Here is a 72089-nt window from a genome sequence, read left to right on the forward strand (position 1 = left end):
GATGAACAATCAATCTGCAAGACAAAGAAAGCGATGGTAGATATTAGAATAAGATAATAGATACAGAATATGCAAATAACAATGCGCAGTATTACACAAGATGAGAACGCAATAGAGAACAGCACCATACAAGAGTGGGCCACACAGCACCATACAATGAGGTAAAGATGAACTGATTAGATTTTGGGGTCACGAGGTCAAAGGTCAGAGGTCATGTTAGGTAAAAAATATTGTTACCACGATAACTTGTGAACCAGTGATGGGATTCTGACCAAATTTGGTACACTTTTGTAGAATGATGTAAAGATGAACTGACGATTTTCGGGTCAAGAGGTCAAAATCTGTAATAGGTCTATAACTTGAGAATGGCTGAAGTTATCTAATTCAAACTTGGAACAGGTATGCATAATGATGTAAAGATTAACTGAGTAGATTTTGGGGTCAGTAGGTCAAAGGTCAGAGGTCATGTGAGGTAAAAATGTGATAACTTGAGAACAGCTGAATGTATTTAAAGCAAACTTGGTACAAGTATTATCATGATGTAATAATGTTGGTTGAGGCATATCGGTTGATGTCGTGACGTCGAAGAGTGTCGTTCTAGTTTTACTTTATCTTATAGATCTGGACAGAAAATAGTAAATATCAAAAATAGGAGGTTTCGATCCAGATCCGGAGAAAAGATTGTCTGATCCGGATTTGAATCTTCACTGCAGTTGAATTCTTCCTTGTCACGCACTAAACCTGTCCATCAAGTGTCGTCTGAATCCATCCACAACTTGTTGAAATATTGTGCTATATATCATTTTTTTTTATATATATCTCAATAGTGAAGAAATACTTTTTAAAAAATTGGATTCGCATCCAGATCTTCCCAAAAATCTAATCATTTCGTCCTTGTCACATACCCAATCTCTCCACCAAATTTTGTCTGAATCCATCCACAGACAAACAGACAAAGGAACACGGGTTCATCTTCTTCACCACTTACTTGAATGTAACGTAGAGGCTAGAATTGATGCTTATTTCCCCCTCGTTACTGCGCTGATGCACGTATTCCTCTGGTAGGGTTGGTACTTCAATGGATGATTTGCCCAGAGTACTTCCAGTACTGACTTGAACTGGTTGACCATTTTTGTGGTGACTGCTATTTCAGGAAGTGAGTTCCAGCTATTGATGCTTCTGACTGTTGTTGAATATTCTTCATATAAATCTGTTAGTGCTACTACATCTGGTTTCTGTATCTCCATCCATTTTTGATAATGCATATGACGAGGACGAAATGATTCGATTTTGGTGAAGATCCGGATCCGGCTAGTAGAATTTTAAAAAGTGATTCTTCACCATTGAGCGATAGGGCTAAAACCGACATATAGCAGGATATCTCAAAACGTTATGGACGGATTTGGACGAAACTTGGTGGACACGTTAGGTTTGTGACAACGAATAAATGATTCAATTTTGCTGAAGATCTGAATATGAATTCGGATACGATGATTATTTAATTTTAAAGTGATTCTTCGCCATTGAGAGATCGGGCGAAACGCGATATGTAACATGATATTTAAAAAAGTTGTGGACGAGTTATGATTAAACTTGGGAGATGAGTTGGTTAGGTGACGACTATTCATCCGAGAAGGCAGACCGTGCTGCCTACTTGAATATATATACAGCAGATTACATTGGTAGACTGTGTGAGATTAATCACATTGATATTAATGAGGTGAAAACCAAGCTGGAAAGGATTACATGCTTGTGTGAGTTGCCTAATTTGGTTGAAGAATATCCTACCAGGCCCAACCTTGGTGCTGACGATTTTATACGCGTTATGCAACAAATGGAAAGCTCTCATAGGTACGAGACAGATCAGTTATGCGAGTCATTATTGCAGGCCCTGAGAAACAGTAATCCTCATGCAGGTCTCCAACTGTGAGGCCTTTTTTTTTTCTTTTCTTTTTTTTCTTTTTTTTGAATACTGAATCGAGGCTCGTGAAAGAGCTAACATTTATTTCACAAACAAATCAACCAGACAAACAAAATATACAAAAAGAGGGAGCGGAAGACAAGATGGGGAGAGAAGGGGAAGCACACAACCACAACATTTGAGAGCAGGGAGAAGTGTGGGAGGGAGAGGGCTTGGGGGCAGGAGGCGTGGGAAGGGGGGGGGGGGGGAGGGGGGAGAGGTATAAAACACAAGGGGACCGAAATTAGCGGGGGTAGAAAAGATCAAGTTTTTGGATGGAGGAGGATAAGAGATGGTGGTGAACAGCTGTTTTAAAGACCTGGATGGTGGAGTTGGATTGAATAGAGTGAGGGAGTTTGTTCCAGATGTGGGAGAAAAGAGGAATGAAGGAGTGAAGGTGAGCAGAAAGTCTTGATTTTGGCAGTTTAACCATAAGAGGGTTGCAGGCAGATCTTGTGCGACCTGTAGGAATATTTGGGGGACAGAGCCCAGAGAGAACTGGGGGGGGGGCAAGGCCAGAGAGGAGTCGGTAGAAGACGGAAAGACCACCAACCTGCCTGCGGTGAGTGAGTGAAAGGCCCTTGGAGTTAGCTTCATCGCGGGAGATTCCAATGATTCTGAACGCTTTGGTTTCAACAGCATGAAGACGAGCTAGGTGTGAGGCAGGAGCACCAGACCAGAGGGGAGAGCAGTATTCCATAGAGCTGCGGATGAAAGCCTTGTATGTGGTGAGGAGCTCAGGTGTGCCAAGGAAGGACTTCGCACGACGGAGGATGCCCAGTCGGCGACTGGCTTTGGAGGCCAGATTTGAAATGTGGTTTTCCCAGGAAAGATCATGGCAAATAGTGAGACCCAAAAGCTTGAGTGACAGAACTTCTTGGAGAGGATTATTCAGAAAGTGGATGGGAGGGTTTTCCAGTCGGTCTTTTCGGAGAGACATCGTAAGAGTGTGAGATTTATCAGGATTGAAAGACATGTTCCATTTGTTTGCCCAGTCTGTGATTTTGTCCAGGTCTGCAGAGAGTGAGGAGGCTGCAGACTGCCGATCTGAGGGATGAGGAATGGAGCGACAGAAAGTAGAGTCGTCAGCAAAGAGATAGAGAGGATTTTCAAGAGAGTCAGAGAGATCATTGATGAAGACCAGAAAAAGCACAGGGCCCAGAACACTACCTTGGGGAACTCCAGCCTGAACAGGAAGAGGAGATGAGAGAAACCCATTCAGGGCCACACGTTGACTACGACCAGAGAGGAAGTCCGCCAGCCATGCGTGGAGATTTCCATGGATACCAAAGGAGGAGAGTTTGGTGAGCAGAGCGGGGTGCCAGACCGTATCGAAGGCATGTGAAATGTCAAGGGAGACAGCTCTAAATTCCTGTTTGGCGTTGAGGACCTCCATCCATTGTTGAGAAAGCAGAAGCAGTATGTCCAGAGTAGAGTGACCAGGTCTGAAACCAAATTGATGATCAGAGATCAAGCCATTGGTGATGATGATCAAGCCTTCATAAACTCAGTAGTGATGATGACATATCATGCTACCTTAGCACCTTTGAACGCATTGCATCTGCTGCTGGAAAGTCGAGAGAGGAATGGCCTCAACCTTTGGAGACGTATCTGACTGGAAAGGCCCAACAAGTTTTTCATGCATTAAACCATGATGAAAAGAACAACTATGTCCAGACTGTAGAATCTATTAGACGCAGATACCATCTTACTCCGGAGGCCTACAAGTTGAAGTTTAAGACTGATTCCAAGTGTGGTGATGAAACGTTTGAAGAGTTTGGCAATCGGCTCCAGAACCATTTCTTCAGATGGTTACAAATCATCCATCCTACAGCTGACCTGCCTCAAGTAAGCAGGTGCCTCAATCTGATCATGATTGATCCATTTCTGAGCACAGTCTCAGATGGAACATTGAGGTTGAAACTACAGGAGTACAATGTTACTTCCCTGATCAGATTGGCGAGGACAGCTGATGAGCTCCTACTCCATCTCCATCGGTGGTAAAACATCACATACGTGGGTGGTGAACCCCCCCCCCCCCCCCAAAGTCCATCCGTGAGGCGACCTGGAATCACCACTCAAATCCCACGTAGGAACACATGCAACATCAATTGCTATCGTTGTGGACAGTTAGGACATAGGGCTTCAGAGTGTCCTACCCCTCCTCCTCCTCAGCCTCCAACTCATACGCCTACTCAGGTATCTCAACCGTCAGAAACCAGGCATGAAGGAAAGAGGAAAGCCTCGCAAATGCAACTTCATTGCACTCCATGCGACCATGTGAATGATAGACGTCATTATGAACCACCTTTAGAGGCCATTTTTCCCCGCGTCATTATGAACCACCTTTAGAGGCCATTTTTCCCCGCAGAGCAGGGGTTGGCCTTTTTCAGGCACCATGGTCCCCTTTTTTGAAGCAATGTTTTCTGGCCGGATGCTCTTCCTGCCGCCAACCCTGTTAGTCGCCTCTTGCGACACACAGGGAATTACCAGTGAACTGGTTCTCAATTTGCCGACCTCGGAATGATGACAGGCTGAGTCAACCCCCTAGCATTAATTCAGCAATCGACCGGGATTTGAACCCAGGATCCTAGGATCCCAAGCCGGCACCCTAACCACTAAGCCAACACCAGGCTATAATAGACGTCATTATGAATGGCCAAAATGTTACCACAGAAGCCCTGGTTGACACTGGGTCAAGTGCGTCCCTGATAACAGATGAAATGTGTTCGAAGCTATCCATCTCCACTACAGTCTCCAAAATGGAGGAGGCTTTAGTGATGGAAGATGATGCAAAACTGAACACAAAGGGAACCATTGTGGTGGATGTTGGAGCTGGTGGTAAAGACACTGCAATGCAACACTTCCCCTGGGCATGGATTTTGCTCAGTAAGTTCAACTGATCTTGGACTTTAGTGAGGGTTGTTTTAGTACTGTTGGCAGGTATGGTCAGTCTGTGAAGTTTCCCCTGCGTGGAATCCAAGGCCTCGGTACAGACAGAACCAGACTATGATGTTGAAGTAGAGGAACTTCCCACTAGATCAAGCATTCTCCAGGGTAAGATTACACTGACCCCAGATGAACAGCAAGTACTAAATGAGATCATCATTGAGTTTCCTGAAGTTTTCACCAAAGATCCTGGCGACACTGATGTTGCCCAACACCACATTGATGTGGGAGATGCTTTCCCTGTTCGTTCGCATCCATACCGCTTGGGACCAGACCGCAGAGAAGCACTTCAGGAAAAACTAAATCAGCTCTTGAAAAGCAGAAAGATTGAGCTGTCAACATCGCCATGGGCCTCGCCTATTCTTATGGTACCAAAAAATAACGGAAGGTACCGGATGTGTGTTGACTGTAGGAAGTTGAATGTTGTGACAAAAGTAGATTCTTTTCCCATGCCGATTGTCGATGCTATACTGGGATCCCTGCATGGAGCTAAGATATTCTCCTCCCATGACCTACGTAGCGGCTATTGGCATATGGGTGTTGCTCCTGAGGATGTTGAGAAGACTGCCTTCATCTGTGAGCAAGGCCTCTTCCATTTCAGGGTCCTTCCCTTTGGAGTTGTAAATGGTCCAGAAAGTTTCCAAAGGTGGATGACTCAGGTGCTTGGAGATTTGGTTGGCCACACTTGTTACGTATCTATCTCGATGACATAGTGTGTTATTCTTCCAATGTTCAGCAGCATTTTGCTGATTTGTGGGAAGTTCTGCACAGGCTTCACGTCGCTGGCTTGACTGTCAATCAGGAGAAGTGTCAGTTTGGTAGTCAAGAAATGAGGTACCTGGGACAAATTGTGACGTCAAACAGACTGAGACCAGATCCAGAAAAGGTTTCAGCCATTTGCAGCTATCCAGCAACTACAAAAATAAAGAAACTGGAATGTTTCCTGTGCATGATATCATGGTACCAGAAGTTTGTACCCCAATTTGCTGATCATGCAGAGCCCCTGTACAAACACAAGAAGAAGGGTATGGGATGGATTTGGACTGAAGACTGTCAGTCAGCTTTTGTGATGTTGAAGGAGGGGCTGATGACCGAGCTAATCCTTGGTTATCCAAATGACATAGGCACATTTACTGTACATATACATGCCAGCAACGTAGGACTTGGTGCAGTGTTGATGCAAAAACAAGGATCCAGTACCAGGACTATTGCCTATTGTGTTCACCTCAAAGGAAAACAAGCAGCGGACATTGACAGATACTCCTGCCCTTCCTGTCAATCTCGCATCTCCAGGCCTGGAGAGAAAGCACGGAAGTCGTCTTCAACCACCCTGCAGAATTGCACTCTGAACTTGGAGGCAGTACTAAAGGAGCAGCAACGGGACCCTGAACTGCGTAACATCATCCAGAATCTGGAGAAGGCAGATATTCGGGGGAAACTGGAGTCTGGGACTGCGATTGAAAGGCTGGCACCCCGGTTTCACTTGAAGGACAAGATCCTGTTTCGCTCTGACGATTTTCTGGTAGTCCCGAAAGCCCTCCAGAATCCTGTGCTCGTAGAATGTCATTCAAAACCGACTGCTGGACATCTTGGCAGAAAGAAAACACTGAACAGGCTGAGAAGTATGAAGGTTTGTTGGAAGGAAATGTCCCAGAAGGTATGTAGCTTCATATGCAACTGCTCAAGGTGCCAAGAGAATAAACCCCTGTTTTAGAAAAAATCAGGAAAGATGTTGTCGACCAAATCTACCCTGGGAAATAGTGGGAGACCATTTCCTCATGGGACCATTTCCGAAGAGTTATGCTGGCCAGGAATTCATACTCGTGGCCGTGGACCATTACACCAAGTTAACAGAAATACTGCTGTTGAAGACGGCCTCTGGTCTGACAGTTGCATGCGCACTATTATGACAGTTGTTTTGCCGATAGGGGGTGCCAAATTCCCTCCTTTCTGACAATGGTCCTCAATTCAGGAGTAAGGCATTGGCAGCAGTTTGTCTTGAATGGGGGTGTTGAGCAAGACTTCATCACACCATATCACCCGCAGAGCAACTGGGTGGAACGAGTCAACAGAAACATCAAGTCGATGATGCAATCCTTCACTTCACCAGATCATCGACAATGGGATTGCACAAATCTATCAGAATTTGCCTTTGTCTTACAGCAACTCATGACACCACAGGTGTTGAACCTGCTTTCTTGATGTTTGGGCATCGACTGAGGAGCCCACTTGTGAACAGACTGTGTTTCGCCAAGGAAGGCGTATCAGCTGTCCCAAGCAAAGAAGTGGTTCATGGTAACTCTCAACATGCGAGGTCGATGTCTAAACTATATTACGACAAACGATGAAAACATGTGGATGTCCAAGAGGGAAATCACGTCATGGTGAGAACCTACCCACAATCTAACGCCAAGAAACACTTCAGTGCAAAGATAGCACCACGATGGATGGGCCCATTTGTCATCAAACGACAACTAACACCTGTGAACTTTCAGCTCGCGAGTGTGGAGACGCCGCAAAAATCGAGAAAAAATCGAGAAAAAGATTGAAACATGGCTCATGGGATAAATTGGTGGAGATAAAAACTAAAGACGTCATCGGTCACGTGGGTTGACCGCCATCTTGGAAAAACCGAAAAAATTTACACCTCTATGTCTCCGAAAGCCCTGCATAGAAAAAATTGAGACATGGCTCATTGTAAAGAACTCTCCATGTGGAATATTTTAAAAAACACCTTGAGAGGCCATTTTTCCCCGCAAAGCGGGGGTTGGCCTTTTTCGGGCACCGTGGTTGTTGTTGTTTTTTGGTCCCCTTTTTGAAGCAATGTTTTACGGCCGGATGCCCTTCCTGCCGCCAACCCTTTTTGTCGCCTTTTACCACAAGCAGGGAATTACCAGTGAACTGGTACTCAATTTGCCCGACCTCGGAAGGATGACAGGCTGAGTCAACCCCCTTGGCGTTAATTCAGCGATCGACCGGGATTGCGAACCCAGGATCCTAGGATCCTAAGCTGGCACCCTAGCTGCTAGCCCAACACCAGGGTTCCATGTGGAATAACATATGTTAATAATTATGTCATAGGTTCATCCATTATGACGTCATAATTGGACAAGTATAAAACTTCATCTGACAAAGATGAAATTTATTGAGCATCATCATGGGATCAATTTGTGGAGAAAAAGTAATGATGATGTCATCGGTCACTTGGTTCCGCTGCCATATTTGTTTCAACACAAAAACTTTAAAAACCACTAAAAACACGTCCTGGTGAGGGTCTGCAATCTCTGATTTCTCTTTCTTGTTTGAACTTGTGATTGATTCTTAACACATACATTTGAATCAAAATGACAGTTTAAAATGCTCTGTTGGACGATAAATTGTATAGTCGATTGGACTTATGAGACGCTGACGGCGCGTCATTAAATTTAATTTTATTCCTGTTAAAACCCGTGCGGGGAAGCTAGCTCTTCTTCACGGATGGAAGAGGTACGCAATATGGAGGAAGGAAGGATGGAAGATGTGGGATGCATTGGGAGTGAGTCGGAAGTAGAAATCCCCCGCCGTTGGGACGGCCCCGATACCCGACCAGATGTGGGATCGACTCCTTTGGGAAATGAGGGGAATGAGTAAAGAAATGAAGGATGATATGAAGGGAATGGGTGAGCGATTGGAGAGATGGGAGAAATGAAAGGGGAATTGAAGGGAGACTTGAAGCGAATGATTAACAAAATGGATGCCGGGACGAGTGAGTTGGAGGAGGAACGAAAGAATGGTGCCGTTGGGGCCCAGGAGAAGCCAAGGGTGGCAGAATATGAATCGGAAGGGGGGAAGGCAAATTGGGAATTGCACCGGGAATGGCAATTTAATGGAATTCACAGGTGAATGTGGAGTGCCAAGAGGTGAATGGGGAATGTGAATATTGTAATAGTGGATGTTTCCCACATCGTGGCCTGGAGGTTTATCGGGACCGGGTGGATGCCACAACACCCCAACCGGGAGATGAATTAGGAATGGTGCAGCACCAGGGCGGTGGTACAGAGCAAGAGGGGGTAACATTATTGGGGGTCCGTGTGGTGGAGCCGGACCGGGTATTTATTGAGGACGGCCTGTCAGGGCCAGAATTGATGGGGGATGAGGATGATGTGATTCAGCGGCTGGGGACCTGGGACAGTCCCATGGAGGTAGGGGTTGACCAGGCCCAAAGGAGTTTGGGTGATGAGGTGAGTCGGTCCGAGGAGGTGGTTGTGGTGACTGGGGGGACCCTCACCGTACACTGCAATTTGGCAACAGAGGCTCCGAAATTACATACCCAGTTGGGGGAGTGTGTTGACTCCGGGCTGGATTTGGACCTTGGGGAGTCGGGAGATCGAGCCTCCGAATATTTGGTCCCCGTAGGGAATTTGGAACAGCTGCAGGGAGGGGCAGAACAACCCGAGGGAGTTGTTACCTACAGCTGTGGTTTGGCACAGGTGGTGAAAATTTCTAAAAGAAAAATAAATTTACATTTAAATGGGAGTTTGATTTGGAGCAGCCATGGTTGGAGTTGGTCCCCAGGCTGCGGGATTTGGACCAGGAGAGGTCATTGGTGATGGCCTCAGGGAAAATTTGCCCCTTTGTAAATTTGGGAATGCCAGCCAGCTGGGGGGCTGTGCTGGCGAGATTTGGATGTGGGGTCCAGCCATGGGTGGCATGGTACGACCTGGGCCCCACGGGGGGTCTGGTGGAGTGTGTCGTCCCTTGTCCGTCGGGGCGCTGCCCGGGCATGTGGCTCGGGCCGACAGGGTCACCGGACCCTGGTGGGGGTTAAGACCTCCAGGGGGTCTGAGGTGGTTTCTCAAGCCTGGGATGGCATTTATTGAGGACCACGAGGGGGTGGGGTGTTGTGGGTTGTGCTTTGGTGGTGGCACCGCGGACGGCCAACTTGGGCCTGATGTGGTGACCACCCGGGCATGCGGCCTGACACCCTCTCCCTGAGACTCTGGGACAGCCGGCATGTGGTGACCTGCCATGCCGTGCTGGTCTATGGACGCGGCTCGAACCGCATGGACAGGGATGGAGATAGCCCAGTGGACAACCATTGGGGCATCTGTGGAACATGATGGTGAGAATGATCTTCCACAGATGTCTCGTTATGATTTATGGACTCTCGGTTTGGGAAGAGAGCCATGGGAGTGATGAATCGGGAAGTTTTAAAGGGCCGAGCATATGGGCCATGCTCGGCTGGCATGTGTATGGCAAAGCATCTTTCTTTGGTGAGTTTAGTAAAATTTGAAAAAATGTTTGGCATGGGTGATCTGTGGGTTAGATACAAATTTAAGGGTGGATTTTGAAATGTCATGGTGGTCACTGCACAGTGACACCATTATTTATCCAGGTGTGCTAGACCAAAGTGTTGGAGGCTGTGATAAAATTGACAGGGTAGCAGGACACAGCTTTCAACAGGTTGCGGGGGCGACTGTGCCGATATTTGGGACGCGGGATCATGGGGATGGAGTTGGGGGTCTTGGGGTCAACGTGGTGCTGTGCGTGTCCAAGGTGTGTGGACCATGTCTTCTGGGTGGGTCTCCTGGTGGAGCATGGCTGTTGACTGGACCTTGGTGTGGTCAAGTGTGGGTGGGCACTGGGGGGCTGCGGTTCTGTGGACTGGGGGATAAGGGCGGCATAGGTGACGTGAGAGGAATGCCACGCACTGTGACCGTCTCCCCCAGGGCCAAGGTTGTGCGTGTGGTAGTGTTTGTGGCAGCAGGTGCTCACCACATTGGCCAGCTGGGGCTAGTGCAGCTGTGTTTTGGGGTCCCAGCGGGTGTTGTAAGGTAGGTAGGAGGTTTTAAATAAGTTCCTCAATAAAATAATGATTTTGAAGTTGACTCGATACCGATGTGCTCTCGAAACAGGAAGTGAACAGATGACGACAATGGGCTGGTTTGATAATATCTCAATGCAATCGTCGTTTGACACAGTGTTTTGTCATCGTATTAATGTATGATTGGAATGATGCTGTTTGGAGTGAAAATAGAGATATTGAGTTTAAATATGAATGGGGAAATGATGTGAAGGTTTCTACTTTCTAACCGTGACATTCGCGGATTCGCCATATGCAGATTTGCCATTGATTGGATAAAGAACCATTCAGACCGGGTACATTTTTTGTGCAAGTCATTCACGAACCTGCTGTCAATGTCTGACCTTTGACTTAAGGTGGCACAGGAATGTGGAATTTATTGGTTCATCGTTTCCCATTCGCCGTTTTTTTTTTTTGTCCAGGTCATTCACAAACTTTTATTTAATTTTTTGACTTTTTTTACTTTTAAAATAAACTCGAGTTTGCAGTCCACCCACCTGCCAGTTTGGAAGGATCAAGTCGACAACCTTCATGTTTTGTGACAGGACATATGTGAAGCTTCAGCTTTGAAGTTGCATTCTTGTAATAAATAAACAGCAATTTTGAATCATTCTTATGAAAGAGAGAGAGAGAAGGAGAAAGAGAAAGCCCAAAATTTATCCTGTTTCATTTTTGGATGCAAATATAAACAAAGTGCCAGTTTCATAAAGCTGTGGACTCTTGAGTTATCATGCTGAGAGACAAACACACTCAACCATGACTGTGAAGCCTCCCTTTGATGAAGTCTCACAATAAAAAAGCAACAGAAACAATTGTTTGGATATACATGAAATGCATTTTATTGTGTCCGTTAGAGTAAGCAACTCAACAGAGAATTACTTAATATGGTCAGTTATTAAAGATACATTTGAACCACGAATACTACATGAACAGTACTAACTATTTGGGTAGCTAAAAGGTAAACTTTCTCCTCTTAAAATAAATTCTCTCCTGATAAAATTTTCACAATCTTTTTCAATAGCCCTTGATAAAATTGCTCACCTATTGTATAGATTTTGATAAATACAGTGTTGACACATGTTTGTTGAAAATCACTTGTCATATCATCGACACAGAAGCCTCGAGACTCTCCTGTCTTTCAGCAGGTAATTGTATGAAGTCTCCAGGAGCGGCGTACATATACACATTGGGCAAGTCATCCGCAACGCAGCAGCTCAGTGCACTGCGGTTCACGGCCATGTCGGCCAGTTGGAACCATGACTTTGACTTGGGGTCGTAACCTTCAGCCTTGGTGACAGTCATGTAGCCATTGTATCCGCCAGCGACCACAATAAAGTCATCCACCACCTCGAGTCCAAAGTTGCTGCGAGGGTTGAACATATTGGATATCATGGTCCACGAGTCCAGGGCCTCGCTGTAGATCTCAGCTGTGCGCAGTCGGTTCACTCCATCGAACCCTCCAACCTGTGTGAACAAAACACATAGGTATCAAACTGTATGTAATACGTATGGAATAAAATTTGGCCGATGTATCAAGATGCCATATACAGTATATGGAATCAAAGTCGTAACCTTGCAGGAACCAACCAAACTGGCATTACATCTCCTCTTTCTTAATTTCCATTTGCAGCTGACATCTAATGATAGACAAAGGATAAGTAGGAATAATTTTTCACGACTGTATTTATCGAAACGTGTCGACCTGCCTTGACCTTCTGATCTGATGCACAATTTTCTTTACTAGTACACCCGCTCACTATGGGAATCAAAAAAGGGTCATTCCTCTTTGGAGTTTGTAGATTTCAGTCGATCTATGGGTGGGTCTCAAGAACATTGGGTGTGTGTTCATTTACCAAGATTCTTGTGAAGAGATCGCCAAGTGGTTTAAGCATTCGAGCAAGCACTCCATTCAAAACCGTTAAGGAATGGCTGGCTTGGCAAGCGCTAGCAAGCTGCTTGGTAAAGGAGCACAACCCGAGCTTCTCCCTTTCAGTTTCATATGAAACAGCAGGAGCGAGTTTCAAAAGGTCGCTACGAAAAATGCCACGGTAGCGGCAGAAAGGGCCATGTTATTAACCCAACATTTGTGGGTTATATAGAGTACAGTAGAGATTCGCTCAGTTCTGCAAGTAAGCCTTACTTCATGGATGTCGGGATTCCTCCAAATTTCTTCATTTAGTGTTATAAAGAGCATTACCGACTGTTTAAAAAGCTAAGCATACGTGTTTGTGGTTTATAATATTTTTACTTCCTGTAGAAGCCGTTGCTCCCACAGAACCGCCATTATAACTATAAGCTATTATATTATAACTATAAGCGATAATATGACCCTACTGCAAAGCCGCAATGAGCCGGCGAAGCCAAAGCCTCTTGCCACTATTTTACCCATCACTATGACATCAGTAGGCCAGGTAGTTGATAGTAGGTAGGTGCAGTAGGTACTGTGCCTAGTTCAAAATGACACCATTTGCATTCTGGATGAGATTAAAATTTATAAAATTTACTTCTTGATTAATTCGGTGAATTCCGTCTCAACTTCGGATATTTCCGGCTGTGAAAAACTAACCCCTACGGCCGCGCGATTTATAAAAAACAATTCTTCGTCAATTTTAGAATATTTGACGCCGTTTTCAGCTTCCGAAACGCGTAATAAGCTTTTTTGAAATATTAATTCAAATGCTCGAATCTCATTGGTTCCGGTGTTTGGTGAAGATTTTCGTTGAAGATAACCAGTGCCAGTGCGAGCCCGGGGAACGAGGTTGGTCTTAAAGTATTTTAATTACAAATTAGAGGGGCACAGAGATTGTGAATCAAACAAAGACGGGTGAAACGAACTCCTATTGAACTTTTTCGCAATTTTTTAAAGCATACTTTCGCATCCGCAAGATGGCGGCCTCCATGGAGCGATTTGGTGCGTCAAAGCTTCAAAATTCTCAAAGGATCCAGCAAAATCTGGCTTTTCAACATAATACGTATGCGTTCATTCACAACACCGGCTTCGCCGGATATTAACAATATGCGATTGCTCGTTATCACTGCAGGAAATGGGACATTATTAGTATTAATATTGTTTTGTCATAACATTAATAATATGCGATTATCATTAATTTTGTTATTAAAAGCGTCTTTGGAAAAACGCCACGATAAATCTTCTTTGGACAAAAACCACGATAAAGCTAATTTTACATTGATATACACCTCAACACGCAACGCCATTGACGGCAATGGTGGGGAAAACCCGCTCGGGGGAGAAAACCCCCTTGGGAGGGGGGAAAATGAATGCGCTACAACCTTCATTATGTAACCCTTGGTCATACTGTCAAGTTTGGTTGAGATTGGATAAGTAACAACGAACTGTATTGGTGTCAAAAATTCATCAGACAGACAGACAGACAGACACGAAATGGCGTTTTAATGGCGATGATAATCCCTTTATCTTCCCTCTATTTGTCATTTCATGTAATGCTTTTTCTGTTGATGACTTTTCCAAGCCAACTTAAGGGCTGACTGTGAGCAAATCTTTGTGATGTTTCACACATGCAATCTTACCGCATAGACAAAGCCTCCATACTCGATGACACCAACACCACTGCGGCGGCTGTTCATGGACGCGATTAGAGTCCATTGGCTTGTTTCTGGTGTGAAATATTCCGCAGATGAAAGGCATTCAATGCCATTGAACCCTCCGCAGATGAAGATCTGCAACATGTTTTGACATTATTTTCATGACAGAAACATAGAAAGCAAACGATGAAGGCTTCAATATAAGAAGAGAAAGAAAAATAATATTTCATTTTACCAAAACCTTTTCTTAGCACTCACATTTCAAAGTTGCCCGAAAAAGCCAGTCACCGACTGCACATTCTCCGTCGTGCAAAGTCTTTCCTTGGATCACCTGAGCTACTATCCACCAACAAGGCTTTCATCAGCAGCTCAATGGAGTACTGTTCTCCCCTCGGGCTGGCATCACTACCTCACACCTTGCTCAGATTGATGCCATGGAAACCAAGGCCTTCAAGATTATAGGAATCTCCCACGACGACGCTGAGTCTATGTGCCTATCACTTTGCTATGGTCGACAGGTCGGTGGTCTCTCTGTCTTTTCCACCTCCTTTCTGGTCTTGCACTATCTGCCCTCTCTGTGCTTTGCCCTCCTCCCCCAGGTATCTGCAGGGTGCACGTGGTACACTAGCAACTGCCTTCCAGTAAAGCTCCCAAAATCCCGAATCGCTGCTCACCTCCACTTATTGTTTCCCACCAGTGGAACCAACTTTCACATTCTCTTAAATCTCATTCTTCCATACAGGTCTTCAAGACACCAGTTGACCAACCTCTCAAATCATCCCCAATCCAAAACTATGATCTTTTCTGCACCCAATAAACCACCTCACCCCCAAATTTTGCTTATGTATCCATCCTGCATTCTCCCCATCACATTACCCCTCATCCTTACCTGTGCATCCCTTTAAACCCCCCTCACACCGGCCTTACGGGGTCGTTACGACGTTTATGGCGGCGTTGCGGCGACAAAATCGTGCACAACCGGGAGCATTCCTTGTGGCACCTGGGACATCCTCAACGCTTCCTGGAGCATTTGTATGGATCCTTAAGCGTCCGGGAGGGGTCGTCATTTCTAACGAGAGTTTTGGTCAGAAAATTACGGCAGTGCTACGGAAATCTAGACCGCAACGCTTCCTCAACGCCTCATCAATGCTTCCCCAACTGCCGTAACATCACCGTAAGACTCCGTAAGGCCATCTTAACCATCCGCAAGGATTCTCCCTCTCCTTGGACTGTCTGGGCAGCGGGTGCTCCGTCCATGGCTCTCCTGGATCGGTCTTGCCCCCTTGGAAGTCAGCAGCAGAATGAGGGGAGAGCGGGGGGGCCCCCGTTTTTATATTCTGGGCCGGGAACCGTAAGGAATCGCAAGCAAACGTAGAGGCACCGTATCTCCGCCGTGTATATCCGCAACGAAGCCATAGCAGTCCGTACTAAACCGTAATAAACCGCTGTGAATTGGTCACGGTCAAGCAAAATCCTCTGCCGGGTGTTCACGATTTTGCTCAAAAAATCGCAACGCTGCCGTAGAAAGAACATCCGTGGACGTCCGTAAAAACCATTTTTTGGTGTGAGGTACCCTTTATGTCCGTATCCATTAATTTTGTCCTCTTCCTTACTGTTGGCTTTTCTCCCTTCTCTTTCTGCTGTTCCTTTTGTTACGTTGCGTCCTGATCCATTCCATGTTCTAGCTCTTCCATGAGCTTCGACTCTGTGTACAAAAAACGCCTGCCACGTTCAAGGAGATTAAAACACTGGACGAGGCCATGTGGCTGTTCATGTCTGTGCTATATCCACAACCCAGCACTCCCATCAAGTACAATAGCTAATTATAAGGCTAGTTCCAAGTACCAGTACACAATGACTTCTCTCTTTTTAAAAAAGACTGTAGAATATTTAAAGCCAATAATCTAAATGCAGGCACAATAGCCAGCTTTATTTCTTCAACCGAATGATGGTGTGCCCTTGCCAAGAAAACAAGCCTTGCCAAGAAACTGCTCGGGCAGGAATTGCCTACTTTTCTTTTCTGTAACTCACCTACTTTTCGGAAATGACACAGTGGGATCTTTAACGTCCACCAACTGATGCCAGCCGGCAGATGGGACTCCCAGCTTAACGTCGATCCGAGAGATGACACACACATTTATGATGACCGTTTATAGAATGTTCAGGATTTGAAACCAGGCTAGACAGCTCAGAGGCGAGTGTACATACATCTAGGCCATCCTGTCATCCCACAAAAGATAAAATTACAAAACCTTGAGTGTCCAGATCTATTGAACATGTGCTTAAACAGGACCTGACATCCCAAAAAGGAGCGTATTCAAGTGTGAAAACAGACAGTTACAGACAGAGATGTGGAGTGCAAAGAGCTATCATAATTGTGAGTGCTGCCAGTAATACCTTTCCATTCAGCACAGTTGCACTGGCATCACTGCGCTGTTCTTGCATGGATGGGATGACGGTCCACTGATTCGTCTGGTGTTCGTAGCACTCAGCGGTGTTCAGCCGTGCAGAGCCATCGAATCCACCAATCGCATACAAGTAGTTGTTAAGCACAACTATGCTCACATAACACCGACGGAAGTGCATGGGGGCAACCTAGAGGCACATATTAATAATAATGGTACATGATCTGGTTGTACATGAATACAATTCATCACGTGCTTAACCCCTGACATTTTACTTTATTACAGTTGTTTTTCATCCCTGTTTGTTTTTATAATATTCTATACAAGTTCTTCTCCAACTCTTTGATCCGAGATCACAAGTTTGGTTTCTGTCATGGCTGCATCATTTTAGATATGCTCATATCTGCCATGATATTTCCTGGGAAAACCACATTTCCAAGCTGGCTTCCAAAGCCAGTCACCGACTGGGCATCCTCCGTCGTGCGAAGACCTTCCTTGGCACACCTTATCTCCTCACCACATACAAGGCTTTCATCCGCAGCTCAATGGAATACTGGTCTCCCCTCTGGGCTGGTGCTCCTGCCTCACACCGATCTGGGGTGGGCTCGGCCTCACGCTGTTGAAACCAAAGCTTTCAGAATCATTGGAATCTACCGCGATGTAGCTAACTCCGAGGGCCTTTCACTCACCGCAGGCAGGTAGGTGATCTTTCTGTCTTCTACCGACTCCTATCCGGCCTTGCTCCCCCAGCTCTATCATTGCTCTGTCCCCCACATATTCCTACAGGACACACAAGATCTGCCAGCAACTCTCTTCTGGTGAAATTGCTAAAATCAAGACTCTCTATTCACCTTCACTCTTTCATTCCTCTTTTCTCCCTCCTCTGGAACAAACTCCCCCACTCTCTTCAATTCCACTCCTCCCTCCAGGTCTGTAAAACAGCTGTTCACCACCATCTCTTATCTTCCCCCATCCAAAACCTTGATCTTTTCTACCCAGGTTATTTCACCCCAGATCCACTTTTTTTGAAATACCGACTTCTTTCCTGGAACTCCCAGCAGTGTCCATGTGATTTATACCTCTCCCACCGCCCTCCCCCCGCCTTCCCATGCCTCCTCCCCCGAAGCCTCCTCCCTCCCATAGATCTCCCGATGTCCCTGTTCTCTGCTGTTGTACTTGTGTGCTTCCCTCTCTCTCCCCATCTTGTCTCCTGCTCCCTTTATTGTATGTTTTGTGTGTCGTTTTTTTCTTCCTTTTTTTGTGATTGATGTTAGCTCTAACACGAGCCTCGATCTTGTATTAAAAAAAAAAATCTAAAAGGACTCAGGACATCAACTGAGTATTCAATACCTTCTGTCTCCCAGGCCATGTTCAACAAACTTTCTGCCATTTACATCCAGGGCCCATTCGTTGACTGGCACATTCGCTTTACTGTATGCATGGCAACCAATATATTGCTCCAGATCCCATTATCTTGCCTGCTATTTCATAAGAATGTGGTGTTCCCTGATGTCGTATCCCAGGGTCACTTTCTGATTGTTCATCATGAACAATCATTATACCTCTGTGGAATAGCCATTTTGGAATTGGCTGACCTCTATCTGCATTTATATATAGCATGGATCATATTATATGAATTATCCCTTCTTCTTGCCTTGTATGTTATCAGTTGTGCTGGCATCACTGGCACATTCCTTGGTAAGTTTTGATAATTAAATAAACAGTACCAGTGACTTACATATGTTATTAATGATTCGTATGTTGTAAATGCCTCAGATGTTACCAAGGACTATCACATAGTTTTTCAAATATGATGCTTATCTCTGCACCATTTTGTCAAGTAATCTTACTACAATTCACCAAATGTCTGTCCGTCTGTCTGTCTGGCCGTCCGTTCCCAGGTACCGCAAAAACGGCTGAACCGATCGCAACGAAAATTTGGGTGGGTAATCCTGGGGCCCCCTGGAGTAAAATAGGCCATATTGTTTTTCAATTTTCCCCAATTTTCCCAATTTTCCAGTTTTTCCAAACACGATGGAATAATATTTACCGATATGAACAGTGATGTGGCTTTTATTGAAATTCTACAAATACTATTTTGATTTTGATGATTTGCATGTGATGTGATTTAACGGATGTTTACATAAATCGTTTAAAATAAAAAAAGCCTTCAATTTCTGATATTTTGCCTTTACATTTGAGCGGCCTAATTGAAGCCCCGCCCCTAGGGTGGGTACCCTTGCTCGTAATTATAATAGTAATAATAAGCAATAGTAATCATGTTTATCAACCTTGTTCCAGATGAAACCAACAGGGTCAAACCGCCGTACGGTGTTGAAGTACCCCATGCCGTCAAAGCCGCCAACAATGAAGATGAACCCATGAAATAAAGCAGTTCCATGGTATGCACATGGGGTTTCCATGTTTTCTGTGATGCTGACCCAGATGCGTGCTCTTGAGTCATAGCACTCGATTGCATTGGTTGGGCTTGCACCACTCCAACCACCGATGGCAAAGAGCACAGAACATGGATGGCGTGGGTGCGCCATCTCGGTTGTCAATGAAGGAGTAAGGTTATAGATGCCCTGGCTTGCAGAAATTATGACTTGTCGGCATTCCTTTGAGCTCTCTACATACTCATGAGACTTGACAGTGTTCATAATGTAGGAAGGGTCCAGGAGGCATAGACGAACCTATGCAAAACAATGAAAAAGTTTAGAAAAAAACAGGATTAGTGGAAAAACTCAAAAGAGTTACTTAAGTGAAACTTACTTTAAAAAACAAGCTTACTTAAGGTAAAATTGTGATAAATGTAGGTGAAATGGTTCCCATTGACCTGACAATGTGAATCACAAGGAATTCACGACCACAAGAAAATATACTTTCTAGCAATAGTTCTCATCACACGCACCACTGAGAGCTGCATATTAGGTCCTCCATTGGGTAGGTGGGCAGCACCCTCATACTACTCTGTACAACAATACAAAAAAAATACTGCAGGTTTTATCGGACAGCGATATAATACGGTACATATCAATTATAATATATGTCTCGTTGTAACATTCGGGTGTCAGAGTGGGGCCATGTACAAGGTTGTGGATAGACATTGGGGATAGAATGTCTGTTTATACAGGGTCAAAGGGAATATTGGGATTTGATTGATAAGGAAAGGTGATTTCAGTATTATTAGCTCATCCCCTCATGCAGAGGGAGACCATAACTTTTTTTCCCCATTTGAATTTTTGTCATGAAATTTTCAACAAAACTTCATCAGGAGAATATCGACAAATAATATAGTAATTGCATCAAAATGTGAAAGGGCAAAGTCATAATAACTATGAATAGCCCTATCCCTAACCCTAACCCTAACAACCCTAACCCTAACCCTAACCCTAACCCTAACAACCCTAACCCTAACCCTAACAACCCTAACCCTAACCCTAACCCTAACCCTAACAGCCCTAATAACTATGAATAGCCCTATCCCTAACCCTAACCCTAACCCCAACCCTAACTATTGGGCAGGTTGGAATTAGGATAGTTTTCTGTTCTGATATAGAGAAACCTCATAAGGTATTAAATTGCAGAATCCAACACAATTTAAATTTAAACAATTGAGACAGTCACATATTCCTTTTAGAGCATTTTGATTGGCTGACTGACTTGCTAAGTTTCCTAAGTTCAATATCTAAAGGACGTACGATAGGGGAACACACACAGTAACAATAAAAATTACACACGTCTCAATTCACTCACAGATGTGTAATTAGATCTTAGGAAAGCAAAGCTGTAGAACGATTTTGAGAAGATGTGTCAGCAAATTCATTTCATTATTTCTGTAACACACTTTATGATGAATTACCTAACAGGAACATGCAGAGGAAGTACACTTACATATGAGTTGTCCTGTTTGGGTTCGATTACCGACCGATCTATAAAATGTTGGATTGGTGCTTTGAAGGCAGGACGTTGCATCCCAAAGTGCACCATCCCTCAGGTGGACGTTAAACTGGACGTCTCTTATGCTAGCATTAATCAGTGGATGTTAAAGATTCCACGGTGTCTTTCCTGAAGAGTAGGTGAGTTATTGCCAGCACCCCGGCCAAATTCCAAATCCGCTCCAGTTGAAAGCCATACCTGACCAGCCGCTTCCTGAGAGACTTGGGCCAAAAGAAGGTGTGAATAACTGTGGCTGTCAAATAAGTAGGCCTCGTCATAGTAGATAAATAACAACATGCACCAAAAATTTAGCTGTTCTAATAATTATATATCTCCATCTCCATAAGTGCTAAATTTGATGAACCTGAAACTGGGCACAGACAATCATAGGGAAATCCGGCAAGCAATTGGTTCATGTTGACATGCGCTCACATATGACGTTTCCATTCACACTGTATCATAAATGTTGTGTGTGTTTATTGTGTCAGGACTATGTAATGCCATAGATTGCTGAAAATTTAGAACAGATCTTCACAGCGAAAAGTCCAAGACACCAAAATGTTACTGCAGTTTTATTTATTATAGTCCAAGGACCTGACAATGCAGGAGATGTTGACCAGACTCCATGGTTGCAATGGTTATAGTGTCCGCTCTGAGTCTGGGAGGTCGGTGGTTCATAACCCTGTCGGTATCATACCAAAGACTTTTAAAATGGTACGTGCTGCTTCCTTTCTTTACACTCAGCATAAAAAAAGGATAGAGCATGGACAACAACCATAGGTTGGCAATACTAGCACAGGCTTTGATGGGCCTCATGGCCTCCTGTTTCAAAAGTTCCTTGTAAAGGACCATTTTACATATATTGTGAACCATGGTATATGTGGGTGTGTTTGGCTGTCTCCCATTTATGGCGGCTGCTTCCCATGCTGCGTTTGAAAAGCTGCTGATTGGTTATTTTGCATTTTCATCTCACTTTTCTTGATGCAATATAGTCAGTCACTTATTTCTTGTCCCTTCCAATAATCTTTACAAACAACATGAACATTTCGATTTAAGTAAGTTTAATACAGATCTTTATTGAGTAACACACAATTTAAAATAGATATATTTTGTCCTCATTTTATACAAATGCAACCTCCGCCACCCGATGTTGCACCACCATTCCGTGGCGAGTGGTGTAAGTAGCGTTGAAAGTAGCGAGCGTTGGCTCTGAGTGAAACCAAGAGTGCAACATACTCAACCTTTTTTAAGTCCATGAAATAATTTAAATTGATACATTAACTTAAAAACTTTTCCCATCTTTGTGTTACGGCCACTTTTGCTTATTTTTCCCGTTGCTGGAGATACTTTTGCGAACTCGGTACTTTTGCTAATTCATAATAAGTCTCACTTGTCAGTCTTTCAACCAGAGTCGGCAGCATAATGTCTGGAGCGTCTGCTCCGGTCCTGGGAGGTTGGTGCTGGTGGTTGAATATTAGCCGAATCATACCAAAGACTTTATTACTTAAACCGGTGTGAGTGCGTGTGTGCATGCGCGCACCTCAGTTAACTTTTGTGGCTGTGTGCAGGTGCAGGATGCAGTGCTTACCTTGGGGAGAAGTTTTACAAAATTTTCTTTCCGTTCGTGCACAGAATGTCCAATCCACTTCAGTACAGCCTCAAACACGAATGCCTCGTTCTTCACGTTGAGATCATCCCGCTCAATGAACTTAATCAGGTAATCTAGAGGAAGCTCTGCAAACTCCTTGCTCCCACAGAACACGTCCACAAAGTTTTTCAGGATAAACTTGGTTGCGATCATCACGAGATCATTGCAGCAGTACGTTTGCGCAAACTTGTAAATACCGATGCAGTTCTCAAAGCATATTTGATTCTCTAGAAATCCGCAGCAGAGCGTCAGCACAGAAGCCATGCCATAGTAATTAGCCGCGATGAGCAAGTCGTGCACGTTATGGTCAGTGACGGGCAAGAACCCAGTGCAGGAAAAGTTGCAGAGCAAATGCATAACTTCTGCTTCCACTTCAATGACGTTGAACTCGCGTTTGACATGCCCGTTCCACCTTTTGCTGAATAACACTCTGTGTTAGAGAAAGGTAACAATGTTGAGTGAATCACAAGGCAATCAGCTTAATTAGTTACAGATAAACACCTGAAATTACAATGCATTTATGGATCTCTAAAATGCACAAGGACCCTTGTAAAGATGAGTTTCATCCATCCAGGTAGAGAATGCAGTTTAAAACCATTGTCAGGCAATATTACAGGGGCAATGAAACCCATTTGCAAATGCTTATAAAACTAACATAGAAAATGAGGTTTTATTCTGATATTAAACTAGAACGATACTCCGACATCACGACATCGACCGATATGCCTCTGCCCACATTATTAATTCACTATAATACTTCTACCAAGTTTGATTTAAATCCATCAGCTGTTCTCAAGTTATCACATTTTTACCTGACATGACCTCTGACCTTTGACCTCTTGACCCCAAAAGTTAATCAGTTTATGCTTACTTCATTATACATACCTGTACCAGTGTACCAACCCCTCCCCCCACTCCCCTCCCCCCATCCCCCATCCCCCCTCCCCCCTCCCCCTCCCCTCCCCTCCTCCTCCCCCTCCCCCCCTCCCCTTCCCTCCTCCCCCTCCCCCCTCCCCTTCCCTCCTCCCCTTCCCTCCCGCTCCCCCTCCCTCCACAAAAAAACAAACAAAAAAAATTTAAATTTAAATCCCTTCAGCTGTTCATAAGTTATCACATTTTTACCTAACATGACCTCTGATCTATGACCTTTGGCCTTTGACCTCGGGCCCCAAAATCGAATGAGTTAATCTTTGCATCATTCTACATAATTGTTCCAACTTTGGTCAGAATCCCATCGCTGGCTCACAAGTTATCGTGATAACAGGATTTTTGCCTTACATGACCTCTGACCATTGGCCTTTGACCTCATGACCCCAAAATCGAATCAGTTAATCTTTACCTCATTATACATACCTGCACCAAGTTTGACTAAGATCCCTTCAGCCAATCTCAAGTTATCATGGCAACTAAAACCTATCACGGACGGCTCGTGGACTAAAAATTTACTAATCATTGTTAACCTCAAAGCTCTAATCGATAGCATCCACAACCTTAACAGGGGTAAAACGAAACGTATATCAACTTGTGATTTTTCCACATTATACACAAATACACGTATCTCACCGTATTGTATCCATATCAAATACACATATCGTAACGTATCGTTAAAATACGTATCTCACCTTCACTCTTTCATTCCTCTTTTCTTCCGCCTCTGGAACAAACTCCCTTAATCTCTTCAATCCCACTCCACCCTCCAGGTCTTTAAAACAGCTTTTCACCACCATCTCTTATCTTCCCCCATCCAAAACCTTGATCTTTTCTACCCCCGTTAATTCACCCCAGATCCACTTTTTTGAAATACCCACTTCTTTCCTGGAAGTTTTAGCATTGTCCATGTGTTTTGAGCCTCTCCCACCCCCCAACACCTTCTCATGCCTCTTCCCCCCAAGCCCTCTCCCTCCCACAGATCTCCTGATGTCCCTGCTCTCAAATGTTGTTGTCCCTGCTCCCTGCTTCCACATGCGAAATTTGCATTTAGGTTCATTTAAATTATACAATGGACTACAAAATGTAAATGTTTCATGATATTTGTTATTTTATATCACCTTTATCTGTCAATATTGTTGAAATGAAGATCAAATAGCTTTATGTTGAAATATGTTGAAAAAGTCAAAACTTTACATGGGGTGTACTTACTTTTTCACGTGACTGTATGTATATATATATATTGTTACGTGCTCCTCCCCAAACCCTGGTCACGGTGTACCTCCGAGCCCCGAGAGGAGTCACGGCAGAAAGATGTGTTATTCTGTATGTCAAAGATCAATGGTGAAACCACACCAATTGTTACCAACAAACAAGTATTGTAGTAAGATCACACAATAATAACAGTACAACAACAATAGTAATCAATTGTACAACCAATATATCCTTCCTATGATGGTATCATCAGTTTCGTACAAGGCAACTCACTGTGCTCCAAGCGAGCGAAAAAAGAACATTCCCAATGTCTCTTTCCCGGCTTCAAGCCAATGTTGATCCACGCTCCGGTGATCGTCAGAATGATGTTGTATCGAGACCAGAAGCCCGTTCGGTTGAGTGACAGTCACGCTGCCAAAGATGTGTAAAGGTGCCCTCCAGGCGACTGGGAAATCACACCTTCCGGTATGGACGTTCCACGGCTCCCAATCGGCGAACCGCAGATTTCCCACTCAAAAGCCACGTTGCACACACACCAGCTTAACGTCTGGATGTGGCGAAAATGGATGAAGCGAAGTGAAAAACCTGAGCGAAGCGCAAATCCTGCGCGAGGTAAAAAATGGCTGACGGCCTGTTCTCGTGGCGTAACGGCACTCCGATGATTCTCTTCAGAATCAACCGCAAAACCTGTCACGCAGGTTTATCTGTCACAGAGATAACAACTCTGTCGCAGGAATCCCTTTCCCAGGAAACCCATAGTTCACACGTGACCCTTGATCGCCAACGTTCGCTCAGGACCTTGAAGCAGCTCGGCTTCTTGTCCGACTCACTCGCTCCACCTTCTTTTCCTCCTCTTCCTCTTCGTCGTCGTCCGGGTCCGGTTCATTTCAAACATTAACTTTTTTACCTTTTGAAAATAGTAATTTATATTTCCCTTAAATGACAACAATAATAGTACATGGAATCAAAAATGTTTACAGTGGATGAAAACCACAACAATGGAAGTGACGAATCCATAACACTTCCACCACTCAAGAAAGAAAGTTTGAACCTCGTGAAAGCATTCTTTGCAGGCAAAAACTCTTTTAACAAACAAAAGTAAATCTCACACCCAAATGATCAATTCACGTGAACAACAATAATTAATATTCCCCAAAATAAAGCAACAAAACTTCCAACCCACCTACAGGAATTTCGAAAGTTAGTTCACTCTGGATAAAGCATCGGCAACGACATTGTCCCTCCCGTTTACATGCTCAATTTCCAAATTGAACTCCTGCAAAGCCAAACTCCATCTCATCAACTTCTGGTTTTTATTTTTCATTTTTTGAATGAAGGTTAAGGGGTTGTGATCAAAAATCCAAAGCAAAGCAAATCTATAGCACTTTTTGAAGGAGGCCGAGCTGAGAGCCAGGTTTCATGGTGGTTGGGTGGTGAGGCCTGGAAGTATTCACTGTATGGACGCCTTGAGGAACGTGGAGTTCATGGTTAATCCGTGTAGGAAAGTTCACTACATGGACGCCTTTAGGAACGTGGCGTTCACGGTTAATCCGTGTAGGAATCTTGGCTCGGCTGCTCCTGAGCACTCAGTGCTTCCAACTCTTTTCTTGATCATAAAAATCATAATCACTGTTGTAGAGTCGGGTGCTGTAGTCACGTGAGTAGCGGTCCCCATCTCGGCTACCACCGTAATAATCATCCCGTCAAGAGTTGCCAAAACTGCGCTGCTGCTGCTGGGAGCCTCCATAGTAATCACGACTGCGGCCGCCACCAAAACTACTACTCCCACCCCGGGAGCCATAGCCACCCCTGAAACTACCTCCACGTTTTCCTCCTCTGTCACCCCCTCGACGCCCATGGCCTGCCTTCTCTGCTGTTATGGTCCGACCATCCAAATCCTTGCCATTCAAATCCTTTTGCTGCATCTTTGGCATCCTTTGTGTTTTCAAACGTGACAAAGCCAAACCCTCTCGACTTTTGCGTCTCCCTGTCTTTTATCAGCAGCACTTCAAAGAGTGGCCATATTTGCCAAAGATAGAGTCCAGAACATCTTCACTTGTGTCAAAGTTCAGTCCACCTACAAAGAGCTTGCCAACATTGCCTCCATCCATGACTTGTGTGTGCTGACACTTAGTTTCAGGGTACTCGACAAGACGTGCCTGTGCAAAGCGTGACATCAGTACCTTCTCCTTCTCTTCACAGGGCTTCCTACCCATAGCACGAATCGCGGCACAGGATGGAAAGATACCCGGAATCTCCTGCTCTAACTGTGCAGTGTTATTTTCCATACTAGGCTTTTCAACAAACACCGGATTACCAGAAACTCGACCACCGGCCAAATCATTCCCGATAACAAAAGAGATTCCCTCTACAGGAAGAGTGGCTTGTAAACCTACGGTGACCGATCCTGACACCAAATCAGACTTCAAATGGATGACATGAAGACGAGCTTTAACATAGACCCCAACCCCCTGTAAAAGAACACTAACACCAGTTGCCATCTTCTCTGTCAATGGCAAAACGCCTTCACGCATCAAAGATTGATGTGCTCCTGTGTCCCTCAATACCCTAACAGGTCTCTGGTTCGTTAAGTCTCCATCCAGTGACACAAACCCCTCTGAAATAAAAGGTTTGTAACCCTCTTGAACAAGGTCGTTCTGTGATGCCGTAACTTTGGCATGCGAACCATCACAAGGCACTGTCCTCCAAGGACGATTTCTCGCATTGGCCAATGCATTCGGAGGTGTACTAGTCTGACTCCGCTCCTGATTTTTCCTTTTCAGGGCGTAACATTGGGACATCAAATGTCCAGGTTTCTTGCAAAAAGCGCAAGTAGGCCCGGAGGAAAAACTCGTGGTCTGCCTCGGGCCCCCCGGAAGATAAGTCTGTCTTGGAACTGTAGTCTTCTGATCCCTAAAAGTTGCGGTATCAGATTTGTCCCCATAGTCATCTCTAGGCCGCCCCCATGAATATTTGTTCTCCGCCCCAGATTTACCATAATTCCCCTGGCTAACTCGAGGCGGGAAGTTAGGTTTGTGGAACCCCATCCTGTGTGTCAAGGCATAGTCATCTGCCACGGTTGCTGCCTCATGCAACTCTGGTACTTTCTTTTCATCTAGATGTACTTTAATGTCCGCGTGGACACACTGTTTGAATTCCTCCACCAAGATCAATTGTCGCAACAGGTTGAAGTCTTTCCCAATCCCCTTCGAGTCACACCACCGATCAAACATGGTTTCCTTCATTCTGGCAAACTCCACATGGGTCTCACTCTCCCACTTCCTGGAATTCCTGAATTTTTGCCGGTAAGCTTCAGGGACCAATTCATAGGCTTTGAGAATGGTTTTCTTCACTATCTCATAATCTGCACATTGGTCAATCGGTAAAGCCGAATAGATATCTTGAGCTTTACCCACCAGAACACTTTGCACTAACATAGTCCAGGACCCCACAGGCCATTTTAGCATTTGAGCCACTTTCTCAAAGTGTGAAAAAAACTTGGCTACCTCCTTTTCATTGAAGGGTGGAACCAGCCTCACATGCCTACCAACATCCCAAGTGTTCTGACTAGTTGTCGAACTAGCCGGCATGGATACTACTTCTCTACGTTCTCCCAGTAATTCCAGCTCCTTGAGTTTAAGTTCCTTCTGATACTCCATGTCACGTTCCTTTAACTCCCTTTCGGCTCTCCTTTCCTCTGTTCTTTCCTCTGCTCTTCTTTCTTCTTCAGCTCTCCTTTGCTCTGCTCTTCTCTCCTCGAGTTCTCGTTCCTGTTCTGCTCTTCTTTCCTCGAGTGCCTTTTCAGCTCTCCTTTCCTCTGCTCTTTCCTCTGCTCTTCTTTCCTCGAGTTCTTGTTCCTGTTCTGCTCTTTCCTTTTCTGCCTTCCTTTCCTCTGCTTTTAACCTTTCCTGGCTCTGCAGTTGCATCTCCATTTTCGGGAGCTCCACATTTTCTTTTTCCTCGGGTAACCAATCCAAGGCTACCTCTTTCCATGTTCCTTGTCCCACCAGAGATTCTACCACCAATGTCTGCATCTCTGCTTTCTTCATATTAACTCGGACCTCCAAGTTAAATGTCTGGCCAATATCAAGAGTTCCGATTTTTTTAACGCTTGGAACTGTGCCTCATTAGGGGACGCCGCAAACTTTTCTGCGTCAAACACCATGGTGACTATTAGTTAGCACCTGTTAACCTTCACACAAAAATTTTCAATTTTTTTTGAAAAATTTGGGAATGTTAGAAAAATTCCAAATTTGGGAATTTTGGGAATGTTAGGGAATTCTATCCCAGACGAGTGTTAGGGAATTTAATCCCGGACGAGGATGTTAGGGAATTCTATCCCGGACGATATTTGGGAATTTTGTCAGCAAAGACGAGCCCCCAATTTCTGTTACGTGCTCCTCCCCAAACCCCGGTCATGGTGTACCTCCGAGCCCCGAGAGGAGTCACGGCAGAAAGATGTGTTATTCTGTATGTCAAAGATCAATGGTGAAACCACACCAATTGTTACCAACAAACAAGTATTGTATTAAGATCACACAAGAATAACAGTACAACAACAATAGTAATCAATTGTACAACCAATATATCCTTCCTATGATGGTACCATCAGTTTTGTACATGGTACCTCACTGTGCTCCAAGTGAGCGAAAAAAGAACATTCCCAATGTCTCTTTCCCGGCTTCAAGCCAATGTTGATCAACACTCCGGTGATCGTCAGAACGATGTTGTATCGAGACCAGAAGCCCGTTCGGTTGAGTGACAGTCACGCTGCCAAAAATGCGTAAAGGTGCCCTCCAGGCGACTGGGAAATCACACCTTCGGGTATGGACGTTTCCACGGCTCCCAATCGGCGAACCGCAGATTTCCCACTCAAAAGCCACGTTACACACACACCAGATTAACGTCTGGATGCGGTGAAAATGGATGAAGCGAAATGAAAAACCTTGAGCGAAGCGCAAATCCTGCGCGAGGTAATAAAATGGCCGACGGCCCGTTCTCGTGGCGTAACGGCACTCCAATGATTCTCTTCGGAATCAACCGCAAAACCTGTCACGCAGGTTTATCTGTCACAGGGATAACAACTCTGTCGCAGGAATCCCTTTCCCAGGAAACCCAAAGTTCACACGTGACCCTTGATCACCAACGTTCGCTCAGGACCTTGAAGCAGCTCGGCTTCTTATCTGACTCACTCGCTCCGCCTTCTCTTCCTCCTCTTCCTCTTCGTCGTCGTCCGGTTCCGGTTTCATTTCAAAAATTAACTTTTTTACCTTTTGAAAATAGTAATCTCTATTTCCCTTGAACGACAACAATAATAGTACATGGAAACAAAAATGTTTACAGTGGATGAAAACCACAACAACGGAAGTGACGAATCCGGAACAATATATATATATATATACATATATATATATATATATATATTTATATATATATATATATGTATGTATGTATGTATGTATGTATGTATGTATGTATATATATATATATATATATATATATATATATATATATATATATATATATAATATATATATATGTATATGGTATATATTGGGTGCCATTCGAGAGTGTTGAGTCACTCTGGTTGTAATGATGTTTTTTTTTTGCAGCCATAATAATGTTAGTGTTGCCAGCTAAATTGAAAACTATGATTTTAAATTTTGCTGGACGTGCGTGTTTAGTCGGGAAACATTATCACCATGGACACTGTGGAATTGTAACTCAGTGTAACTTATTGAGTAAAGACTGGTAACGATTTCGTAAATGGATGCCAAGAATGTGCACGCACATGGTAATCTCTTGTCCACCTGGTCACAGCCCCTGGCTGGAGCACCCCCCTATCGTTTGGTAAACGGAACTCGCAGCAGGAGGGGAGCGAGCTGATGCCAGGACTTGGTGCATGCATGACCTCGGGGCATTAGCGGAGAAAGGATTAACATTCAGCGGACAGGGGATTAACTCCAGTTTGTCCATATAAACCAGAGCAAACGTTGAGTCAGAGAGACTTGCCACGATAACTCCTGCTCGACGGAGCGAACGAGCGCCCATCATCAGAACCTCTGCCCGACGGGAATGGCGGAGGAACATCGGCCGAACGAGAAGGACCATGCGGATATAGTGACCTGGTCTATTGAGTTAAACGGTAGTTATTTGGTATTGGAATGAAAGTGAACAACCAGTTAATAAACCAGACCTTTTGTAAAACCTGTGTCCGGTCATTGGAGTCTTGAGTCTCCCCTATTACTTCCCCTACAATTTGGAGGCACCGCTGACATCAATTGTACACAAACAAGTCTTTAAAAGGTGAGTGTGTCTTGTTTTTGTCCAATATGATTTACGAACTTGGGAATAATTTTGTACATACATGGTGGAGGAGGTGGTCTGGGGCTTCCTTGCGCACCGATGCCGCCATATAGGTGGCGTGATGAAGTCACGAATGGTACTTTGATAAAGGACTGTAGCTATTATTCGTGTTTTTCTAAATGATTTCTGTAAATACGTATTTTTTGCGCTGTCTAAATAAAATGCACCAGGTCGGCGCTGGTCATTAAGGGCCTTACTGTGACCTGGGAGCAAACGGAGCATGAGTGCACCATGCGACCATTTGCTTCCAAGTCGTGTAAGGCCGGTACACTCGTTTACACACCCGTACACGTGTAAAGTAGTTTTTTTTTTTGCACTTGTTCAAAGCACGCGACTTGCTCGGCGTGCGACAGGGAGCCGGGAAATGGAATTATATTTATATACAGTAGTGACCCCTAATTCCGAACGCCCCTCATCTCGAACTACTCTAATTCCGAACCGTAAATTCGAGAAAATTTTGTCCCTAATTCCGAATGTATTTCTATAACCGAACCGCCAACATAGCGTTAGCGTCGTTCATATCCTTTGCCATTGTTGAAAGTGGCACCCTAATAAAGCAGTGGTTAACAGGAGCATTAACTTCTTCAGTGACAATGTGATTGACCACTTCAGAAAAATTAAGAAAAGTCGCCAACACCAGGCAACTTTGGAGAGGTGGTTCTCTAAAGAAAGCAAGCCTAGTGAGCCCCAACCTTCTACAAGTGGTGTTAAGAGACAAAGAGAGCAAACACCAGAAGCACAGTCATCTGATGTTAGCTTGGAAGGTGCCTCACCTTCCAAGCAATAAAACCCTCTCCCTCCTTCCTCCTCTCCAGCCTCCACATGCACCATCAGAACTCTCCACAAAGGTAAATGCAGTTATTTTCATGTTAGTACATTTATTTCTTGTTTTTATTATTATTATTATTTGATATTTAGGACATTTACTCATCTTATTTTACCTTGAATCATGTGTATTTGCAGTTAGCAGTGTCTTGATAATGGGTTTTTGGGGTCCAGGAACGGATTAATTCACTTTCCATTATTTCTTATGAGGAAAATAGTTTCTAATTCCGAACTTTTCCCAATCCGAACTGCTGCTGGAACGAATTAAATTCGGATTTAGAGGTCCCACTGTATATATATTTTTACCTCATTCCAATTTATGGTATTGCGACAAAACGGCTTATATCTTTGGAACGACTGGTCGGATTTAGACAAATTAAACGGAATTGTGTAGGACGAAAGCCGTGGGTCCAAAGTAAAAAAAAAAAAAAAAAAAAAAAAAAGGGGGTGGAGGAGAGAATTTTTTTTTTTCAGTTTTCCCGCCATGTCTAAAACTCGTTCGATCAACAACTAAATTCATGACAGACAACCCCACCTCATGCCGGTCCAGAATTATTGTGAAAGATGGCGATTGGATGAAAATTGCATACCAACACTCCCTCACTGTCCCTCATTGTCCCTCATGTCCATTCCGGCACCCTGTCTCTTGCTCCCGCTCCTTCTCCCTCCCCTCCCTCTAGTTCCCATTGGCGGACGTTTTGCGAGAAGCAAAGCGTTTTGCAGGAAGCTTCCAGGAAGCTTCCAGGAAGCAAAGCCAGGGCTGTTGCTTTTTGTGTATTTTCTCTGCGCCCCATACTCGCAGATTTGGTTGGTACAAATATTTTATTGAAAGGTGAAAGATGCTTTTGTGGAAAAGCAATGGCAGACCACCCATTGTCACCACTTTCATGAGCTCAGAGAAATAAAAAATTCCAAATTCCACTCTGATGGCTCAGTGGAAATCGGCAGCAGAGTGGGAATCGGCAGACAATGGAACAGCTAGCGACGAGTGTTTGTGAGTAACAACCACCCTCTGGTCGAGGCTCATAGGAGGGGTGATGCTTACTGATTCGGCACGCTTACAATAGATATTAATGGCGAAGGTTGTGGTTGGTTCGATTTTGCGAAATGGACGTTCTTTGAACGGGTTAAATGAGAATTTTCATATTGGATGTTAAAGCAACGAAGAGTTTTGTGGGATTATGGGGTCATATCGCGACATCATGGGAAAGCTGGTGTTAATGGTGGGATGTCAGAGGTAATGGTGTGGTTTAATGTTCACACTGTTTTGGAAAATAATGCTCGATGCAGCCAGATCCTAAAAAGAACCCATCCCTACATCTAAGGATCAGGAAGGGAAGGAATGGAAAATTTGAAGTATTAAAGTTACGGAACTCAAAATGTCTGGGTTTGGATGTAGTCATTAAAGGATTGAGTCATTCATTGGTTTGATGATGGTCCTAATATTTTGATAAATGTTTGATAATGGTCCTGGTAATTTTAGTCCTAGGAATAATATTGCTAGTGGTTTGTCTGAAGATTTTAATGGGATTTTAATGGAATTTTAATGGGATTTTAATGGGATTTAATGGGATTTTAATGGGATAAATTGGGAACATTCAAATGTTGGGTTGTGCTAACGTTTCCACAATGTCGCTACAACGTTTCACTTTCGTTGTTGCAACGTTTTGCTCCAACGTTTTGGGAACATTCAAATGTTGGGTTGTGCTAACGTTTCCACAACGTTGCTACAACGTTTCACTTTCGTTGTTGCAACGTTTTGCTCCAACGTTTTGGGAACATTCAAATGTTGTGTTTTGCTGACGTTTCCACAACGTCGCTACAACGTTTCACTTTCGTTGTTGCAACGTTTTGCTCCAACGTTTTGGGAACATTCAAATGTTGAGTTGTGCTAACGTTTCCACAACGTCGCTACAACGTTTCACTTTCGTTGTTGCAACGTTTTGCTCCAACGTTTTGGGAACATTCAAATGTTGTGTTTTGCTGACATTTCCACAACGTCGCTACAACGTTTCACTTTCGTTGTTGCAACGTTTTGCTCCAACGTTTTGGGAACATTCAAATGTTGAGTTTTGCTAAAGTTTCCACAACGTCGCTACAACGTTTCACTTTCGTTGTTGCAACGTTTTGCTCCAACGTTTTGGGAACATTCAAATGTTGTGTTTTGCTAACGTTTCCACAACGTCGCTACAACGTTTCACTTTCGTTGTTGCAACGTTTTGCTCCAACGTTTTGGGAACATTCAAATGTTGGGTTGTGCTAACGTTTCCACAACGTCGCTACAACGTTTCACTTTCGTTGTTGCAACGTTTTGCTCCAACGTTTTGGGAACATTCAAATGTTGGGTTGTGCTAACGTTTCCACAACGTCGCTACAACGTTTCACTTTCGTTGTTGCAACGTTTTGCTCCAACGTTTTGGGAACATTCAAATGTTGGGTTGTGCTAACGTTTCCACAACGTCGCTACAACGTTTCACTTTCGTTGTTGCAACGTTTTGCTCCAACGTTTTGGGAACATTCAAATGTTGAGTTTTGCTAACGTTTCCACAACGTCGCTACAACGTTTCACTTTCGTTGTTGCAACGTTTTGCTCCAACGTTTTGGGAACATTCAAATGTTGTGTTTTGCTGACGTTTCCACAACGTCGCTACAACGTTTCACTTTCGTTGTTGCAACGTTTTGCTCCAACGTTTTGGGAACATTCAAATGTTGTGTTTTGCTGACGTTTCCACAACGTCGCTACAACGTTTCACTTTCGTTGTTGCAACGTTTTGCTCCAACGTTTTGGGGACACTCAAATGTTAAGTAAATCGGATAAGAATTCACGAGTTATTTAATTATTAGCGATTAATGAAGTACTTATTTAATTAATTACATTTCTTATTAAATTACAGTAATTACATTACAGTAATTACCTGAGGTAATTACAGTAATTACAGTTCCGGTAATTACAGTAATTACAGTAATCATTACAGTAATTGCAGTAATCTTATTACAGTAATTACATTACATTAACTCAGGCACCTTTTGAGTAAGGAACCTGATATTTGGACATGACACTGACCAAGTGATGTGGCTGTCAAGGAAAGTTTTGATTTATTGATTAATCATTTAATAAATTAACTCGTTGATTTATAAATGACTTATTTAATTAAAATTCCTCAGAGATACATCTTCGGATGAAATACTTGCAGATTGGTTATGCTATGAGCCAATTGATTAAGGAAAATATTTTGTGATGGCCATATTGGCAATTTCGTGGCCATATTCGTGGCAACTCAGTTAGTGCCACTGCACCTTTAAAATGCATCCCTGCGTTCATTTTTCGATCGATTGAGTTGAAATTTTGAACAATTGGATCTGGACTGGCGTTGTTAACGACTCTAGCACGCACTCGTCCAATCAGGATGGAGCGGTATGGTCCCCGGATCATCACTGCCCGCAGTTTTTAATTAGTTTTACTTTTTCTCTTGGTCATATAATTTTGAAGACATGCATGTCATGATATAGGAAATGTTTGTTCTGTTGAACGGAATAAATGTTGTTTATTTGTGTGGGTGTGTATTTTTGTGTATTTTGGATATATTTTCACGACTAATTCCAGTTAACATCCTGCAAAATTTGCTCGTTTGCTGGCCGAGTCGAAATTGCGTTGAGTTTCTATGGCATGCGCCATTAAAAGCGCTGTGTAATGGTTGAGCTCCCTTTATTTCGTTTTGGTCATGCGGATGAGCAAACAAAGTGACAAATGCTGCGGCTGGAGCAGTAGAAGCGATGTTTTTTTAATGGAAACGATGTAATGAGTAATTAAAAGTGGGAGGGGGCAACACCATGCATACCTCTTTTCAGGTGTGTATAAACCCTGGAATAAACGTGGGAGGGGGCAACACCACGCATACCTCTTTTAAGGTGTGTATAAACCCTGGAATAAACGTGGGAGGGGGCAACACCACGCATACCTCTTTTAAGGTGTGTATAAACCCTGGAATATTTCAGCAATCAATACAATGCTGAAACTATATAAGTAATTTAATGAGTAACTTAATGAGTAATTTAATAAGTAATTTAATGAGTAATTTAATAAGTAATTTAATGAGTAATTTAATGAGTAATTTAATGAGTAATTTAATAAGTAATTTAATGAGTAATTTAATGAGTAATTTAATGAGTAATTTAATGAGTAATTTAATGAGTAATTTAATAAGTAATTTAATGAGTAATTTAATGAGTAATTTAATGAGTAATTTAATAAGTAATTTAATGAGTAATTTAATGAGTAATTTAATGAGTAATTTAATAAGTAATTTAATGAGTAATTTAATAAGTAATTTAATGAGTAATTTAATGAGTAATTTAATGAGTAATTTAATGAGTAATTTAATAAGTAATTTAATGAGTAATTTAATGAGTAATTTAATGAGTAATTTAATAAGTAATTTAATGAGTAATTTAATGAGTAATTTAATGAGTAATTTAATAAGTAATTTAATGAGTAATTTAATAAGTAATTTAATGAGTAATTTAATGAGTAATTTAATGAGTAATTTAATAAGTAATTTAATAAGTAACTTAATGAGGAATTTAATGAGGAATTTAATGAGGAATTAAAAGTGGGAGGGGGCAACACCACGCATACCTCTTTTAAGGTGTGTATAAACCCTGGAATAAACGTGGGAGGGGGCAACACCACGCATACCTCTTTTAAGGTGTGTATAAACCCTGGAATATTTCAGCAATCAATACGATGCTGAAATGATGTAATTTACTGTGTAAGAGGGTCGACCTTGGGTTTGTTTGGGTTTGTTGTTTATTTTTGTGGGTGTGTATTTTTTGTGTATTTTGGATATATTTTCACGACTAATTCCAGTTAACATCCTGCAAACTTTGCTCGTTTTCTGGCCGAGTCGAAATTGTGTTGAGGTCCTATGGCATGCGCCATTAAAAGCGCTGTGTAATGGTTGAGCTCCCTTTATTTCGTTTTGGTCATGCGGATGAGCAGACAAAATGACGAATGCTGCGGCTGGAGCAGTTGAAGCGATTTTTGAATTGTTCAATGATTATTCGATATTGTTATGACTTATTGTCAATAGGTATACTAAGTGGCCATGATGTAGCCTGTTGCTATGTACAGTTTTATTCTATTGTTGATTATACCACATAGCTGTGGTGATAAAGGAAATGTTCGTTTTAAATAGATGATTATGATATGACCATGACTATAAAATCATGATGATTATTATGAATGATATCATAGGGTTCAAATGCAGAATGATTGCATGAACTTGGGAAAGAACTTTCAAGCCCTATGGGATAAATTGGGTGTTACAAGCGATGGAGTTTCAAAATTTAGCATGATTGAAGGAATTTTACAGTCTTATTTCAGGAGTTTTACGAAATTTAAATTGCCAAGAGATTTTGGGTACTATTAAAGGAAAAAATGATGAGATATTTTTCCCAATGAACTTTAATATCTGCCATCCATTTTGGCTGTCTCACGAATGAAGGATGAGTTGCCTTTAGTGGTTGCAAAGAAAATTTGTGGAGACCAGGCAAAATGGGGAAATATGTCAGATATGACCCTAGGACAGGACGGTGATTCATCAATTGACATGAGGTACGAACCAGAGGTGACGACCGATGAGAGTCGATCTCAGTCAATGGATGGACCTGTCCTGACATCATTGGGGAAAGGGCTTATGCAAGGAGTCATTCAAAATGATTAATTTGATTTATTGATGAATATTGATGAATTAATTGAAATTGAATAATTGATTGAATTGTTAATTGATTGAATCTAATTGATTGAATTTAATTGAATAAATTTAACTGAATAAATTGAACTGAATAAATTGAATTGAATATATTGATTGTTTGATTGATGAAAATGCGGTCTCAAGAAAGAAGCTTTGATATCTTTGCGAGATATTATCAATGTGGAGACAACCTGGGAAAATTGAGCAAGGTGGTGAGTTTATATACAGATATATATGTGCGGTTACCATTGTGTGATTTCCCCGTCAAACAGAGCGGACACCTGAGGATTCACCCATTTCATACTGACCCTCCGGCCCATCTGCAAATACTGATCTGTGAGATTGGATTGTGCAAAAGCCACAGCTGAGGGAGATTCTCTGGAAATCACCGTGTGAACAGGTGGAGAGATCCTTCCTGGAGGTACGAGTGAAGCTTTAGAGGAACCTGGAACAAGCTACAACACATCCAACGCTACTTTGATAAAAGGCAGAATGGGAAATGGAGCCTGCAAGAATACACAAGGACAACCAGAAATTCCACAAAAAGGTACTTGTACACATCATATGTACGACCGTTATGGTGCCGAAGCTATAAGGCAGGTCGAGAATTGGTATTTGTGGACAAAGGGACATGATGAGGAGTTTCCAAGAGATGGTACATTTGAGCGAAGTCGATTGGAAAGATTGGAACAAAGATTGAAAGCCAGGAAGAGACAGAATCTAACGGTAGACTGGCTTGCATTCCATCTTTGGGATGGTGAATCCAGACAACGGGAACAGCAAGAACGGATAACGGATCTAGAACTTAAAATAAAAAGGATACAGGATACAGTGGAGGAGACAAATGCACAACTGCCCTCGAAATTAGGAATGAAAGTGACAGTTGTCCCATCTGATTTCCAGTTGTCTCCCCAAAAAGGACGGTACAGAGAATTTTTTCGTGTTTCAGGAGATAACGAGAGATTGCAGTGGCAACTCAGGGATGTAGAGATGCAGCCCAGCAATACAAGTGCACAGGTGCACAGATCAGACAACGACAGAAACCGGTGTTTCAAGTGTGGACGGATGGGACATTGGAAAAGAGGATGTCCGTATACCAAAAGGAAGACAAGTTAATAGGGTAAACCAAGATCAAGGGTACCAGTGCTGACCGATACCTCAGACAATGATTAGGCCTTCATTGCGACAAATCCCAAATGACGATTGGCCTCAACAAATTAGATTACTGGACAAACATGAATAACTGTCGATGATTCTTGGGTCTGAAAAGTTTTCGGAGCAAGAATTATTCATTTTTTCTTTTGCTTGTAAGCAAATTAGTAATTAATTGATCACATGCCGAAATTGGATCTTTTATGTTGGGCACACAATTTTAAATTTACAAAGTTGGAACAATTGCTTTGCAAATTTTTGAAGCCAAGTGACAAGGGTCACATGATGATCAGGTGGGAATTTCGGACTAGTGTTCCGCATGATTGATAAGTCAGTGGTCGACTGACATGTAAATGGGTGTGTAGTCAAATTTGGATAAATTATTGTGGGAACTGAAAGGGTAATTTCAATGTGACATCATAGGGGTTTTCTAAGAATAAACTTTTTGGTCCATTTGTGTATTAGCATTTCTAAAATTGAAGGACAAATTTTATGAAATTGAAATAAAATTGACACCCATCTTGATCTGTAAATAATAGTTCCAACGCAAACAAATACGCATAATGCATGTGTGTGTGTATTTTTGTGTGTCAATGTTAGTGTTTTTTATTGTTTTGTGTATCAATCTTACAAGATTGTTGACACCGACAGTGTGCCTGTCTGGAAATGGATAGTTTTATGTGGATGGGATTGAATATGCAGAGAATCCGTAAAATAAAATAGAAATATAATTTGATTATGAACATTATCTCTTTTGTCAAGGGAGATGGAATATAAAGATTTGATGTGCTGGGTTATGAGCAGCCATTAATTAATAGTAAAATTGTGAGTAATTTGGGGATTCCATTTTGATAGAATTTATATGAGAATAACAGCTATTTATGGATATGAGCTTCATAAAAAGAAATGAGGGAGTACAAAATTAGCCAAATTTGGGAGAGGTCTTACACTGACTTCCCAGAATACTCTGCTCACGGATTTATATATATATATATATATATATATATATATATATATATATATATACAGTGGTACCTCGGCTTACGAGTTTAATCCGTTCCGTGACGGAGCTCGTAAGCCAAATCGCTCGTAAGTCAAAGCAAATTTTCCCATTCAAATGCATTGAAATGCTATTAATCCGTTCCAGCCTCAAAAAAAAAACACCAATTTTTTTTGTTAGGTGCTTTTAAATAACAAAAATGTACTTTATAAATAACAAATAATGTATAAACAAGCACGACCTCGTATATACTGTACATAATACAAGAGAATGTAAAGAAATAAACTGGTTTTATTAAGCAGAGGAGAAGAGCATGCCAGGTGAGGTGTGCGTGTTGTCGACTTGGCGAGGCAGTACGATCGTACTCCTTCTACGATATGTACGATTTTGAAGCAGAAGGAGTCCATAAAGGCTATAACGCCAGCCAAGGGCGTTACGATTATTTCAAAGCTCCGGACCTCTATCCATGAAGATATGGAGAAGTTGTTGTTTGTGTGGTTGAAGGAGAAGCAGCTTGCAGGAGATACCGTGACCGAGAGCATCATGTGTTTGAAAAGATTGAAACTCGGATATCGAGCACGGACCACGAGGTGTTTTTTCTTTTTTCTTAATCTCGGTTTCAGTGAACTTTTGCTCTGTGCTCACGTGTACTGTACCTGTACCTGTAATGGTACGTCAGAGGATGGCACCTGTTGTCATCATATTAAGTGCAAGATGTTCTGCATCGTAAGTTGGTACACCGTGGTCTTTCGGCGGTGTTTAAGCCGGCCGTCTTGGCTTCTGTCACCATTGGCATTGAGTCTTTCGATGTAGGTAGGTCGTTGTGTGCCGGTGCCTTGGCCGAATTCCTTCATTGCTGCATTGTTAGCTCACCTGGTTTTTTATACCACATCTTTGGTTATCGGACCAGCGAATGACGTCATCTCCTCCAAAGTATGGCTTATTCTCACTTGTCTTGGACGATCTTCTACTTCTAGCCTTCCACCGTGCATTTGGTGTCCACTGTACTTACTGTACAGTGCCTGGTAAAATTGATGTAATGGGTTTTTGACCGTCAACGCCATGAACCGTCATGAACCGTCATGAACCGTCAACCGCCATGAACCGCCATGAACCGTCAACGCCATGAACCGCTAACACTCAAAAGCCCATTTATCGCGCCTTATAAAGCAAAACGCAAACCGAAAGCCATGCCTCTCAAGCGAGGCGTGCTTCCGTGGTCACGTGATCCACAGGTGTAGCTCATTATACCCGCACGCGCGACACGCTTTGGCGGTCACGTGACCAGCCACTCTGGAGGCGGGGATCCCCGCCGATGACGTCACCGGCTGGAGCAAGGAGATTCCTTGCTCATGTATTTCGACGATTGCGTGTTTTATATCCAAGCAGAGATGCTTTCACGGCAAGATAACCGCGTGACCGGAACCGGAAGCCACAACCGGAAAATTCAAAAAAATAAATTTTTTGAGCTCGTACATCGGATCTCGGCTCGTATCCCAAAGCAACAAACCGCCCGAGCGACGGCTCGTATCCCGAAAAACTCGTACGTTGGGGCACTCGTAAGCCGAGGTACCACTGTATATATATATATATATATATATATATATATATATATATATATATATACATATATATATATAAACTTGAATTTTATCAGCATATAAATTGTGCTGTATGTATGGATGTGTATTAGGCATAGATGATATGGGAAAATAGTAAAGAAAATCTTGCTGATTTGAACTATTGTGAGTTTTAAAACGGAATGCATTGTGAATCTTAAACCAAGGGGCAGACATGAACGCGCTGTTACGTTATTTATACTCAGAACGCGATGTCACGTGCACCTGCAACATATTTGTTAAACTCGCACACCTATATTGGCATACTGGTGTCAGTAGTACTCACTGGGTGCATAGAAATGGATGAGCAACAGTTAAGGGGGTTTAAAATAAAAACACTTACTTGGATATTTTCTACAAAAGTATGGGTTTCAATAAGTGGTAGCTGTACACATGGGATTCATCAAATTAAGTTTTGGAGTTCAAACAAAGTCACTGGTTAACAGATGGGAATGGATAGTAAATAAATTCTTCGATGCTGGGTAAATGAAGTGAGATATTACAAAGACTTATGAGAGCTATTGTTCTGCCTTACAGCAGTGGAAAATTATTGGGAAAAAATTAGATCCAACATAATGAATCTATAAAAGAATGTGATAGGGATAATATCCTCAATTTGTACTAATTATTTGATTGTGGGTAAAGGAATTAAGTTATCGTAGTGGATTGTTAACAGCAGCCTGAAAATGTCCTGAGAGTGTGCATCCATGTAATCAGAAATCCCAGATTTGTTTTTACAAACAACATTTTGGTAGAGGTCTTGTGTGGACGAACACTTCCTTGGTAGGTAAAAAACGGTACTGCATGCTGGCAGCCACTTTTGCGGCCAGTTAGGCCAAACAAATTGAAAGGAAATTGTAGTTAAATACGTAAGTTACACATGGCTATTTGAAAAAAAGGAAATTTGTTGAGATGGGAAACATTTTTCGAAGGTTTATTAAAGTGTTATAATATGACATGTGGCAAGGCAAACTATTGGATGGGAAAATTAGATCTGGCTATAGAATAAATTTATTGACCCCTTGAAGTTAATTCTTCGAATCATTGTTTCACTGGCATTTTTTGTTCAAATTGGAAATAGTTTGGTAGAGCTTTGGTTAAAACCTTTGGTTGCGGTATCTTGGAACGAAATGATAAACCATAGGAGATTGATAAGAATAAAAAAAAAAAATGGACCCAAAATAGAAAGTTGGATTCATGCCCCTCATTGCAAACAAGCACATGGGGCTAAGGTGGATGATCCCACAGAAAATAAGACTGCACCTAGCAGCCCAGCAGAACATTCAGTGGCAGATAAATGATAGTCGTGATTTACAGTCATTTGAATTACATATTAACACCCCTTGCATTGATAAACATTACATTTTCAACATGTGATATTCCTACTTGGGATAGTGACATTTATTTGCCTACATGACATACAATTACCTGCTGATATTAATACAACATGAGTGAAAAAAATGTATCACAACTACACTCATGATCAGGGGATTGAGTTCAACCCCGGGAGATAGGGGGATCAGGGTAAGACAAATAATCTGATTTATGTTACATATTAAGGGATTTTCTTTATTTACCTTTTAGGAAGCTTGTTAGTTTGGTATATAATGTTGAATGTCATCAACATATAACTATGTCATAGGTATGAATATATACAAGGAGTAGCAGACTTGTTTGTTGGTTTAGTAGTTATATTGGCAATTGTTTTAGTGGTGGCTTGCTTGAAAGCCTTAGTGACGGTGTGTTTGAATAAGGTAACCAACAACACGATGATAACGCATGAAGTGACAAATGAGGAAAGAAATGTGGAACCAGAAAAGGAAGACTTTTATGGCGACATAAACAGTAGAATTAAGATAATGGCATAACGACAATGTTATGAGTTGTGTCAATCACAATATCAGTGAACTCATATCACCACGAGTGACACACTGTTAGAGAAAAAAAAAGGGGAAAAGAAAAAGTGGAGAGGAATTATGGTAATAATACATTATGCTTAATTTGTTGGTTTGGGAACATTTTTGTTTGGAATTAGATATTCCTGTTTGTGATTGTAATCATATACAATTTATTTTCTTAGAGTAGTGCTAAAATACCTGCACAAGCTAATTTTTGAACTATATTAACCTGAAAGCAATTGTGGATGCTATTCTTAGTTTAGTAGTGAAATACATACCTGATTGAATATTATTTGTGTGACGCATATAAATGAATATAACTTTTTGAATGTTGTAAGGGAAAACAACAAATTGTTGAATGTGAAACTGTCGGAAGATATACATGATTATGCTGATTTCATGGTAAGATGTACCCTATCTGATTCAGTGTGTGTGGAAAGCAGATTCAGATGTGACTGAGCATAAGGATAAGACGAGATCACATTTTGAAGGGAGTGCTAACGGAATTGGGAAGAAGTTCGAGAAAGAAAATTTGTGGCTAAAAAATGAAGTTAATCGTGGCATACACCCTCTTTCTCAAAGAATGATGAAGACATTCTCCCGTGTAACTTGGAGATGAATGCTTACCTTCACCAAGGAAATTTATGTGACCATTTGCCTGGATCACACTGCAACATATGAAAGAAAGGCGATCACTTACTCTTGTTCGAAGGCTTCGAACATTCATCACATCAGAAGTTGCAGGACAACGACATTTTACCTGCAACCTCTGTGAAATGCGGGGACATATGTTATTACTTCACCAACTTCCGGGGAGCCAGCATGGAGCTGCAAACCAATGGCTGTGCCTTTTCACAACAGCTGTGCACGATTTTGCGGGCCACTCCTGGTATGGACCATGAATGACCTGAACACCATGGTCCCAACATCATTGTGGATGCATCCGGCATCCCTGTTCCACATCTTGCTGGCCAATCAACGTCACACCAATACTTGCTGCCCACTCATAATGAGGGAGGAGGCAAGTCGACTACAACTGGGCGAAGGCCTTGTTCAAGGAATCATTATGGTTCACAGCAAAAAAGTGGCAAGAATGCTACAAGGAGAGCAGGGTCAGTCTATGACTCCGCAATGTTACCACAACAGCGAAATCCTACACGAAGTAGTGCAGGAGCTATGAAGACATTCGGAGAAAATGTTTCATACCTGGATTCAAACACAAGTGATCAGCCCTTCCTTTCAAACAAAGTCAACATTTGTGTGGAGGCAAACGTTTTTTGCCAGATGGTGCAGATGCTTTACAAAACTTGAAAATGAAGTGAAATTGTTGTATCTTGGTGATGGTGAAGTGTTGTTTTGAAAAGATATTTGTGATGCAAATGCAATAGATTGAACAATATGGAAGGAGTCAATGACCAACGAGATGTTTTGTGATTCTTGCAGGATGACGGTGTATGCCTAAGGGAATTTGATTACCAAAGTTATGATTATTTACTTATACTCGTAATGATGTTTACTTGCAGTGATTGATTATTTACTTATACTCGTAATGATGTTTACTTGCAGTGATTGATTATTTACTTATACTTGTAATGATGTTTACTTGTAGTGATTGACTGTTTACTTATATTGATGTTTAGATTAATGGTTAATATAAACAAAAACAAAAAGATGAGGGAATTGTGGAAGTGTAACTCAGTGTAACTTATTGAGTAAAGACTGGTAACGATTTCGTAAATGGATGCCAAGAATGTGCACGCACATGGTAATCTCTTGTCCACCTGGTCACAGCCCCTGGCTGGAGCACCCCCCTATCGTTTGGTAAACGGAACTCGCAGCAGGAGGTGAGCGAGCTGATGCCAGGACTTGGTGCATGCATGACCTCGGGGCATTAGCGGAGAAAGGATTAACATTCAGCGGACAGGGGATTAACTCCAGTTTGTCCATATAAACCAGAGCAAACGTTGAGTCAGAGAGACTTGCCACGATAACTCCTGCTCGACGGAGCGAACGAGCGCCCATCATCAGAACCTCTGCCCGACGGGAATGGCGGAGGAACATCGGCCGAACGAGAAGGACCATGCGGATAGAGTGACCTGGTCTATTGAGTTAAATGGTAGTTATTTGGTATTGGAATGAAAGTGAACAACCAGTTAATAAACCAGACCTTTTGTAAAACCTGTGTCCGGTCATTGGAGTCTTGAGTCTCCCCTATTACTTCCCCTACAACACCATGGCAGAATTGGGTGAAGTGTCAAAGAACGGGTTCGCCCCACCCATCGGGCAGGCCTTGTGCCAATGGGGAGGCGATGGGCACAAATCGTCAACAGTGACATCGGTGGGCGAGGTGATAGAAGGCAGGGACAGCCAGGAACCCATGGATGAACTTGCTGACACGACGCCAGGAGTCTGCTCTAATTGGCAGCTTGCTGAGAGAAGCCACGTCCCCAGTCCAGCCGATGCCCGCTTCCCCCCTTAACATCTCTCTCCTCCTCCACCTGCACGTCTTTGACGGGTCTGGTTCAAGATCTCTTCATGTCTCATGATTTCTCTAAGTCGTCGGAAGGCCTTTAAGCTTAGATGATTACGGTTCCCCTTCGTTGTTTATTTGTGGCTGCATGTGTTGGTAGTAAGTTAGGGGTCTTCACTGTCTTTGGGTGGATTCTCTCTGTCGTTGCGGCTTAATCTGATTGTTTCATTAAAGCTGTTGTCGTTGATTGATGTTGGAGAAGCTCACATCACATGACTTAGGTTGCTCAGCCGATGATTCAGATCAGTCACATGATCACCTATCGGCTCGGCCCCACCCACTTTGAGGACTCCAATCTGTATGGTAACGCGATCATTAGATGCAGATCTGACAGGAAGTCTTTGAGACTGGGTGACGGTCGCAGTCATTTTGACATGACTCGCCAGAATCTTTGCTCATTCTTCACGTGAAAATTGCTCTGGTTCTGCCAAGTTTGATGTGGATCGTCAATGGTCTGCAATCTTCAGTCTCACCATATATGCTCAATTGGGTTCAACAGGATTGTGACTGGGCCACTCAAGAACATTTATTTACTTCTTATTCAGCCACTCCAGTGTGGCATTAGCTTTGTGCTTCGGATCAATGTCCTGAAGACATATGAATCTTCTACCCAGTTTAAGATCTGTGGTTGACTCAAGCAGGTTTTCATCAAGGATTTACCTGTATTTTGCTCTGTCCATTGTCTCTTCTATACTGACAAGCTTGCCATTCCCTGCTGATGAAAATCAGCTCCATAACATGATGCTGCCACCACCATGCTTGGCAGTAGGGATGATGTTGACTGGGTGATATGTTGTGTTAGGCTTGCGCCAGACGTAACACTGAAGTTAGACCAAAAAGTTCAATTTTTGTCTCGTCCGACCACAAAACCTTTCTCCATGTGCCTGCTGTATCATTAAGATGCTTTTTCACTAACTCCATGTGAGCTTTAAGATGTGTAATTTTTCAGCAATGGCTTCTTTCTTGCCACCTGTCCATAGAGGCCTGCTTTGCGAAGGTAACAGGATATTGCTGATGATGAACACTGACCCCCCATCTTGGACATAGAGCCTTGCAGATCTGTCAAAGTCGTCTTTGGATTTACAGTGACATCCCGGAGCAGTTTCCTGCTTGTGCGGCTGCTGAGTTTGGATGGGTGACCTGATCTGGGTAAAGTCTGGGTGGTATGATACGTCTTCCACTTCTTCATGATGGGTTTAACCATACTCAAAGGGATAATGAATGACTTTTAAATCTTCCGATAATCCTCTCCTGAACGATGCTTCTACACCACTTTATGTCTGAATGACTTCTTTGGAAAGCTCCTTGATCTGCATGTTTGCCTTGTTCGTTGAATCAAGTGGGTTGCACCTTAAAACTACTCAGATAAGTGGGGGGATTTTTTTTTTTTAAAGATAAACCACTGATTACATACAGGTGAAACCTATTACACGTATTTTGTCAACTTTTAAACAAATAATTTGCTCCTGAAGTAATTTAGGGCTAATCAGGAAAAGGGTTTCAATACCTATGTAACTGGGAATCGTCTGATTTTCTCTGTTAATCTCACTTATTCACATTTGATCCACATTTTTTAGCTTTATCACTTTGGAGTAGTTTGTGAAGACTATATATTAAGTTTGATTTGAAAGCATCATGAAATGAGCTCAGGTGGCATCAAAATGTGAAAACTTTGGAGGTGGGGGGGGGGGGGCGGGGAGCGAACGTGAATACTTTTGCAGGCCACTGTACAGACACGGATGCGTCTCCTTTCAGCAAATGATGCAAAAATCTAGTTTAATTTTTCTTGTGGCCCTGGAATCAAACAAAAATATGTATAACAGCCCTCACAGCTCCCACCCTTCCCAACACCCCCTTGCACCCCTAACATAAATTATAGTAAATATAATCTCAGAAGCTGATTTCACCTGTGCATTAACAAGCCCCAAATATGGCCTCCCCTGGTGTTCAGAAGCACCCTAAACCAGATATGGTGTCTCCCCCAGGGAAGTCTACCTGGTATGTCCTGCTCCCACATAAATAATAGCTGGTGCAAGCTTTGTTTATTTTCATGTTGCGAAAGGAGACGTTTACCGTTACTTGGTAATGCCACACAGTATCGTCTTTCCGTCCATTAATTAAATCACCAAGCCTGCCATGCTCACAGGAGACAATCCCACAAGGTTCAAAAGTCCACTCACTGGTAGCTATCCAACAGGGGTTTGGGTAGCACACGCCCGTCCACTCGGGCTTTGCACATGCCCTCATCGTCAGGTGTTTGCAGTCCGAACAGCTGTCCTTTTGCCAAGCTGAGAAAGTTCTCCAACTCTTTCATTATGCAGAGGCACTCCTCTTTCTCTCAGGTACTTTCCAATTATTTTTGGCTTATTTGAGAAGCTTAGTGAGCCATTTTAGGTAACAATTGTTATCTCGCACATGACAGGGAGCACACATTAAAAACACCGCTGTTTTGGGGTTTGTGCAAATGTGCCCCCAGGACTGTGGTCCACCCAGACGGCACACGGTTGTTGTTTTACTTTGGTGGAAGCATGTTTAGAAAGGGATGAAAAATGGCAACGTTCTTTAAATATTTTTTTCCCTGTAATAATTAAACGTTTTGAAAAGCAAAATAAGAGGGCTTCCTTTTATTGAGTCATCCATGAAAGTTTCACTCCCCGATGTACTCACCATCAAATAACGTGGATGTTCTTCTATCCCCCTTCCCTTTTTTTTTTTTTTGTATACAAGATTGAGGCACGTGTAAGAGCGAACATTAATCACAAAAAAAATAAACGGACACATAAAACATTTAATAACGGGAGCAGTCGACAAGATGGAGAGAGGGGGAAGCACACAAGCACAACATTGGAGAGCAGGGACATCGGGAGATCTGTGGGAGGGAGAGGGCTTGGGGGGAGGAGGCGTGGGAGGAGGTGTGGGGGTGGGAGAGGTATAAAACACAAGGATACTGCAAGGACTTCCAGTTAAGAAGTTGGTATTTCAAAAAAGTGGATCTGGGGTGAATTAACGGGGGTAGAAAAGATCAAGGTTTTGGATGGGGGAAGATAAGAGATGGTGGTGAACAGCTGTTTTAAAGACCTGGAGGGAGGAGTGGGATTGAAGGGAGTGATGGAGTTTGTTCCAGAGACGGGAGTAAAGAGGAATGAAAGAGTGAAGGTTCCCTTCTCCTTGTCTCCACTAATCCATTGGCTTAATTAAATTACGTCATATTTAATTGCTATAATAGTTATGTTAAACATACCTGAAATAATCGCTGATACAGCTCAGAAGGTTCTTGTGAACATTGATAAGCTCTCCATTCACATTCAGAATACCATCACAGAGCCTTCCTTTGATGCGCAACATATTTAAAATGTCAGCTGGTGTATAACTCGCGCCATATTCATTGTCATCACATATGTCCTCCATTCTGCAATACACAGATTCAGAGTTAGAACTCCATGACACAAAGCCATCAGACTGAGTGCAAAGTGGAAGTTCAAGAATGAAAAACAATACCTCCTGAAATACCTCCTGAAATTAGAAGTCATCAAGAAATCCGCAACCGAACATCGAATATGGAAAATTAAACAAGTGCAACTGTCCAGTTAATAAGTTTAAACTGTTGTAATAGTCCTACTTAGAGAACCCAACACTTCCGTTAAAGTAAGTTATACACATTTTATACCCGGCTACGGACTTGCTGATCACCTTTCACCTCAACCCTCGTCCTCACCTTCTTTACAAGGATTTTTTTTTTTGTATACAAGATCAAGGCTCGTGTAAGAGCTAACATTAATTACAAAAGAACAAACGGACACATAAAAAACATAGAATAAAGGGAGCGGGAGACAAGATGGGGAGAGAGGGAAGCACACAAGTACAACAGCAGAGAACAGGGACATCGGGACATCTGTGGGAGGGAGAGGGCTTTGGGGGAGGAGGCATGGGAAGGGAGAGGGAGGTGGGAGAAGTATAAAACACATGGACACTGCTAGGAGTTCAAGGAAAGAAGTTTGTATTTCAAAAAAGTGGATCTGGGGTGAATTAACGGGGGTAGAAAAGATCAAGGTTTTGGATGGGGGAAGATAAGAGATGGTGGTGAACAGCTGCTTTAAAGACCTGGAGGGTGGAGTGGGATTGAAGGGAGTGAGGGAGTTTGTTCCAGAGGCGGCAGAAAAGAGGAATGAAAGAGTGAAGGTGAGCAGAGAGTCTTGATTTTGGCAGTTTAACCATAAGACGGTTGCAGGCAGATCTTGTGCGACCTGTAGGAATATTTGGGGGACAGAGCCCAGAGAGAGCTGTTGGAGCAAGGCCTGAGAGGAGTCGGTCGAAGACAGAAAGACCACCAACCTGCCTGCGGTGAGAGAGTGAAAGGCCCTTGGAGTTAGCTTCATCGCGGGAGATTCTAATGATTCTGAAAGCTTTGGTTTAAGAAATAAGGAACTTCAACAACAAGGAATACAAGGAACTTCAATGGAGGAGGAGGCCTTTGGGCACATCAAGCCTGCACAATCATGCCAACATCTTCGTACTTCCCATGCTCACTACTTCCAGATACCAACTCAATTTTGGTAACTCCGACTCGATTTTAAAACTATCTATTGGCACTACTGTGAGCCTGGTGTTGGCTTAGTGGTTCGGGTGCTGGCTTGGGATCCGAGGATCCTGGATTCGAATCCCGGTTGGTTGCTGAATTAATGCCAGCGGGATTGACTCAGCCTGTCATCCCTCTGAGGTCGGCAAATTGAGTACCAGTTCACTGGTAATCCACTGTGTGTCGCAAGAGGCGACCAACAGGGTTGGTGGCAGGAAAGGTATCCAGCAGTAAAACACCTCTTCAAAAAGGGGACCATGGTGCCCCGAAAAGGCCAACCCCCACTCTGTGTGGCAAAATGGCCTCTAAAGGTGGTTCTATTGACCCTACTGTCACTACCCTTGCAGGAAGACCATTTCATTAATTCACAACTCCTGAAGTGAACGACCTTGTGACCAGCCTAACTCTCCTCTTCTTTATTATTAACCTGTGCCACATTGTCCAGTCAGTGTCCATTCCACTGAAATGTTATTCTGCACTTATTTTGTGAATACCCTTCATTATCTTAAATATCTCTACCAGATTTCTCATTCTTCCCTCCAGGTTTTCAAGACAGCTGTTCACCACCACCTCAAGTTATCCCCTATCAAAAACCATGATCTTTTCCAATCCCATTAAACCACCCTGACCCGCCTCCACCACTCCAAATTTTGCTTCTGTATCCATCTTGTCCAACCCTTACATTCTTCCCTATCCCCCATCGTTGACCCCATCCCCTATTTGTCCGTCTCCGTCTACCTTCGCCCGCGGCGCTGCTGTTGGCATTTCTCCCATCTCTTTGTTATGCTCCTTTTGTTTGACTGCATCCTGATCCATTTTGTGTTCTCGCTCTTCCACGAGACTTGACTCGATACAAAAACAAATAAACAATCAATTACCATTTTGTCCACATCACATGTCCATTTTGTCCACCTCATGCGTCCATTTGGGTCATCCCATGTGTCCTTTCCTGCCCCCCATTCCTCCACACACCCATTGCTTATCCAAGTCTCCCCCTTTGACACGGCTGTTGGTGTTCCCCCCTCTCACTCTACTGTTCCATTTGTCCTGATCTGTTCAGTATACCTACTAGCTCCTCCATGAGCCCTCAATCTCGATGCAACAAGAAACCCTCCCTACCCCACTCCATCTTCCTAATTGAAAAGACAACCTCTTTTCCCCTTTTTCCTTTTCCCCATATTCCTTCATACAAATTGTCAAATCACGCAAGCTGCACTTTATAAATGGCGAGCCTGCAGTTGCAAACATGTTTTTCATTTATTCGTGAACTCATCTGCACTTCACTGTTAGCCTTTAAGAATAGGACCTGGCTGTTGTTGTGATTAATCCCATCTACAGATTGAGGCTCAACCATGGACCATTGGTCCACAGTTAGTGAGAGCCGAGGGTCGCAGCGGAGCCACAATTTCCCAGGGATGATCTCAGGGATGACATGACATCTTTAAAATTAAAATCATCTTTAAACTAGAAGGGCACTCAGTGGAGAGCATACCTCCACCTGGTTGGCCATATCACTCAATGGTGAAGCATCACTTAAAATATTCTACTAGCCGGATCCGGATCTTCACCAGAGTTGAATCGATTCTTCCTTGTCTCACACACAACCTGTCGAACAAGTTTCGTCCAAATCCATCCATAACTTTTTAAGATATCCTGCTATGTATCGTTTTTGGCCCCATCTACCAATGGTGAAGATTCACTTAAAAAATTAAATAATTCTCATATCCGAATCCATATTCAGATTTTCACCAAAATCGAATATATTTGTCCTTGTCAGACACCCAACCGGTCCACCAAGTTTCGACCAAATACATCCATAACGTTTTGAGATATCCTGCAATGTATAGTTTTTGGCCTTATCTCCCAATGGTGAAGAATCACTTGAAAAATTAAATAATTCTCATATCCGAATCCACATTCAGAACTTCACCAAAATCTAATTGTCCTTGTCAGACACCCAACCTGTCCAACAAGTTTGGTCCAAATCCATCCATAACTTTTTGAGATATCCCGCAATGTATAGTTTTTGGCCCTGTCTCCCAATGGTGAAGAATCACTTAAAGAATATAATAATTCTCATATCCGAATCCATATTCAGATCTTCACCAAAATCGAATATATTTGTCCTTGTCAGACACCCAACCGGTCCACCAAGTTTCGACCGAATCCATCAATAACTTTTTGAGATATCCTGCAATGTATAGTTTTTGGCCCTATCTCCCAATGGTGAAGAATCACGAAAAAAAAACAAATAATTTTCATATCCGAATCAATATTCCAGATCTTCACCAAAATCGAATCGAATTGTGCCTGTCAGACACACAACCTGTCCAACAAGTTTCGTCCAAATTCGTCCACAACTTTTTGAGATATCCTGCTCTATATCATTTTTGGCCCTATCTCCCAATGGTGAAGAATCACTTAAAATTTCTTGTAGCCGGATCCGAAATAGGATCTTCACCAAAATCTAATCATTTCTTCCTTGTGACATACATCCCTGCCAAATCTCGTCCGAATCCGTCCACAACCTTTTGAGATATTTTGTTTACAGACAAACGGACAAACAGACATACAGGGGTGAAAACATAAGCTCCATCCACCTTTGGTGGCGCAGGTAATAAATAACAATTGCCCATTCAGCAAATAATCACGAAAGGTGCATGATCAATAAGTCCGTGGCATAACATTGAGGAGCTGCATGTTATATTATTTAACAAGTTTATCCCTTATAACTTAACGATCCTCGTTATTTGTATTCCTCTACGTCTAAATGCGTTACGCCAAGAACGTACCGATCACAAACATTATCGATTTTGAAACTCTAAATTTCGATAAGGAAACACATTAAATTTCCCGAAAGTGAGGTTATCATATTGATCATAATCATATTGAGAAACACAAAACAGTCGTTCTGCATTCACATCCGAGTCGATGCACTTTTGTCACTCGAGATAAGTTTCTAATGAACGATTCGACACATTTTATATTGTGGGATATTCGACGCCGAGAATGTTTGTAAATACCTTGTTCTGTACAAACAAATGTTGTTGATGAAATATCCTGAAGAACACGGGAGCTTCAATTTCGCTGCTCGTTGTGCGACGATAATCTGACTTCTACACTTGCATTGTCGTATGTCCGTTATGACGTCACAAATGCCTCTGTGCGTCATAATCGATGCAGTGCTTTATGACAAAATGCGAAGTCTTTGGATTCTCGATCGTTCATTTGTTAAAAGTTTTATTACAATCGAAATAGTTATTTATTTATTTATTTTAGCAGCCTTAGATGGTGGACGGAGGTTATATTTTCACCCCAGTCTGTTTGTCCGTTTGTTTGAGAACAACATATCTCAACAAGTTGTGGACGGATTCGGACGAAATTTGGCAGAAATGTAGCGTATATGACAAGGACGAAATGATTAGATTTTGGTGAAGATCCGGATCCGGATCCGGCTACGAGAATTTATTAAGTGATTCTTCACCATTGGGAGATGGGGCCAAAAACGATGCATAGCAGAATATCTCAAAAAGTTATGGACGAATTTGCACGAAACCTGGTGGACAGGTTGGGTGTCTGACAAGCAAGAATCGATTAGATTTTGGTGAAGATCTGAATATGGATTCGGATATGAGAAGTATTTAATTTTTTAAGTGATTCTTCACCATTGGCAGATTGGGCCAAAAACGATACAGAGCAGAATATCTCAAAAAGTTATGGACGGATTTGTACGAAACTTGGTGGACAGGTTGGGTGTGTTACAAGGAAGAATCGATTAGATTTTGGTGAAGACTTGGTGAAGATTTCACGAGCCTCGATTCAGTATACAAAAAAAAAAGACAAAAAGAAGAAAAAAAAGATCCGGATCCGAATCCAGCTCGTATAATTTTTCAGTGATTCTTCACCGTTGAGTGATGTGATCAACCAGGTGGAGGTGTGCTCTCCACCGAGTGCTGTTCTAGTTAAATTAGAATATTTTGTTAACCGACTATTTACAATCGGATTTTAAAAATTTTTTTTTATTGAACGAAACAAATTATTTATGATTTATATTTTATTGTGGTTTTTAATGTTTCTGAGGCTCATATTCAAGTTTGTACCGACATCGGAAAAAGATATTATTCCTCGGCAATCGCTATGTTGGGTGGTTTGCCTTCCCAGCATTCATGGCACTGGGAGGGTTGTAGGTTGGACGCTGGTGATAGCTTCCTTGTTCTGAAGGACACCGTGGGATCTTGAATGTCCACCAACTATAATATCGTCAGTTTAACGTCCATCCGAGGGACGGTACACACATTCATTAACGATAACAGCGCTCGGCGGAGCGCATAACTCCGCCAAGTTTCGTCCGAATCATTCCATTACGTGTTGAGTTATCATACTCACAGACGAACAAGAAAGATGTCATGCGCAGCACGATACTTGCGAAATCCAAACAAACACAAGTTGTCATGGAAACAGCAATATGGTAATTTGGAGAATTTGACCAATCAAGGATTTTACATGATGGAATGTTGTGCGTAACAAATCTGGTGGCTACATTTTCGAATTGCCACCAAGTAGATGTTTTGGATGCCATTGACCTTGACCGTTGACTAATTTTGACCAAATTTTACACACATTACTGCACATATGTACAAATAATCTGTGCAAGTTTCAATCTGATATCTTCAACAAGTGGAACATGTCTTTCAATCCTGACAAATCTCACACTCTTACTATGTCTCTCCGAAAATACCGACTGGACAACCCTCCCATCTACTATCTCAACAATCCTCTCAAATACGTTCTTTCACTCAAGATTTTGGGTCTCACTATCTGCCATGATCTCCTTGGGAAAACCACATTTCCAAGCTGGCCTCCAAAGCCAGTCGCCGACTGGGCATCCTCCGTCGTGCGAGCTCCTTCCCTGGCACACCCGAGCTCTTCACAACCTACAAGACTTTCACCCGCAGCTCAATGGAATACTGCTCTCCTCTCTGGGCTGGTGCTCCTGCCTCACACTGAGCTCGTCTTCACGCTGTTGAAACCAAAGCTTTCAGAATCATTGGAATCTCCCGTGATGAAGCCAACACCGAAGGCCTTTCACTCACTCACCGCAGGCAGGTTGGTGGTCTTTTTGTCTTCTACCGACTCCTCTCCGGCCTTGCTCCCCCAGCTCTATCTGTGCTCTGTCCCCCAAATATTCCGACAGGTTGCATAAGATTTGTCAGTAACCCTCTTCTGGTGAAACCACAAAAATCAAGACTCTCTGCTCACCTTCACTGTTTCATTCCTCTTTTCTCCCGCCTCTGGAACAAACTCCATCACTCTCTTCAATCCGACTCTTAACTCCAGGTTTTCAACACAGCTGTTCACCACCACCTCATATCTTCCCCCATCCAAAACCTTGATCTTTTCTACACCCGTTAATACACCACAAATCTACCTCTTTCAATCTCCGACTTAATTCCTAAAATTCATAGTAGTGTCCATTTGTTTTCTATCTCCCTGCCCTCTCCCTTCCACAGATCTCCCGATGTTCTCTACTGTTGTTTAACTTGTGTGCTTCCCTCTTTCTTTCCCTCTTGTCTCCCGCTCCCTTTATCATGTTTTATGTGTCTGTTTATGTTTTTATGTGTTATCTCTTACACGAGCCTCAACTTTGTATCCAAACAATATATATAACAATATATATAACAATATATATATATATATATATATAACAATATATATAACAATATAACAATATATATAACAATATATATATATATATATATAACAATATATATATCTGACATCGTGAAAAATTTCTGAGGTTTGCCAATAATAAAATCACTAAAACATCCCATTTGATTATTATGGGGTGACATTGTTGTCATGGACACCGTTTTCTGTTTGTGACGTGGGACTTTTTCTAATCCAAGTGGAACGTTTTCCTATGCCACTAACCAAGATGAACAGAACCTGAAAAACAAGGAGCTGATACTCCATGTCCCCGCCTTTTGGGTGGGATGAGGAATATATAATATGTATCTGCAACTGCAATATGAAAGCTGAATCTTGAACGGTTTTTAAAATATCGCGTACGCAAAGCAAGTTAGTGAGATGGTTGCCATGACAACATAATTCAGCCAATTCCAACCTGATCGAATTTGTTGAGATAATGTCATGAGGAATAGATATGTGCGATATGAAAAGTAAATGTTCAACGGTTTTTGAAATGTAAGGTATACAAAATTACGGATGATTGGCAATTGGATTGGCAGTTGGTCATTCGGTCGGTCGGTCGGAAAGGCAGGGCACAAAACATATTAGTAAGGGCATTTTATGAGATATTTCACAAATCTGTTAACTAAATTGTTACCAAAAAATTTCTTCACCAATATGTTTGTAAAGGTGTGTAATAACATGTGTTAAAATGTTGAAGGTCAACTCCCGTGGGAAACCCAGAAAAAAAGCTGTTGAATTCGGGTACCGAAAAATTATTTTCGAGAATTTTTATTTTTTTAAATCGGCCCTTAAGTAACTTATGAGGGGTCAAATAAGGGTTTTTCATGATTCTGAGTTGATTGTTAACATTTATATTTTCACTTTTACATTTACACACAAAGTAGCTTTTATTTCACATACATATATAATACTCAAGAGTTATTTCTCATTCACAATGTCAGAAGTTTCAACAGTCATTGTCTATGTCTTCTTCAGACTCAACAACATCATGACCGCAGTTTCTGCATGTAATGCCATTACAGACTCCACAGGCCGAGATGCACGTGACCCCATTCTTCTTGCAGCTGCATCGCCGGTTGCTGCAATCTCCATGACAATTACAGCTCGTGAACTGCAATAGCTGCTCAGGAGCCGTGGGGTCCAGTGTTGGAACTGGCTCATACCCATGCACACCTATTGTCCATCCATAGTCACTGGGGTTCAGAGACATGCTCTGTAGAAGGATCCAGTCCCGGGTCTGCAGGTAGGCACGGAGTGAATGTTGTGCAGCTGCACCCTCTGTTGGAGGTAGAGTCTCTGGTTTGATCACTCCTGCCGCTGCCTTCCTTGAGAACATGTTCGTTCGTTCCTATCTGTTTCCTGTTCGTAAATGGAATAATCTTTACTTCAGTTCCTCTCAGGATCTTAGCTTTGTCGAGTGCCTTCAACTTCACCCGGGGGAAAGCTGCTGTTGTCTGTGGATCTGGCAAAGGTGGTGCCGGAGAGGTGACTTCGATCCAACCCATTGAGTAAAAGGGAGTGTTTCCGTGAATAGAGACAATGTTTAAATCTATATTGTCTCCAACAAACTGAGTGACTGCATTGTTTGTTTCCCCAACCCCCATAAAGACCACCTGATCATTACTTGACAATTCACTTTCACTGGCTGGCACTTTGGCTGTCATCACTGATTGATCCTCAAGCGCAGCATCAACCGCAACCTCATCATTGATCTGTTCATCGGTTTCCTCCACAATGATGTCAAGAGTGCCAGAAGTATCTGGAACATCATCTCCACTCCTACTATTAAGGAAGCAGTATTTGTAGTTTTGTGTCTCCGTGTAAGACTCAGTGTATCCCAGCCGGTGGAACTTGTTGAGCATCCATTTTGACCCAAATCTATGATCAAGTTGTATGGCAAGCCCCATTTGGTGTGGCAATACTCCAGACCGAGGTCGACAGGCCTTAATAAAATTCTGCTCCCAAACGGCAACTCTTTCGTCTGTCTTGACAATCGGTCTCAAGAACATCTGAAGGCTTGCAGGAACAAGTGTCAGCTGACTATCGATGTCAGTCATACTGTGTGTGGTGGGGTATGACTTTGGACCTAAATCAATCAAGGCAATATCATTGGATATGAACTTGAGTGCCGTCTTTATGATCTGAGTCTTCTCATCTCCATGGTCAAGATTAGCATGATGCACTCGCAGAATATTGTCGGTGCCATCTTTGAGACAGAGTACATCTGCCCTTCTTTCCTGTGTTGTGAAATACAAGGTGTCTTCGTATTTCTCTAGAAGTTTTATCTTTAGCCAATGCTTTGAATAAGAAAGGCTCTTCTCTGGTGACTGATCAAACTCCTGCAGCTTTTCATGGACTTGGTCCATGTTCATTACCCCATGCTCTAATTCTGAGTCTAACCATTCGCAGAATTCAATAAAAACTGCCTCTCGCTCCTCATCAATACTCCTCTGTCCTCTCTTCCTTTTTCCTTCCTCATCAGTCTTGGACAAACTGTCACCTCTCGCAAACATAAGTTTGCATCGCAAATGGTACAGTGTTTCTTCTGCTACCAAGTCGTTGATCACTTCCAGGCGTCCAGTGACTTCAGTGCCCCAGTCATCCCCGCGACTCCGTGCTGTCTTCAGCAAGCTTGCCTTCAGTGTATCTGCAGTCAAATTATCTGGCACTCTGTATTTCTTTCTAGCTTGTGCTGGATTATTTTTGTAGAGCTGGGCTGGTTGGTTGCAAAGAATGCATACATCCTTATACAGGAGGTCAACTGACTGTGATCTTCTAGAACTGCAGCCAGTTGATGAACTGAACTCACAAGTAGTGCGTCTTCTCTTCAACTTTGATGACTCTTTCTCTGCCTTTGATGCTTGAGCTGACTTATTGGTGGTTGCAACAAAGTTGTTGTACAGATCATTTTTACACTTCTGGTGGTACCTCAGTTTTCCTTCCTTTTGAGCCTCCTTCATACGTTCCACAACAGTAACATTTTCGACAGTTTCTGCTTGTTTCAATAAAGTTGAGTATCCCTTTGGAGTTGCCTGTAAGAGCCTTTCAGCTGGTGTATCCGAGCGTGCACAGATGAAGCAATTGAGCACAGGTGGAGTAACGTCTTCATCCATATTGCTAGACTCCATGTCCTGCAAAGTAGAAAATGAGATATATTTAGAAATTATTTTTCCACAAAGGAGTGTCTGTGGTGAAATATAAATGTTAACAATCAACTCAGAATCATGAAAAACCCTTATTTGACCCCTCATAAGTTACTTAAGGGCCGATTAAAAAAAAAAAAAATTCTCGAAAATAATTTTTCGGTACCCGAATTCAACAGCTTTTTTTCTGGGTTTCCCACGGGAGTTGACCTTCAACATTTTAACACATGTTATTACACACCTTTACAAACATATTGGTGAAGAAATTTTTTGGTAACAATTTAGTTAACAGATTTTCATATGTTTCCCTTACTATATGTAGATTTTGTAACAAAAAGAGGTGGATGTTGTAACAAAAAAAGAGGTAGATATTGTAACAAAAAATAGGTAGGTATTGCAACAAAAAGAGAGGTAGACATTGGATGGACGTTCTAATCGTTGGTGGACGCTGCATATCCCACGGTGTCCTCCGTTTAGAGTTGGCGAGTTATCGCCGGCATCCTGAACAAATGACAAATTCCTACCACCTTCAGTAGAACGTCAGGCATGGCCAGCCTGTTCGTGAAAGACTTTGGATGAAAAAATTGCCTCTCCGACACCATATTAACTCGGGCTATTAGCGCAGTAGTTGTCGATCTGGTGTGATGTAATTTAAATTTAGTTGTGAAGAAAAATAAACTATAGAAAGAGTACGAGATCGACCCGATGATGATGATGATGATGATGATGATGATGATGATGATGATGATGATGATGAAAGAGTAAAATTAAATAACGTTATTATTTACAAAATAGATGTAAAAATAGCGGGATCTGATGAACAAGTCCGGGTTTAAATTTAAATAAAAATATCAAGAAAATATTTCAATAATCAGACATTGATTTAAATAAACAAATAAGTACCAGGGAAAACAAACAATTCCAGCTTTAAAAGGACGTCTTTGCAGAAACGGAATATGAAAGAAGGAATAATCTGCGCATAGAACAGAGCTTGGAGGGAACGCCCCACGCCCCAAAACAGAGATTGGAGGGAACGCCCCCGACCCCCACACACCCCAGAACAGGGGTTGGAGGGAACGCCCCACGACCCCCACCCACCCCAGAACAGAGCTTGGAGGGAATTCCCCACGTCCCACAACCACCCCAGAACAGAGCTTGGAAGGCATGCCCCCCGCCCCAGAACAGAGCTTGGAGGGAACGCCCCCCGTCCCCCACCCACCCCAGAACAGAGCTTGGAGGGAACGCCCCACGCCCCAAAACAGAGCTTGGAGGGAACGCCCTCCGACCCCCACCCACTCCAGAACAGAGCTTGGAGGGAACGCCCCACGCCCAAAACAGAGCTTGGAGGGAATTCCCCAAGCCCCCCAACCACCCCAGAACAGAGCTTGGAAGGCATGCCCCCCGCCCCAGAACAGAGGTTGGAGGGAACGACCCCCGTCCCTCACCCACCCCAGAACAGAGTTGGCGGGAACGCCCCCCGACCCCCACCCACTCCAGAACAGAGCTTGGAGGGAACGCCCCACGCCCAAAACAGAGCTTGGAGGGAATGCCCCCCGACCCCCATCCACCCCAGAACAGAGGTTGCCGGGAACGCCCCACGACCCCCACCCACCCCAGAACAAAGCTTAGAGGGAATTCCCCACGCCCCCCACCCACCCCAGAACAGAGTTTGGAGGGAATTCCCCCCGACCCCCACCCACCCTAGAACAGAGGTTGGAGGGAACGCCCCCCGCCCCCTACCCACCCCAGAACAGAGTTTGGAGGGAATTCCCCTCGACCCCCACCCACCCTAGAACAGAGGTTGGAGGGAACGCCCCCTGCCCCCTACCCACCCCAGGACAGAGTTTGGAGGGAATTCCCCCCGACCCCCACCCACCCTAGAACAGAGGTTTGGGGGAACGCCCCCCGCCCCCTACCCACCCCAGGACAGAGTTTGGAGGGAACGTCCCACGCCCCCTAACCACACCAGAACATAGTTTGGAGGGAACGCCCTCCCTCCCTCCACCCCCGCCCCACCCCCACCCATCCCAGAACAGAGTTTGGAGGGAGTGCCCCCCGCCCCCCAACCACCCAAGAACATAGTTTGGAGGGAACGCCCTCCCTCCCTCCACCCCCGCCCCACCCCCACCCATCCCAGAACAGAGTTTGGAGGGAGTGCCCCCCGCCCCCCAACCACCCAAGAACATAGTTTGGAGGGAACGCACTCCCTCCGTCCCCCCCGCCCGACCCCCACCCATCCCAGAACAGAGTTTGGAGGCAGCCTGCATCTGCTGGCCCTATGGATGTGTAGTTGAGACATTGCCAAGCGCAGACGGTCTGCTTCAGAAAGTGTGAATTCACACCATGGAGGTAAAACCCCATATTTATCTGCAAACCTCACCTATGGTCGTATTGCTTATACCAGCGGGGAAGAGTGAATACCTTCATTGTGTTCCATCGATTTTGAATTTCATTTTCTGTTGTTGTTTTACACTGTGTTCCCATCCGTTAACCACAGTCTCGTCCATTAATTTAGTACCTGAATATGATGTGCTTTCTCGTCATTTTATTCATTTGGAATTGTCCTTGTCAAGGTAGCTGCCCCAGTCCTCATGTTCACGTAATTCTCATCGCTCAATCAATTGCTGTTTTTTTTTGTTTGTTTTTTGTATACAGAGTCGAGGCTCGTGAAAGAGCTAGCATTTATCAAACAAACAAATCAAACAAACAAGCAAACAAAGTGTATAAAAAGGGGAGCGGTCGACAAGATGGGGAGAGAAGGGTAAGAAGCACACAAACACAACATTTGAGAGCAGGGACATCGGGAGATGTGTGGGAGGGAGAGGGCCTGGGGGGAGGCAGGATAGGTATAAAACACAAGGACACCAAGGACTTCCAGGAAAGAAGACAAAAGTCACCTCAAAAAAGTGGATTTGGGGTGAAATTAGCGGGGGTAGAAAAGATCAAGGTTTTGGATGGGGGAAGATAAGAGATGGTGGTGAACAGCCGTTTTAAAGACCTGGAGGGAGGAGTGGGATTGAAGAGAGTGAGGGAGTTTGTTCCAGAGGCAGGAGAAAAGAGGAATGAAGGAGTGAAGGTGAGCAGAGAGTCTTGATTTTGGCAGTTTAACCATATTGAGGGTTGCAGGCAGATCTTGTGCGACCTGCAGGAATATTTGGGGGACAGAGCCCAGAGAGAGCTGGGGGGCAAGGCCGGAGAGGAGTCGGTAGAAGACGGAAAGACCACCAACCTGCCTGCGGTGAGTACGTGAAAGGCCCTCGGAGTTAGCTTCATCGCGGGAGATTCCAATGATTCTGAACGCTTTGGTTTCAACAGCGTGAAGACGAGCTAGGTGTGAGGCAGGAGCACCAGCCCAGAGGGGAGAGCAGTACTCCATTGAGCTGCGGATGAAAGCCTTGTATGTGGTGAAGAGCTCAGGTGTGCCAAGGTAGGACTTCGCACGACGGAGGATGCCCAGTCGGCGACTGCCTTTGGAGGCCAGCTTGGAAATGTGGTTTTCCCAGGAAAGATCATGGCAGATAGTGAGACCCAAAAGCTTGAGTGACAGAACTTCTTGGAGAGGCTTATAATGGTTTCTATAAAAAAACCAAGCATGGAGTGCGCTGTGACCAAGTTTGAATATAATGCATATTCATGCTCCACGCATGTTTGCCTCATGCATATTCACGCTCCACTCATGTTAGCTCATGCATATTCACGCTCCACTCATGTTTGCCTCATGCATATTCACGCTCCACTCATGTTAGCTCATGCATATTCAGGCTCCACTCATGTTAGCTCATGCATATTCAGGCTCCACCCATGTTGCGTCATCTCTGCGTCACCTCTACATCATCTCCGTTGGAGTGGCGGCTGCGCCTTGACTTCTCTTTGGGTGGCGAACGTGTGTTTGGATTGATGTGACAACAGCATGGTTTTTTTACGGTCGCACTGGAGTGTTTCAAAATAAAGTGAAAATTGATTTAAACCTTTCAGTGTTGGAAAGTTGTTTGGACCATTCTTTATTCAAATAATGTGGACATGAGATCCGTTCCAGGATATTGACCAAACAATTGTGTTTGGGGGCAGGAGTGGTTGGAGGGGATCTTCTTCTCCCTCTTATTATTATTCTTCTTCTCTTTTCACACACATAACCAGATGAGCGCATCATCAAAATAACTGGATTAAAAACTTTATTTTGCAAACAAAAACGAAAACTGCTAAGACATAATATAAACTATTCTACAAACGCTTTGATATTCCCAAAGAGCATTTATTTCTTCCATTCACACAACACACAGAACATCGGAGATTGTAATGGCTTTACAAGGGAATGATCTTCATTGGAAGTCATATGCGAGTCCGACTTACTTAAGATGATATATCATCTACAAAAAACAAAACTTGTGCTGGGAAATTCAGGAAGTGGCATTTACTGCTTCATGGCCACAGTATTGTTGTTTTCATATGTGAAATGTAATATTTGACAACAACCGGATTAAGTTATTCTGTGTTGGTACAAGTTCAGTTTTCCTCCAAGCACAATCTGATGGATAGCTACCACCCTTCAGTTGGGACTTAAATGGGATGCCTCTTGATAGGAAACTGACGAAGCGGTGATGTCACTTGACGGTGGGGACAAGATACCAGAAGTTGTTGATTCTTTTGGGCCCTGCACGAAAAGGTAAACAACAGTGATTTAATATCAATACGAGAAGGCTTTCTTGAGAATGTTCAACCAACATTCGATGTTCAACAACTACCGCAGGGGGAATTGGGGAGACTCAAGGCAAATAGAGCAGTTTAACGACCACAACGTCGTGATGATTAAATGGTGCCTCTCCATGGTGGGGTGGGACAACCGCCAAAAAGCAACCCTCTTTTTGACACCTTCGCTAAGTTCTAGCCAGTTCCTAGCGGTCACTGAAGAGGATCTTCAGAGCCACCACCTGCTCCACATACTGGCAAGAAGGGGTGGAGGTCACTCTTTATTGGCCAAAGAGCATGACCTTGCTATTCCTCGAGTTACTCTTGGAAGAGGTGGCCATTCCAAAATGCTTGCAGTGACCCACCAGCCTGCACATGGCGACAGCGTCCGTGATGAACACCAACATGACATCCATGTACAGGCTCACCTTTAGGCACTCCCCATGGTTTCCGGGTACCCAAAACCCAGGGGAAGGACGGGTCTGCCTGCAGTTCACAGGCAAACGGTTCCATGCAGAAGAAAAGGAGGACAAGTGACAACAAGCAGCCCTGTTTGACACCCAGAGGCGATTGGGAAAGGTCGAAACTCTAAATGGATGCCCATTGATCAAAATACAGGCTTCAATATCCCAATATATGAGGCCAACCCAATGCACTAAAGTTGGCCTGAAAACAAACCGATCCAAAATGGCCATCATGTATTCGTGAGACACCCTATCGAATGCTTTCTCCTGGTCCAAATTAACGATACTCATTTGGAGGCCTCTTTCCTTTACAAACTGGATCGCCTTTTGAACCAAACCCAGGCTGTCTGAGAGCACAAGTAGCACAAGTCTGGTCTGGGTGCCAAATATCTCCCGTGACACCGTGCATATACGCCTTGCCAGCACCCTGGTCAAAATTGTGCAATCCGCAGTGAGCAAGGTGATTGAACGGCAGTTGGACAAGTTCCCGATCACCTTTCTTGTGCACGAGGGTCACCACACCACCCCGCATAAGATCTGGAAGCCGAGGAGAGGTGGCTAACTCCCACATACTACCTACTGATAATCCTAACCAAGAACGTGCCAAAGGCAGTGATAAAACTCTGCTGGGAGGTCAGCATCACCCGGACTTTTATTTGTGGCCAATTCCTCCAGGCTCATCGGCCTCTCTAAAAGCTTCCGTTGTATGGGGCTCAACAGAATATTCCGACGGCTGCGAAAACCAGCCATCTGGGTTCAATTGACCGGTGGTTTTCTGAAAAGCCTGGAGTAGTAAGTCGTCCTCCACTTCTGTGATTTGACCAGGATCAGAAACAAGGCCTCCCTCTACCATAAGCTGGGGCAAAAATTATTTCTGCCTGGCACAGTGTCGTAAAAAATATCTGGCACTGTACACCGGGGCCAATGCCTGCATTCTACTACGCAAGATGATTGTACTAGCCTAGCCGTGAGGAGGCAAAAAAGTCATACTCTTGGTCCGGACACAAAATTTCTCAGACACATCAATGCCTTCGTCGAGTTTCTTATGCAAGCGTGAGAAGTGAGTCTGCATGCAATAAAAAAAATGCTGCAGCCCTCACTTGCCAGGCTGTACAGAAAAATACCGCAGTTCTATGTTTCACCTCCTCTCACAAAGCTACCAAGGAAGAGAAGAGGCACCTAATGGTTTTCCGATACCTATACTTGCGAAGGTAGGACCGCACTAAATTGCCAACCCACAAAAGGTAACACTTAAGCTTTCAGACTTCACAGAGCTGGGTGCACACTGCGCACCCCCTCTATCTCTATGTCCATGGACAAATGGCAGTGATCGGAAACAGACACCACATGAAGTACTAGGTCCGAGGAGCCAAAATTTGGTGACAAAATAAAATAACCAATCCGACTTCACCAGATGCCAGCCATATTAGTCCAGGTGAAGGTATTGCCTGTTTGTGCACCCACATCTCTCACCTGAAATCCTGAATAATTCCTTGAAGGGCCTGTGTCGGGCTGTTGTGGATCAATCTGGCCACACCTACATTAAAATCACCCCCGACAATCACTGGGGCGGAGGAGGAAAGGAGGGGTTTCAACTGGCACAGGAGCTTCGTCCCTTCCCATGATCTTTGAGGGACGTATACATTGACCAGGGTCAGGGAGATTGATGATACAACCACCCTGAGCGAGACCAATTGCCCTGGGAAAATGTCATCTAAACTCAGGACCTTGATAAGACGTGCCAGACGCAAAGCTGACTCTTGGTAGCTGAACAAAATGCTCCTGCCTGTAGGTCAGGATGGTCTCATCCTCAAAGGATTTTCTGCCTGGGGAGGAAAATATCAGGGCCCGGTTGTTAGAAGCCCAGATAAGCCTATCCTGTGGATAAATCCAAAGCAGCGAGTTAAAATTATCTCCTGGATAGCTTCTAGCAACCGGGGCCTGGTTTTCAGCCAGCAAACTCTTGTTTATGCCCATGGCCACATCTATCCCCAGATAAGGGACAAGACTGAGGGCTGGGGCAATGGGGTTGGGGAGAACGGCAATGGAGAGAAAAAGGGGAAATTTTGCTGGTGGAACACTTCCGATAACTGCCTGCAGCCATTTCTGGCTGATGCTGATCCCTCACCTGAGCAGGCACTACTAACCCAGATAGCTTCTCCTCTGGTGTTTCAGCACAGTCCATTCCTCACCAGTGGGGGAGTGGGGGGAGGGGAAGGGGGAGGCAGGGGGAGATCACAAAAGCATTATCCGTTTCCCCTAAACCCTTCTTCTCCTCAGCAACATCCCAGCTCCGGCCCACAGATGCACTCAACCGAGTTGGCTGCACGAATGGCATACTTTTTGGCTGTCCTGCATAATATCCAGCGCTTTCAGAAAGTATCTACACCCCTTCACTTTTTCACATTTTCTTGTTACAGACTGAATTTAAAATGGATTAAATGGACATGTTTTGTCACTGATCTACACATAATATCCCATAATGTCAAAGTGGAATTTTACCTCCTGCACCAAAAGTGGATGGAGGTTATGTTTTCACCCCTGTCTGTCTGTTTGTTTGTTTGTCTGTGAACAAGTCATCTCAAGAAGTTGTGGACGGATTCGGCCGAAATTCGGCAGAGAGGTTGTGTATGTGACACGGACAAAATGATTAGATTTTGGTGAAGATCCGGATCCGGCTAGTATAATTTTTAAAGTGATTCTTCACCATTGGGAGATCGGGCCAAAAACGATACATATCAGGATATCTCAAAAAGTTGCGGACGGATTTGGACGAAACTTGGTGGACAGGTTGGGTGACTGACACGGACGATTCGATTAGATTTTGGTGAAGATCTGAATATGGATTCGGATATGAGAATTATTTAATTTTTTCGTGATTCTTCACCATTGAGAGATAGGGTCAAAAACAAGATATAGCAGGATATCTCAAAAAGTTGTGGACTGATGATTTTGATTAAATGTGATTCTGTATTGTGATTTTTCTGGTGTACTCTCGGATACAAAACGTAAACTGTTCATCTGGCGGAGGTATTCTTTCTACTGAGTGCCGTTCTAGTTTCTCGAATGTTGATAGTTCCCAAAAACACAGTGAGCTCCATCATTAGGAAATGGAAAGAATATGGAACTACCATATATTGTTGGTGAATAAAGGATTGACACGGATTGCGAAGGCCTTGGACGTCTTTTCCTTAGATGCTAAACACCCTCTTACAGTAGTGACTTTACTCAAATTATGCTGTGATTGTCCACCTGATCCACTTTGATGCAAAATTTACAGAATCAGGGGTAAGGAAACCGAAAATTACTTTCAGGAATTAGAGAGGATTCAACAAAAAGCCGAAAAACAAATAAAGAACACAATCACAACACAAAATGAAAAGACGAAAAGGATGTGAATGTTTATGAAAAACATGTTTCTTTTAGTTTTCATTTGGCAATGCAGAAAGGAGTAAATCGAAGGTGCAATGAAGGGGAATGAATTTCTGAATTTATTGTTTAGCGTTTGTGAACCCACGGATACATCGTAATGAGGGAGATGATGATGCACATGACCCCAAAAAGACGACAACGATTGCATTGTGGCGGGCACAAGGGGTAATAATTCCGCGCACCAGTGGGTGGCGCGAGCGCCCAGGCGGGGACCGATGGTACATGCCACACCCTTCGACCGATCAGCCACGCCCGGGGACTAGGCGTGGCCTCGGCACATATACGCGGGCTCTAAGCTCGAGCCCGCTCAGTGCTGCAGTTCGAGCTTTCGTAATAAAGACTCTTTTGGTTTTATCAAACGCGTTGTGGCCTACCTCTTTGGCAAGCAAGGTGTGTGCGCAGCACCAGACTTCACTGGTGAAGGTGAAGGTGAATGGTGAAGGTGAATCACCAGACTGGTTCAGCCGTTGCTGATCACCGAACGCGCCATGGCCAACAATGCCGTCGCAGTAAAAGTCCCAGAGTTTTGGGAAGCACAGGCCGACGTGTGGTTCGTGCAGGCCGAAGCGCAATTTCAGCTTCGAGGCATAACGGCGGATGAGACCCGTTACTACCACGTGGTCGCCTCCCTCGGGCCCGGCACTGCCGCCCGAGTCGTGTCCATCCTGCGGCACCTGCCGGTCGACCACAAGTACGAGGCGCTCAAACGTCTCCTCATCGCCACGTTCGGCCTCACAGAGATCGAATGGGCCAACCACCTCATGGACCTTCCCGAACTCGGCGACACACGACCATCCGTGCGGATGGATTATATGCTGTCGCTGCTGGGTGACAAAGCCCCAGATTTCTTATTCCGGGCGCTTTTCCTATGCCAGCTACCTCTACAGGTACGCCTCACGCTGGCCGGTTCCAAAATAAGGGAACCCCGCACCTTGGCCATAGAGGCCGACAAGTTCTTCGCGGCTTGCGACACGCGGTCGAGTTACGGTGCTGCCGTCATGGATCCCGAGGCAGATGCTACAGCATCCCTCGTGGCCGCTGCCGCGCCCCGCCCACCACCACCACCACCACCCCCGCCACTGTGAAAACCGCGGCCGCCGCAGCCGCCGCCACAAGCCTGGTGCTATTTCCATGCCAGGTTCGGCCACAAGGCTAGGACGTGTCGCCCGCCAAGCTCTTTTCACAAGTCGGGAAACGACCAGGCCGGTGCTCATTAGCGGCCCTGAGCGTTGGCCATTCCGGCAGCCTCCTATTCATTACGGACACCTTGTTTGGGCACCGTTTCCTCTGCGATACAGGAGCGCAAGTAAGCGTCATCCCCGCCTCCACATCCGACAAGCGAACCGCGGGCCGGGGCCCAGCGTTGCTTGCCGCCAACGGCACACCCATCCGCACATTCGGGAAGCGCTGCCTCTCCCTGTGGTTCGGAGGGCAGCGCTTTCAATGGTCGTTCGTGATCGCCAGCATGCCAATGGTATTGCTTGGTGCGGACTTCCTATGTGCGAATGGGTTGTTGGTAGACGTGAAGCGCAGACGGCTCATCCAGGCCGAAACCTTTAGCTCGCCCACTTGTTCGCTGAGCGGCTCGTTGAGCGGCTCACTGAGCGGCTCACCGAGCGGCTTGCCAAGCGGCTTGCTGGAGAGTTCCATCCCGGCGAGTTTAGTTTGCACGCTTCCGGCAGCGGACGACTTTACCCGCCTCCTCGCCAGTTTCCCGGCCCTCACGCGGCCCACCTTCTCAGCGGTGGCCGTTAAACACGGGGTGGAGCACCACATCCCCACAGTCGGGCTGCCGGTCTATGTCCGGGCACGCCGACTCGAGCCCACGAAGCTCGCGGTGGCGAAAGCGGAGTTCGCCACGCTGGAGCGGCTGGGGATCGTACGGCGCTCCAACAGCACTTGGGCTTCGCCGCTGCACATCATGCCGAAGCCCGGCGGGGGATGGCGGCCGTGCAGGGACTACCGCCGGCTCAACGATGCCACCACCCCCGACTGCTACCCGGTCCCACACATTCAGGACTTTTCCGCCCGGTTGGCCAACACGACCGTATTTTCTAAGGTGGACCTCATCCGGGGCTACCATCAGGGCCCCTTCCAACCGGACGACGTCCCGAAGACGGCCGTCATCACTCCTTTCGGCCTCTTCAAATTCCTACGGATGCCCTTCGGGTTGAAGAATGCGGCTCAGGCGTTCCAGGGGCTTATGGATAGCGTCTTGCGTGACTTACCTTTCCTGTTTGTCTACCTGGACGACATCCTAGTCACGAGCGTGTCCCGGGAGGAGCACCTGCTCCACCTTCGCACGCTTTTCGAACGCCTGGGCCAGCATGGCCTAATCATCAACCCCGCCAAGTGCCGTTTCGGCGTCACCACCATCGACTTCTTTGGGCACCGCATCACCGAGCACGGGGCCGGCCCTTTACCGGCAAAGGTGGAGGCGGTCAGGGATTTCCCGCGGCCCCACACGATCAAGGGGCTTCAGGAGTTCCTGGGCATGGTAAACTTTTACCACCACTTCGTGCCCCATGTCGCCCAGCTCCTCCGCCCCTTGCACGAGGCCCTTCGGGGCAAGCCGGGCAAAGGTGACATCGCATGGTCGGAGCCGATGGCCACGGCGTTCACGGTTGCAAAGCTGGCTCTGGCCGACGCCACCATGCTGGCGCACCCGGCGCCCGATGCACCGATCGCCCTCACCACCGACGCGTCAGACTACGCGGTGGGCGCGGTGCACGAGCAATGGGTGCGTGGTGCTTGGCAACCGCTGGCGTTTTTCAGCCGGCAGCTTCGCCCGCACGAACGCCGGTACAGCACCTTGGACATCGAGTTGCTCGGGCTCCACCTGGCGGTCCGACACTTCCGCCATCTGCTGGAGGGCCGCCCGTTCACGGCCTTCGTTGACCACAAGCCCCTTGTGTTCGCGATGGCCAAGGTCGCCGAGCCATGGTCGGCACGGCAGCAGCGCCACCTCTCTGCCATGTCCGAGTACACGACGGACATGCGTCACGTGGCGGGTAAGGACAACCCGGTGGCGGATTGCCTTTCCCGGTCCGTCATGCACGCGGTCCACCTCGGGGTCGACTATGCCCGGATGGCGGAGGCCCAGACCGCCGACCCCGGCGTCCAGGCCTTGCGGACCACCGTCATGGGCCTCCGCATCACCGAGGTGCCGTTCGACGCCGCGGGCACGGCCCTCCTATGCGACGTCTCCCTCGGCTGGCCTCGCCCCATCGTGCCCGCTGGCTGGCAGCGCCCAGTGTTCGACGCCATCCACGGCCTGTCCCACCCTGGCGCGAGGGCATCCCAGAAACTCGTCGGGGCGAAGTTCGTCTGGCATGGCCTCAGGAAGGACGTCCGCGACTGGGGCAAGACGTGCCTCGCGTGCCAGCGCGCAAAGGTCCACCGCCACACCCAGGCACCGTTGGCCCCGTTTACGGTGCCCGAGCGGCGGTTCGACCACGTGCACGTCGACTTGGTGGGACCTCTGCCCCCCTCGCGAGGGTTCACCCAGCTCCTCACCATGGTCGAACGCACCACGCGGTGGCCGGAGGCCGTCCCGTTGGCGGCGACGTCTGCGGCTGAGGTGGCGCAAGCCTTTATCGCCACTTGGGTTGCCCGGTTCGGTGCCCCCTCGGACATCTCGTCCGACCGCGGCCCCCAGTTCACCTCGGAGCTCTGGGCCGCGGTGGCGCAAGGGCTCGGGGTGAAGCTACACCACACCACGGCCTACCACCCCCAGGCCAATGGCCTGTGCGAGCGCTTTCATCGCTCCATGAAGGCCGCGCTCCGGGCCAGCCTCCGCGATGGCGGCTGGGTCGACAGGCTCCCCTGGGTCCTGCTGGGCCTCAGGACGGCGCCCAAGGACGACCTGCCCGCGTCCTCGGCGGAGCTGGTCTTCGGGCAACCACTGCGGGTACCGGGTGAATTTATCACCGACTCCACGGCTCCTTGGTCCGCGGCGCAACAGCGCTCCGCCCTTCAGGAGACCGCCCGGAGGTTCGCCCCGGTGCCAACGGCACACCACGGTTGCCCGCCTTCCCACGTCGCCCCGGAGCTTCGCACGGCAAAGTACGTGTTCATCCGGCACGACGCCCACCGGCACCGCTACGGCCCCCGTACGACGGGCCCTTCCACGTGCTGGAGACCGGGGTCAAATTTTTCACGGTCGACATCGGCGGTGCCCCGGATCGCATTTCTGTGGACCGCCTCAAGCCGGCCCACCCCGATCCGGACCACCCCCCGCCAGCAGCTCTGCCTCCACGTCGGGGCCACCCCCCGGCGGTCGGACCCCGGCACGCCCGCCAGCAGCTCTGCCTCCGTGTCGAGGCCGCCCCCCGGCGGTCGGACCCCCGGCACCCCCCAGCCCCGCCGGCCCGCTACCCCCCAGCCCTGCACGCATCGCCAGGGGGCGTTTTGGCCGGGTCACCCGGCTTCCCCGCAAACTCACCCTTCAGGTGCGCGGGAATTCTGGGGGGGGCGCGTGTGGC

At 44.6% G+C, this 72089-nt stretch overlaps 1 protein-coding gene across 1 annotated transcript; it reads right to left on the minus strand.

The window, feature by feature from the left end:
* Positions 1 to 11849: 11849 nt before the first annotated feature.
* LOC137417306 (kelch-like protein 10) lies at positions 11850 to 45960 on the minus strand. Its single transcript, XM_078775111.1, has 6 exons — positions 45800 to 45960; positions 22248 to 22737; positions 19012 to 19413; positions 16713 to 16910; positions 14301 to 14450; positions 11850 to 12215 (listed from the first exon to the last, which is right to left on the minus strand). The coding sequence occupies exons 1-6, from the start codon at positions 45958 to 45960 to the stop codon at positions 11850 to 11852; spliced, it is 1767 nt and encodes a 588-aa protein (XP_078631237.1).
* Between the last annotated feature and the right edge of the window lie 26129 nt (positions 45961 to 72089).

Source organism: Myxine glutinosa, chromosome 4 (genome assembly GCF_964187855.1).
Source record: "Myxine glutinosa chromosome 4, kmMyxGlut1.1, whole genome shotgun sequence".
NCBI classification, from domain to species: Eukaryota; Metazoa; Chordata; class Myxini; order Myxiniformes; family Myxinidae; genus Myxine; species Myxine glutinosa.

Bases quoted from the DNA above. Each gene is read 5' to 3' on its own strand.
- LOC137417306 (XM_078775111.1), bottom strand. From the start codon at position 45,960: ATGACTGCGACCGTCACCCAGTCTCAAAGACTTCCTGTCAGATCTGCA. The intron at 19,414-22,247 runs GTAAGCACTGCA...TGTTTTGCATAG, and splicing joins TTGTAAAACTTCTCCCCAAG to GTTCGTCTATGCCTCCTGGA. The intron at 16,911-19,011 runs GTTGATAAACAT...ATGTGCCTCTAG, and splicing joins TTGGTTTCATCTGGAACAAG to GTTGCCCCCATGCACTTCCG.